At 46.9% G+C, this 60,948-nt stretch overlaps 4 protein-coding genes and 1 pseudogene across 4 annotated transcripts; 4 read left to right on the top strand and 1 right to left on the bottom strand.

Annotated features, from left to right (window-relative positions):
• Nucleotides 1–13,467: 13,467 nt before the first annotated feature.
• LOC127298708 (ethylene-responsive transcription factor CRF3-like) lies at nt 13,468–14,254 on the top strand (annotated as a pseudogene).
• Nucleotides 14,255–17,016: 2,762 nt separating this feature from the next.
• LOC139831436 (uncharacterized) lies at nt 17,017–17,349 on the bottom strand. The gene has a single exon (XM_071820715.1). It carries the CDS (start codon nt 17,347–17,349, stop codon nt 17,017–17,019), a length of 333 nt encoding a protein of 110 aa, XP_071676816.1.
• A 3,253-nt stretch (nt 17,350–20,602) lies between these two features.
• Nucleotides 20,603–23,023, top strand: LOC127298703 (cysteine-rich receptor-like protein kinase 24). Its single transcript, XM_051328543.1, has one exon. The coding sequence runs from the start codon at nt 20,651–20,653 to the stop codon at nt 22,778–22,780; it is 2,130 nt and encodes a 709-aa protein (XP_051184503.1). The 5' UTR covers nt 20,603–20,650; the 3' UTR covers nt 22,781–23,023.
• LOC139831435 (uncharacterized) lies at nt 23,013–23,555 on the top strand. Its single transcript, XM_071820714.1, has one exon. It carries the CDS (start codon nt 23,013–23,015, stop codon nt 23,553–23,555), a length of 543 nt encoding a protein of 180 aa, XP_071676815.1.
• A 1,762-nt stretch (nt 23,556–25,317) lies between these two features.
• On the top strand, nt 25,318–27,870 carry LOC127298705 (L-type lectin-domain containing receptor kinase IX.2-like). The gene is made up of 3 exons (XM_051328545.1): nt 25,318–26,296; nt 26,429–26,984; nt 27,096–27,870. Exons 1-3 carry the CDS (start codon nt 25,516–25,518, stop codon nt 27,724–27,726), a joined length of 1,968 nt encoding a protein of 655 aa, XP_051184505.1. The 5' UTR covers nt 25,318–25,515; the 3' UTR covers nt 27,727–27,870.
• Nucleotides 27,871–60,948: the final 33,078 nt, after the last annotated feature.

Raw genomic sequence — 60,948 nt, 5'->3', positions numbered from 1 at the left:
GTTGGAATCTGGGCTCATCATCGCTTCTTCATATGTCGCAGGGTCCTCATCATTGTTGTCCACAATCATGACATTTAGACAAGGATCATACCAATCAGGAGTGGCACGTTCCCTTGTCGATCTGCGAGGTTCAGTAGTTTCCTCGTTCGAAGTTTCATGATCATTATCATTAGCTTCCTCTGTTGCCAGTGTAGGCGGCACAGGAACAGTTTCCGGTACTGCGCTACTCTAATCAACGAGTATAGATTCATTAATCTCATCGAGTTCTACTTTTCTTCTAGTCACTTCTTTAGTGAGAAATTCTTTCTCAAGAAAGGTTCCGTTCTTAGCAACAAAGATTTTGCCTTCGGATCTGTGATAGAAAGTGTACCCTATAGTTTCCTTAGGGTATCCTATGAAGATGCATTTCTCCGCTTTGGGTTCTAGCTTGTCCGGTTGTAACTTCTTTACATAGGCTTCGCAACCCAAAACTTTAAGGAACGACAGCTTAGGTTTCTTATTAAACCATAATTCATACGGTGTCGTTTCTACGGATTTTGATGGTGCTCTATTTAAAGTGAATGCGGCTGTCTCTAATGCATAACTCCAAAATGATAACGGCAAATCAGTAAGAGACATCATAGAACGAACCATATCTAAGAGAGTTCGATTACGATGTTCGGACACACCGTTACGTTGTGGTGTTCCTGGCGGAGTCAATTGTGAAAGTATTCCACATTTCTTTAAATGCATGCCAAACTCATAACTCAGATATTCACCTCCGCGATCAGATCGTAGAAATTTGATCTTCTTGTTACGTTGATTTTCTACTTCACTTTGGAATTCCTTAAACTTCTCGAAAGTTTTGGATTTATGTTTCATGAAATAGATATACCCATATCTACTCAGATCATCTGTGAAGGTTAGAACATAACGATAACCACCGCGTGATGCTACGCTCATTGGTCCGCACACATCGGTATGTATGATTTCCAATAAGTCAGTAGCTCGCTCCATCATCCCAGAAAATGGAGTCTTAGTCATTTTTCCCATTAGACATGCTTCGCATCTATCAAGTGACTCAAAGTCAAGTGATTCAAGTAATCCATCAGTATGGACTTTCTTCATGCGTTTCACTCCAATATGACCAAGACGACAGTGCCACATATAAGTAGAATTATCATTCAATTTAATTCGCTTAGCATCAATGTTATGTATATGTGTATCACTACTATCGAGATCTAACAGAAATAAGCCATTCTTTTCAGGTGCTCGACCATAAAAGATATTATTCATAAAAATAGAACAACCATTATTCTCAGACTTGAATGAATAACCGTCTTGCATTAAACAAGATCCAGATATAATGTTCATGCTCAACGCGGGTACAAAATAACAATTATTTAGGCTTAAAACTAATCCCGAAGGTAGATGTAGAGGAAGTGTGCCGACAGCGATCACATCGACTTTGGATCCATTTCCAACGCGCATCGTCACTTCATCTTTCAGTAGTCTTCGTTTATTCTTTAGTTCCTGTTTCGAGTTACAAATATGAGCAACCGAACCAGTATCAAATACCCAGGTACTAGTACGAGAACCAGTGAGATAAACATCTATAACATTTATATCAGATATACCTTCTTTCTTCTTCTTGACAAGGCCGCTCTTCAGATCCGCCAAATACTTGGAGCAATTACGCTTCCAGTGTCCCTTCTCCTTGCAGTAATATCACTCAGCATCGGGCTTAGGGCCGTTCTTCGGTTTCATAGGAGGTGTGGCAGCTTTCTTGCCACCCTTCTTGAATTTTCCCTTAGACTTGCCATGTTTCTTGAAACTGGTGGTCTTGTTGACCATCAACACTTGGTGCTCTTTCTTGATCTCAATCTCAGCAGCTTTAAGCATGGCGAAGAGTTTAGGTAACTCTTTGTTCATGTTCTGCATATTGTAGTTCATCACAAAGGTCTTGTAACTAGGTGGCAGTGATTGAAGGATCCGATTAATCCCCAGTCTGTTAGGAATAACTATTTCCAAGTCACTGAGTTTCTTCGCATGCCCGGTCATAACGAGCATGTGCTCACTAACGGAGCTACCCTCTTCCATCATGCAACTGAAGAAGTGTTTCGATGCTTCATAGCATTCCACGGCCGCATGAGTTTCAAAAATAGTCTTCAACTCTTTGATCAACTCATGTGGATCGTGGTGCTCAAAACATTTTTGAAGATCGGCTTCCAGACTGCATAGGATGGCACACTGTACTTGAGAGTACCGAGTTTTCCGAGTTGCGTAAACATTCTTTACTTCATCGGTTCCTGTTTCTGCAGGAGGGTCACCTAGCGGTGCATCAAGCACATATTGCAGATTTCCGCCAGTGAGGAAAATCCTCACATGACGGAACCAGTCGGTGAAGTTGCTACCGTTGCTCTTAAGCTTTTCTTTCTCTAGGAACTGGTTAAAATTGATTGGGGACGCCATATCTACAACATATATTTGCAATAGTTTAGACTAATGTTTATGACAAATTGAGTTCAAATTTTAATTCAACAAAATTAAAAATCTATGTGAACTCCCACTCAAAAACAATATCCCTCGCATTGTCTTAGTGATCACACGAACCAAATCCACCGCACCTAAGTCCGATCATCACGAGATAAGGTGTGATTTCAATGGCGAACACTCAAAGTGTTCATCATATCAACCATATGATTCATGCTCTACCTTTCGGTATCACGTGTTCCGAGACCATGTCTGTACATGCTAGGCTCGTCAAGGCCACCTTAGTATCCGCATGTGCTAAACTGTCTTGCACCCGTTGTATGCACTTGTTGATTCTATTACACCCGATCATCACGAGATGCTTCGAAACAACAAGTCTTGGCAACGGTGCTACTAAGGATGAACACTTTATTATCTTGAGATTTTAGTGAGGGGTCATCTTATAATGCTACCGTCGCGATCTAAGCAAAATAAGATGCATAAAAGGATTAACATCACATGCAGTTCATATGTGATATGATATGGCCCTTTTGTCTTTGCGCCTTTGATCTTCATCTCCAAAGCACAGATATGATCTCCATCATCTTCGGGCATGATCTCCATCATCGTCGGCGTAGCGTCAAGGTCAATGGCGCCGTCTTCATGGTTGTTCACCTCATGTAGCAACTATTACAACTACTTTGAAATACTACTCAACATGAATTTTAAAGACAACCATAAGGCTCCTGCCGGTTGCCACAATACAATAATGATCATCTCATACATATTCATCATCACATTATGGCCATATCACATCACCAAACCCTGCAAAAACAAGTTAGACGTCTCTAATTTGGTTTGCATATTTTACGTGGTTTAGGGTTTTCGAGAGAGATCTAATCTACCTACGAACATGAACCACAACGTTGATACTAATGTTTTCAATAGAAGAGTAAATTGAATCTTCACTATAGTAGGAGAGACAGACACCCGCAAAGCCTCTTATGCAATACAAGTTGCATGTCGAACGAGGAACAAGTCTCATGAACGCGGTCATGTAAAGTTAGTCTGAGCCGCTTCATCCCACTATGCCATAAAGATGCAAAGTACTCAAACTAAAGATAACAAGAGCATCAACGCCCACAAAACCATTGTGTTCTACTCGTGCAACCATCTATGCATAGACACGGCTCTGATACCACTGTAGGATAACGTTGCATAGAAAACAAAAATTTTCCTACCGCGAACACGAAATCCAAGCCAAGATGCAATCTAGAAGACGGTAGCAACGAGGGGATTATCGAGTCTCACCCTTGAAGAGATTCCAAAGCCTACAAGATGAGGCTCTTGTTGCTGCGGTAGACATTCACTTGCCGCTTGCAAAAGCGCGTAGAAGATCTTGATCACGGCGCCACGAACGGGCAGCACCTCCGTACTCGGTCACACGTTCTGTTGTTGATGAAGACGACGTCCACCTCCCGTTCCAGCGGGCAGCGGAAGTAGTAGCTCCTCTTGAATCCGGCAGCACGACGGCGTGGTGTCGGTGGTGGTGGAGAAATCCGGCGGAGCTTCGCTAAAGCTACGCGGAATATATGGAGGAGAAGGGGGCGGCTAGGGTTTGGGAGGGGGTGGCCGGCCACTTCAATGGGGCGGCCAGCTTGTGGTCTTGGGGTGGCCGGCCCCCTCCCCTTGGCCCCTCATTATATAGGTGGAAGCCCCAAGTGTTGGTCTCCAAGTCTTCGAATAAGACCCGAACCAAAAACCTTCCATATGGTGGGGAAACCTAGCCAAGCTAGGACTCCCACTAGAGGTGGGAGTTCCATCTCCCATATGGGGGGTGGCCGGCCCCCTAAGGGGGAGTCCACTTGGGACTCCTCCCCCACTAGGGTTGGCCGGCCATGGAGGTGGAGTCCCATGTGAACTCCACCTTCCTTGGTGGTTTCTTCCGGACTTTTCTAGAACCTTCTAGAACCTTCCATAGAACCTTCCGCATCATTTTAATTCACATAAAATGACATCCTATATATGAATCTTATTCTCCGGACCATTCCGGAACTCCTCGTGATGTCCGGGATCTCATCCGGGACTCCGAACAAATATTCGAACTCCATTCCATATTCAAGTTCTACCATTTCAACATCCAACTTTAAGTGTGTCACCCTACGGTTCGCGAACTATGCGGACATGGTTGAGTACTTACTCCGACCAATAACCAATAGCGGGATCTGGAGATCCATAATGGCTCCCACATATTCAACGATGACTTTAGTGATCGAATGAACCATTCACATACGATACCAATTCCCTTTGTCACGCGATATTTTACTTGTCCGAGGTTTGATCATTGGTATCACCCTATACCTTGTTCAACCTCGTCTCCTGACAAGTACTCTTTACTCGTACCGTGGTATGTGGTCTCTTATGAACTTATTCATATGCTTGCAAGACATTAGACGACATTCCACCGAGAGGGCCCAGAGTATATCTATCCGTCATCGGGATGGACAAATCCCACTGTTGATCCATATGCCTCAACTCATACTTTCCGGATACTTAATCCCACCTTTATAACCACCCATTTACGCAGTGGCGTTTGATGTAATCAAAGTACCTTTCCGGTATAAGTGATTTACATGATCTCATGGTCATAAGGACTAGGTAACTATGTATCGAAAGCTTATAGCAAATAACTTAATGACGTGATCTTATGCTACGCTTAATTGGGTGTGTCCATTACATCATTCATATAATGATATAACCTTGTTATTAATAACATCCAATGTTCATGATTATGAAACTAATCATCCATTAATCAACAAGCTAGTTAAGAGGCATACTAGGGACTCTTAGTTGTTTACATATCACACATGTATCAATGTTTCAGTTAATACAATTATAGCATGGTATATAAACATTTATCATAAACATAAAGATATATAATAACCACTTTTATTATTGCCTCTTGGGCATATCTCCAACAGTATGTTGTGGTTGTGCCCTCAGATCACGCATCCGAGTTTGGACTTTATCAGGGTCCGTGAACTCAGCTAGCATGTGGTCAATCTCACCCCTCATCTTCATGTGTAAAAGGTACATCGTGGTCAATAAAGACTTACAGCTATCCATGTCTTTGTCCGCAGCCTTCCGGACTTACGTGTGCTAACACTGTGTGATTCAGAGTGGGATCCTCATCTTCCTCGGCATGAGGTATATGAGAAAACTCTGAACATAGCAGTTCTACTGACTTGTGCTGCCTTATCTCAAGGATTGCCTTGAATAGGCCCATATGGTAGGCTGTGGTGATGGTTTTGGCTTCTCCGTATGGCATTATACGACTCATCAGCAGTTTTGTCGGTAGTTGGACCGATACTCTGCACATGGCTAGGATTTCCCCATCATAGTAGGTATACTTGATAACAGGTATCCATGGGTCACAATGAAGTTCCTTCAGCATCCCACACAGGAGAGCTGTGATTGGTCCATCATAATCACCGAGCCATCCCTCAACTTTCCTCAAAGTCCTCTTAGGAAAAGTGTTCGCCATTATGGCTGTATACAAAAGCAGAATATTAGTAGTGATAATGCATCATAATAGCTATAATAAAGAATTATCACACTAAAATATATGGTTTTGCTATTCTCATGTGAATAATCACCATATTTCTAGAGAATCCTTTACTATTTCTACTAGACTCCTACAGGTTTCTTCCCTATACTAGGTTTTTCCAACCTAAGGTCGCAACATTTGCTCTGATACCAGCTGCGGTGACCCAGCATACCACTGCATGTTGTAGTATACAAGTCGTTGATATGATCTTTGTGAATGGACTTCCTCACAAATTGCCATATCCCTCAGAGTGATACAACAGAAACATTGCAGGTCATAACACTCCATACATTATTACAAACATTGTCTTAACAAGTTGGTATTCTCACAGGTCCTATGAGAACACCCTAAGATACTACTTAAGTACGATTACAACTTATAACCATATATGAAAGAGAGCTCAACAACTTATTTAGGTAAGTTCTACGTTGCTCGGCTCTATAATACTAGAGTTTATCACTACTCCTCCACCTCCGTGACATCTGGTCCGTAGACTATCCCATAGTCTACTCCTTCCACTCCGCCGGTAAGATCAGGTTCCTCGTAGACCAGCTCGTAACCTCCTTCCGGTGCTCCATCATTGATGGCCTCCACTTCAGGATCACAGTCTAGCAAGGGTGTCGAAAGAAAGTGAGTACAGAGGTACTCAGCAAGTTCTAAAAGAGTAAAAAGGTGTTTGATGCACTAGCTACGACCATTGATCAGGAAATCGCAGGTCAATGCATGTTTCGAAATCATTTCTTCAAAAGGTTGCTTTTATTATGAAAACTATGCCCGTCAGTCTTCACAGGTTGACCAGAACTTCATGGAGTTCCTTTCCTGCCGCGTTCGCAGTTACCTTCCCGGAACAAGGAGTGACAGCCACAATTTGATACACTCTGCAGAGGTGCGTTACTTTTCCCATAAGAGATTCCACCCTTTTTGCCATCCGCAGGGACTTGCCCCCGTTCACACTTCCTTTGGTGTGAGGCCAGGTATGAAAATCCAAGCCCACACCGCCTTCTCCGCGACTGCAAACCCACCCTTTTGTCCAACCGTACACCCCCAATAGACTTCTCCCAATAATACGGCTTTACTCACGGTGTACTCCGGACAATCCATCATAGATCGTAGAGCTTATCATCACTAATGGATGGGGATTTAAAAGGATTTCCCAACCTATTGCGGTAGTGCCTCCAGCACCCCACCGGCTCTACCAATCCGTTGGCATGCAGAAGGGAAAAGATACGGCTGGCTTCCCCAGAGCCATTATAGATCTCATGGTCAACGCGGTTTGTACGGCGCTAGAATCACTGGGCGGCATTGGTAATTAATCCTAGGGTGATATAACCCATGCAATGGAACCTCCACCATATCAACACATACCATGGTTCCATCGCCAGCCACATAGTCATATTCATAATTGGAAAAGTAACATTTCATTTGCAATGCAGGAATGATAAGTATTTAGCTTTGCAGTAAAATGATAGAAAATACTCAAGTTGATATGAGCAAGGGTGAACTTGCCTGTGGACTGCGAGATAGTGCAGTTCAATGCAGTTGATGGAACTTGGACCTCAGGTTCTGTAAGAAGCATCATTGTCCGGTAAGGACAATGTTATAAAATCCAAATAATGCAATCATGGATGTATTATTTTATGTTGAATCCCTTTACCCCGCTGAGTTATATCAATTTAGGGTTGAGTTTAAGATTTAGGTCTTTGACGGTAACTTGCAATTGATTTAAAAGTATAAACCATTTTAATTCACACAAAGTACAACAATTCAAAGTAAAACTATTTTACTTGGTGATTCCCTTAATCATTCCAAAAATAATTTGAAATTATAGAGTTATCTCTATAGTTTTTGGAATAAAAAGGAATATAGTATTTTCTTGGAAAAATACCCTTTTCCAATAGAAATGACTTGGAATAATAGAATTTCATTTTGAATTGTTTGAAAATAAGTATTTGAACTTATTTGAGATTTTTCCTTGAATTTTAAATACAAGGAAATAATAGTTTAAAATTCCAAGTTATTATTTAAATTCTTAAAATTCATAATTTTGAATTTGTTTCATAAATTCCATTTCATATTTTATTCTTGTTAAGATTTATTTTTCATTCATTAATCCAATTTTTAATGGATTTTTTAGAGTTCTATTTTATTTACTAAAAATTGGTAAAGTTCTGGCCTTTTATTAATTGTTAAAAGACCAAAATACCCCTGGCCCCTATTGGGCCCAGCCCATTTACCTAAAGCCCAGGGACAGCCCAATAAGGCTTGTCCCTTATGGGTCGGTGGCGCCGAACGGCCCACCTCTCTCACTCACTCGGCCCTCTCTCTCTCGTTCACCTCTAACCCTAACCTCCTGCGACGCCCGTGGCGATGGCGTCGCCGCCATGGCCGCCGCCTCGCTCCGGCCAGTTTCGAGCTCCCCCGCCGTAGCCACCTATCAAACCAGAACCGCCGCGCGTAGATCTATCGATCTGTCCACGTGGTTTTCCCCTTCTCTTCCTCTCCTGGCGAATCGCCTCCGTTCTGGATCTCGTGGAGAATCGCCTCGACGAACTCCGGCGAGATCTCGTCCTCGCCGACGATGGTGCGCTCCTGGGGTTGACTTGGCGCAGGTGCTGCTCGCAGTACTCGTGCCGTGCCTCAGGTGCTCGCTACGGTGGTGTTGGGTTCGTGTTCGTGTTCGTGTTTGCCGGCGTAACGTCGGCGCCTACCCTGGATTTGCAGCTGTTAGGGCCGCGCGAGCACTGCCTCGCCATGCCCTAGCTTCGCCTGTGCGCAAGTAAGTACTTCATCTCCTCCTTCTCTTCTGTGCGCCTCCCTTGCTACTGTTCTTCTTCCTCCTCATGCTCTGTTGCTCTCTGGTGATCCTGTGATCACACAGAGCTATGCCATAGTTGCTTAACCTTCCAGTGTTGTTACCTACTGCAAGCTCATGGCCAACTTACCAAGCCATCGGTACGCGCTGTTGCTTTCCTTGCGATTCATGCTTTACTTGCTTCCCTGCTGCTCCTAGCATGCCCTGTACTTGCCATGCTCTGATGTGCTTGCTTAAGAGCTTGCTATACCATGCTATACTTGATTATGGCTTGCTTGTGCTTACTGCCATGTCATATTTCCCTGTCTAGGTGTACTGTGATGTATCAGTGACACTTGTGTGTGCCAGTGGTGCCTGTGATATGCTTCTGTGCTTCCTATGCAAGCTAATGATCCATTGGATCATCCTTTGCTTGTTGGCTAGCTTAACTGGATAGCTTGACTTGGTTTAATTGATCCATTTGATCAATTAACTGTCAGTGATAGCTTACTGATTAATCCTGTGGCTAAGTGATTCACTTTCCTTGTTGATGCTGATGCTCAAGCATCCTTATGCTGTTGCTTACTTGTGCTATTGCTTATTTAAGCTACCTGGACTTGCTCCAGTGGCTATGATGCAGTGATTAAGCTGTGTTGCCTTGTGTTATGCTGCTGTCAGTACTAAGCATGGATCTGTGATAAATTCATGCTTGTATTATTTAAGTGATGATGAACTGCTTATGCAGTAATGACTTAAATGATTTGCTTGTATATGACTTTGCTATTCATGATTATTTAGCAAGCAAATGAATCTGAATCCATTCCTGGATAATGATGTGCTATGGTTGGCTTTCTTTTAAATGGTGCTTAAGTGTGATGTGATCTCAGTAGCATTGCTACTGATTGGTTGCTCACCAATTTAATTGGATCTTGTGGCTACTCAACCTTTGCTTGCATATTTGGGAATCATACTTGATATGAATGCCAATATGCTTGCCTGATGAAAATCTAGGGTTTACTGATGGTTCATAGCTTAGGATTTACTGTGTAGTCTTATTAGCTGCTAATCCTTGCAATTCATCTACTGGTGCTATCTGTGCATCTGATCTGGCTAGTGTATGCATCTGTGCATGTGTGCTAGTTTCTGTGTACAAGATCTGTATCTAGATGCTTTCTATTTTTAGTGGCTTTAGATCGGCAAAGTAATCCTTGGTGAAAACCAAGTGATGATCTACCCCTTGAGCATCTCGCTCAATCCCATGCTTATGTTATGCATATTGTATGGATCAAATCCATTGGATCTGTCCAGAACTTGGTATACCTTGTTCCAGCCTCCTAGATTGAAATATTTGGTTGTTGCAGACTTGGGGTTCTTGTGCACAGCCCCTTCACCTCCGTGTTCGTTGAGCTTCTCGTGTCACCATGATTCCTGGGGATGAGTGGTTGTGTGTGTTGGGTTGTTCTTGAGTATGAACTGGATGAACTGGTGCTTGTTCTTACTTCACCCTTACATGGTGATTTGCATATGTGGTCGACTGTCATGGTTCTAGGGTTTGTGTGCTATTTATATGGTCTCTACTTCTTCCCTGGCCATGACACACAAGCCTAGTTACTTTATGACTCACCCCTTGCATTGCCTTGCTGTTGCTTGGCTAGCAACATCCTTCATATGGTGAAACTTGAGCCCCTGTGGCTTGCTCAGTGTTGGTCTGCCTATGCCTATCTTGTGCTGTCCAGAAATTTGGACAAGTACAAGTGTGCTGTGACAGTTTCACTGTCCAAACTGAATTTGGTGTTATTTCTGCTAACTGTCTAAACTGAACTTCAGTTTAACACTAACATTATGGCTAGTACTTGCTATTTGTTTTGCAGGTTTTGAAAGTGAATATGACCAGAAGATCATTCCTCAAGTCACTTAGTTTAGGTTTAGTTTAGAATAACTTGTAATTTTCCTTTTCTTTTAATTCTGATCATTATGTTTCAATTCTTGTATCAAGAATATTGTAAAGACTTTGTAATTGTGTTGTATATCAATAAAGCTCAAGTTTTTGGTTTATGAGCTTTTGTATTATGTAAGGTGTATATTCTTGATTAAATATTGTATTTGATATTCACTTTGAAATTCAAAATGATTTGAATTTATATCTTGTGTTTGAATTTTAAATTCATTGTTTATATTGTGTGATGTTTATAGTTAAATGTTTAACACTTATCAAATGCAATCATTCCCCAAAGTAACAAGATACAAAAGAGATCATGTCGAAATTTCCCTAACTCACATTGCCTAACCCTAATTGCAAAATGAGAGAGAACCTCCATCCCTCTTAGGTTTAGTTGCAATAAGGCGCGAAAATTTCCCCCGTTTTGCGATGAAATGCACAATCCTTTTCTAAATATACCCTTCGTTGTTCCTATGTTCTGGGTTATTACAGCGCTGGCCCCGAAGAAGAAGCCGGAAGGATGGACCGATGATCAGTGGCATCAAGACTGTTTGCGCCGGAAGATGTCGACGGCGGAGCGGAAAGGACGCAGGGCGGCGGAGCAGGAGAAGAAGGCTCTGGCGGCGCGCCAGCACCAGCACTTAATGGCCGGGTGTCTCTCCGCCACCAACGGGAGCCCATATAGTACGAACGTGCCGGTGTACGTTCCGGGAGTCTTCTCTCCGTCGTCATCCGCCTTCTACAACGACGGCCCCTCCGGCACTCCCGAGTGCGTGACGCCTAACTTGTCGCCGCCCTACCAGGATGCGCTGCCGCATGGCGGCTTCAACCCCAACAACCTCTACTCCCCGGCGTACGAGCAGCGCGAGCCAGTACCCGGTGTGGACGGCGACCCTTTCACTGGCCGCAGTGGGCCGCTCGAATTCGATGGCGCCGGTGCTGAGGGTGCTGAGGAAGAGGGCGGGGGTGAGGACGAGGAGGACGATGAAGAGGAGGGGGTGGAGGACGAGGACGACGACGAGGACGAAGAGGGCGGCGAGGAAGAAGACGAGGAGGGTGCCGGTGACGATGATCTCGTGGAGGTCGACGCGGACGGCGTGAAGAAGAAAAACAAGAAGAAGGCGTCGGGCACACGAGGCCCCAAGTGGACGGTTTTGGAGGATCTTTGTCTGTGCGAGTCGTGGGCGACGGTGAGCCATGACTCCATCATCGGCGCCAACCAAAAATACGGGAAGTATTGGGCGAGAATCAAGGCCGAGTTCGATGAGCACAAGCTCATCAAAAGCGACTACAACAAAGTGACAATGAAGAGGAGCCAAAAGGCAATGTCGACGCGATGGGCCATCATCCAGGCGTCGGTGAACTCCTTCCATGGATACCATCAGGACTTACTGAACAGAGTCGAGAGCGGCGCCGACCTCTCCCAAATGGTATGACTCTTTCTTCCATAATCTGTAGCGCGTACATTGTGTTCAATGAAATGATTCCGCTTCACGTGGCTAGTTTGATAGGGCCATGGATGTTTACACGAGGAACTCAGATGGGCATAAGTCGTTCGCGCTGATGCATTGCTATACCAAGCTCAAAGGAAACGAGAAATGGCGGTTGACGCGCCTGTCGCTGGCTAAGGGGAAGGACGGTATTGACCTGGACGCGCCGCTGGCAACGTCGGCAGGGCGTCCTACTGGCAACAAGGATGCCAAGGCCGCCTTGGCCGATGCCGCGTCATGTGAGAAGATGCAGGCGTCGATCATGAAATGCCTCACGGACGTCTCCTCGACCTTTCTCTCCCGCGACAAAAAGACCGACGAAAGGTGGGCGGAGCTGCTCAAGAGGCAAGAGGAGAAGTTGGAGCTCAAGAAACGCAGGGACGACATGTCCCTGCTGAGAACGTCGACAGAGGGAATGTCTCCCCGGACGCTGGCGGCGCACAACTTCTTCAAAGGCCAGATCCTCGACGACATCGAAGCCAAAATGGCAGCGGCGGCCCAGGAAGCGGAAGTGGCAGCAACCGCGGCGCAAGAGCCGGCTGACGCGTTTTCGACTGCTACACCATCGTCGGCCTAAGCGACGGCAGCGGCGGAGGAGACGGAGCATGCACAGCACCAGGCAGATCGCGACGAGGTCATCGTGATCGACGGGCCTGCGTCGACTCAGGATACGTCGCCGTCGACCAACCCCTTCTTCTAATTTAGCATGCACTATATGGTATGTAATATGATCGCGCGCCTAGTACTTTGATCGCCGCTACTCTGATCGCGACGATTCGGCGGGAACGATCTCTTTTGAATCCAACAATTTGAATTCCTGTTTGGGGGGGGGGGGGGGGGGGCGTTTGGGGGACGCGACTGGGGAGCGACGTCCCCCAAAGGCGGCACGAACAAAACACGTCCCCCAAACACTCAATCCGGCGCGGTTTGGGGACGCTTTGGGGGACGCGGCTGGAGATGCTCTGACCTCCTCTTGTGAGTAAATTACATATAGATACCATTTTTGGGCAACCGTTTTAATTTGATACCATCTTTGATAATTTTAACAAGTAAGTGCAACTTCTACAACAGCAAGTAACTAATAGAGCAACTCTGATATTAATAGTGAATTAACCGCGTGGGCCCAGTTGTCATAGCCAACGTCCATCTGCCAGCCGTTAGGGCACGAGTGGATAAGCCGCATCTCTGGTTCTTGAGGTCTTGGGTTTGGGGAATTTCCTGGTGCGGTGCCTTTGCTTGTTTGACCCGTCTCTTGGAGTGTGAGCTAGCTTCACTCCCGGCGCTACTCCAGATCTGTGGTGCTCAACCCCAGCAAAACTCTCCACCAAATCTTTCCCTTGTTATTCCTTGCTGATTTGGGGATTTTTTTGGGGGCTTGTGTGTTTTCCCCCAAATTCTTGGATGCGATTTCTGCTCAAGTCTCATTAGTAGTACTGGTGGGGATGGCGACGTCTCCTGCCGACTCCATTGCCACCGGCCGGAGCCGCGGCTTTGAGGTTCCTAGTCCTAGTCCCTTTCCGAAGCGCGTCCACGTCTTCTTCGTCGACGCTGAGGAGGCCGAGCCGCGTGGCCGGCAGCGCCTGCTGGAAGTCATCAACATCGACGTGAAGGCCGTCTCGACCTCGCCGCTGTCGACTTGGACCGTGCCACCGAACCCGAAGCGGATAGTTCTGGCCCGGCGCCTGGTGGCCAAGGACAGCGTTCGGCGGCGCTTCCGCGGCGTGCGACGGCGGTCGTGGGGCAAGTACGTGGCGTAGATCCGCGACCCGAGCCTGCGGAAGCGGCTATGGCTCGGCACCTTCGACACCGCTGAGGAGGCCGCCGCGCTCTACGACGCCGCCGCCGTGCGCCTCAAGGGCTCCCTCGTCGTCACCAACTTCTCGTGCCCTAACGGCTGGCAGACGGACTTTAGCTATGACAAGTAGACCCACGCGGTTATTTCACTGTTAATAAAACCAGAGTTGCTCTTTTTGTTACTTGCTGCCCCGAAAGTTACACTTACCTGTTAAAATTGCCAAAGATGGTGCCAACTTGAAATCGTTGCCCCAAAAGTGGTACCTATATGTAATTTACTCTCTTCTTATCCTCCCTCACCCCCTAGTTTTCTTACTTCTCCATGATGCACAGTTGGACGGCAAGTTCGATGGGCAGGAGATGGAGCGTGTCACGGTGGTCGGACTCTGGTGCGGGCAACCTGACCCTGCGCGTCGTTTCTTCAGTGTGTTGCGGTTGCTTTCGCCGCTGATGATTATTTTGGTTCTTCGGTAAGAGCATCTCCAGCCGTTGGAGTCCCCCGGTGCAAAATTGAGATGGAAATTGGTCCGGATTGGATCTATTTTTGGCATAGGGAGCAACAATTTTCTAGCCGTTCCGGGGAATTTGCGCGGGCCAGAGCGCGAAATTTGCTTCATCCGACGGATTTATGCCTAAATCCGGACGGAAACGAGAAGCTGGGGCATGACTGGGCCATTTTCGTTCATCCAAATGACGGAAACGGGGCTCGAGGATGTGGGCATAGCCCAGTGGTTGAGGCCGCAGTGGCGCATTCCAACGATCAGAGTTCGAACCCTGTCAGGAGCGAATTTCTGGAATTCTCACGCCGAGGTCCCGCTTCTACTATATCATTTAGTGTCTAGTTCCTTCTAGCACTAATTCATATTTTTTTGTAATTAACGGGGCTCTGGTGGGGCACCCTGAGTCGGGCCTAAGGGCATCTCCAATGCGGCGACCCATCTCGCGTCCGCGCGTTTGGATGGGTTCAGCCGGACATATACGCGGCCCAACGCGGTGACACACCGCAAATGCGGATGGCCGTGGCGTCCGGAACGCAAACCCGACCCAAATCTGGGCCCGATTTGCGTGGCCGCGGATGGCACGAGGCGTCCGGTCGCGTCCGGCTGCTGGCATGCTCATCTCCCTTGGGCCCACCTATCGGTGACCGGGGAGGCTTATTAAATGTGGATTGGAGGTATCTGTCCCTCCAGTCCACTCCCCACTCCACTGCCCACTCCCCGAGCGCAACCGCCGCCATGGCCCCGAAGCGACGGTTCGCTCCCGGAGCCAACGACGCGGAGGCCAGCAGCAGCCGCCGTCCTCCGTCGGTGCTGCGGGCCATCGGAGGAAACCGCGGCGGCCTCCACATCGGAGAGGCCGCCCGCGGCGGCGCAGCATTGGTGCAACTAGCGCTGCTGCTGCTGCAGCCCAAGCCGGAGACCTCGGAAGAGGACCCCGACCTCCGCGCCGCCCACATCATCTCGGCGGCGGAGGAGGAAGCGAAGTGGCCGCAACTCCAAGCGGCCATTCGGACCTCCGCGATGGAGGAGGAGGCCCGGCAGGCGGTCGAGGACGCCGAGGCCTGGGCCTTGTACGACCAGGCCCGCGCGGCGCGGCGGCAGGAGGAGGCCAGGCTCCGCCGCGAGGAGCAGCAGCGCCAGGAGGCTAGGCACCGCGCGGATGAGGGGAGGCGCCAGTAGGCCAGGCGCCTCGCCTGGCAGGAAAGGGAGGCGCAGGTCCGTGCTACCGCGGCGGAGCAGCGGTCGGCTCCGGACCCCCATTCCGCCTGGGAGGAGGCCCTGTGGTCTCCGTGGCCGGAGTCCCCGGCGCGGTCGAGCCACAACAGTGCCTCGCCGCCCGGGGATGTCGTCGACGCCGACAGCGACGACGGCCACAGGGACTAGGCGGCGCACCGGCGGCCACCGCGTCCTCGACCAAACCCTAGATTAGGGTTATATATATATTTTTTAAATTTAAAGCCCATATAGAGGGTTTTCTTTTGTTAGTTATTTGCCAAAGTAGGGCTATGTACAAATTTAACCAAAATAGAGCATATGCTTAATGAAATTTAGTTTAAATTTATATTTTTTTTTGTTTTTTTTCAAATATGTGATGGATCCGCATATTAGGCGCAGCGTACGACCCAAACGGACACGCGAACGCGGAGCGCTATCCATGTGTCCGTGCGACCATCCAAACTGCCTAAAATGGACGCTCAGCGGGTCGGGCTGGCTGTCCGTTACCGAGCCTGCTGGCGAAGATTCTTTTGGTTCTTTGGGGACCACCGGCGGCGATGGCAGCAGGGATGTTAGCACGACTCATTTGGCAAGTGCATCATCGATCTGTGCCCTTTAGGATTGTTTCAGAAAATTTTAGGGTACTACTTGTAACTAACAGAATCACTTTATATGTGTATTTGAGCTCAAATAGTTACGAGTTACTCAAAATTTAGAAAAACAATGCAGAATTTTAATCACTACATCGTGTATGAGTGTATCACAGGTCTGGAGAGGATATACAAATGGTTGAGTATAATTAGCAAGTTAACTGGAAACCATTCAATACGTTGGGTTCGGTTATCTGTCTCTTTCCATGACTGCTCAAGCAGAAGAAATTCCAGGTAACTGGAGACCGGATTTGGCCCCGTAGCTGAGGTTAGAATTATTGACGATGACTACCAGGTGAGTAGCCAGCGATAGGGACGTCAGGACGGTCTCACACTTTCTTTTTGAAACAAGGTGTATCTCGCACTTGTGCAGGCATAAATCAGCGTGGTTTTTTCTTTTCTTTCATCAACATGTATTAAACCAGAATCAATTGATCATGTGGATCTTTATGTTTCTTTTTTTTTCGCGAAAACGCAAAAGACTTGCGTTTCGATGCATTGATAGATAGAAAAGGTTATATGTACATGTCCGCAAAGGGACCAACACCCCGCACTACAACTCGACCCAAGAAAGGAGACCTAGTCTAGGGGAGGATCTGGCGGACACCCCGGGCTCCCGGCGCTCGCCCACTGTTGCGCCTCGGTCTTGATGTCGTTGAGCAGGGAAGGCACCAAAGGTTGCGTGTTCTCAAAGATCGCAGCATTCCGGTGCTTCCAGATCCACCACGCCGTGAGCATGATTATCGATGAAGTACCTTTACGCAACTGGTGGGGAGCGGTCCGCACCGCCTGTGAACACCACTCCATGAAGTCCCCCTCCGAAGCCGGAGGCCCTGAGGTGGATCGAATCCACGAGAGGACCTCGAACCAGATCGTCCTGGAGAATGAGCATCCAGTGAGTAGATGCGTCATAGTCTCCTCAGATTGGTCACACAAAGGGCATCTGGGCGCATGTGGTAGACCACGACGCGTCAGCCTCTCACCCGTCCAACACTTGTCCAGACAGGCCAGCCATATAAAGAATTTCACCCTAGGAGGCGCTCAGGACCTCCAGTTCAACTCCCATGATGCTGAGGTGATGCCCCCCCTGGAAGAGGGCCTCATAGCAAGAATGGGAGGTATACTGGCCATCCGTCGTCCACAACCAGGTCAACGTGTCCTGCTCCACCGAAAGCTGGACTTCCCGCAGTCTGACCCAAAGTTGCACATATTGCCATAGTGCAAGGGGACTCGGTGCTCCAGCTATGTCGGGAATCCAAGTGCGGTCAACCAGTGCCTGACGCACCGTACGCACCCTCCTGCGCCGTTTAGGAACCAACGCGAACACCTCTGGCGCCATCTCCTTGATGGACCTGCCGTCCAGCCAACGGTCCTCCCAGAAGAGGGCGGACTCTCCGTTACCCACTATCATCAAGGTGGAGGCCGCAAAGATGTCCAGCTCCGCCTTGGAGAACTGCATGTCTAGCCCGCGCCATGGTCGCCAGGGGTCCGTGTGCATCCTCCACAACCAACGTACCCTAAGGCTTATGGCCATCCGTGCAAGGTTGGGGATCCCCAACCCCCCTAGGTTAAGCGGCCGGCACACCCTTGCCCAGTTCACGTGGCAGTGACCTCCATTAGCCTCTGCCCGGCCCACCCAGAGGAATCCTCGCAGGATCTTGTTGATCTGTTTGAGGGTGTTTTTGTTCAGGGCCAGTACCATGAGTTGGTGCAGCGGGATTGCCGCGAGCACAGCTCGGATCAGCGCCAAACGTCCAGCTTGCGGCATCATGGATGTCCGCCATGTCGGCAATTTGTCAGCTAGCCTGTCCAAAAGCGGCTGGAAGGTCTCGGCCGACAGACGCCTAACCGACAGGGGAATACCCATGTACTTCACCGGAAAAGGCGCTAGCTGGCACTCCATGTGCTCCGCAGCAGCCACACCTTCCTCATCCGAACAGGCAATAGGGGACACCGAGCACTTAGCGAAGTTGGTGCGTAGGCCAGAAGCCTGTCCAAAAAGCTCCAGGATGCCGCGGAGCGCACTGAGCTCTGCCTCATCCGGGTGACAGAAGATCACCACATATCCGCGTATAGTGACACAGAGGTCACCAGATCTCGCCGTGCCAACTGTCGCAGCATACCCAGCTCGGCTGCCTTGGCGAACACCTTGTTGAGCGAGTTCATCACTAGGACAAACAACGATGGCGAAAGGGGGTCCCTCTATCTCAGTTCCCTCCGATGCCAGATGGGGGGGCCTGGCTCGCCATTGAGCATCACCCGAGTACTGGCCGTGGCCAGTAGCAAAGAGGCAATCTCTCGGAACCTCGGCTCGAACCCTATCTTCTAGAGAACCTCCATGAGGAAACCCCACGATACCGAGTCGAAAGCCCGAGCAATGTCCAGCTTCAGCATCACCCTCGGCTCTTTCCCTCTATGCAGGAAACGAGCTTTCTGTTGTACCAACATGAAATTGTCGTGGATGCACCTTTTGCGAATGAAGGCGCATTGGTTGCTATCCACCAACGACTCCATCCGAGGTGCCAGCCTAGTAGCCAAAATTTCCGCCACCAGCTTGGCAAAGATATGAATTAGACTTATCGGCCTATAATCACCTAATGGCATCCGGGCCCTTGGCAGCAGGACCAGCAGGGCCTTGTTAAGGCCTTGGAGTCCGCGCCCACACATCGTGTAAAGCTTGTCAAAGGCCGCCATAAAGTCAGCCCTGACCACCCCCAACATTTCTGAAGGACCTCAGTCGTGAACCCGTCGGGGCCGGGAGCCTTGCCTGGCGGCAAGTGTCTGATCACTTCCCAAACCTCCTCCTCAGTGAACGGTATCTCGAGCTCGGAGAGGTCCTCTAGTGTGGTGCCCAGGAAGTCCAAATCCAGCGAGTGCGCCCTTGCCACCGAAGTGCCCAGCATGCCCTCGAAGTGCGCGAAGGTAGCTTCAGCCATGGCCGCGTGGTCGGAGACAACAACGGTATCCACCCTTAAGCTATGAATCACATTCTTCTGGCGCCTGTAGGTCGCATGCTGGTGGAAGAAGGCCGTGTTGGCGTCCCCCTCCCCGAGCCATGCCGCTGGCGAGCCATCGTCCGCTCGAGTGAGGCCAGCCCTAAGTAGGCTTGCTTGAGGTGCGCCCGGAGTCGACGCTCATCGGGGCTGAGCAGTCGGGATTCCAGGTGCGCCCGGACCTTTATGTTTCTGACATAGCGCATCAGTTCTGTTTCTTTATCGAAGAGTCGAGTAGTATTATATACTCCTTCCGTTCCCTTTTACTATGAAACATTTTTTGCATTCCAATTAAGCCTGACAAAACGTCTTATAGAAGGGAACAGAGGAAGTAGTTTGTTGTGTGAATGCTATCCGTATGGAGATATTATTTTTACAGTATCCATACCGAGGCATGAATGATGAACCCCATGACTAATACTTAGTAGTGCCATACTCTACCGGTCCACTTCCTGCAATAATAACTATATAGCAGAAGTCAGGCTCTCTGTTAAAAAAATATAGTCAGGCTCTCAACGAAAAGTGCTTTTGTCTCATGAGCTTCAGTGCTCTTGCCATTTTAAAAAAAATATATTTATATGTTACTAAAAATCTGAAAATAATTCTGGAGATTTTCAGTGATACATCTCACAATCATGAAAAATCTCAACTTAAAATTCTTTTTTATTTTGTGCTAGAAAAAATAACAAAATCTGATATGTTTTTTGAGATTTTAAAAATGACTACTCAGATCTGCACTTTTGTCATTTTTGTGTAGCTGAAAATATAAAGTATTTGAAATTGATATTTTACAAGTTTGTGAGATACATTATTGGCTATATGCAGATTTTTTTGAGAATTTTTTAAAACTTAAAATATAATTTTTAATTTATTCGAAAAACGAGATCACCGGTGCTCATGTGCACTAAATCTCTATCCGGCTCTCAACCACTATACGCGTAAGTAGATGAGCTGTAGTGTATTTGTGCCCAAAATAACCAAAACAACGTGCCCACCAAAGTTGACTGATCTTATGGTCAACCTAGAAAACGCAAAATAACGAGGAGCTGGTGGAATAGTGAAAGCGATGCACACGGAGGACTCATTCTGGGTGGCATAGCTAGCTGTTCTCTGCATATGAGTACAATACTGATGTACCTATATGAAGGGGTGTCTCGTGTGTGATTGTTGTCGCTCACAAGTCCTAACTCAGCCAAGGTCGTCACCACCACTGGCCGCCCATGGCTGCACCTCCATGGGTTCACCTTCTGCTAGTCCTGGTCGTCTTTGCTGCGTGCGGCGCCAACCCACTTGTTGAAGGCGGCCTGCGTCCATCTGTAATCTCTTGCTCAACAGCCGGCAACTATAGCGATGGAAGCGAGTACCACAAGAATCTCTACAACCTCCTGTTGGCGATCCCCATGGGCGCCGCCAATAACGGTGGCTTCTTCAATGGCACGGTCGGCGCAGAGGTTGATGAGGTCTTTGGCCTCTTCATGTGCTACGCCAGCACCGCAGACTCTGCGTGCCTGGACTGCCTTATCCATGCGCCCGAGGGAATCAGGAAGTTGTGCCCGCACAGCCGAACGGTTCGTGCTGTCTATGGTGCCTGCACCCTCCGGTACTCCAATGAGTCGTTCTTCTCCGTCGCCGACCTTGCCATCGTGAACCATGTGCAACAAATCCCTGATGATGAAGACACTCTTGCAGCATATGTCGTCGATACTGCTGGCATGAGTCGCACAAGGCTCGAGCTTCTTCGTCGGCTCACGGAGAGGGCCGGGCTAGCGGCTGGGCGGGTTGCTGAGGACAATCAACGGTTCAACGATGCACAATGGATGTACGGGGTGGCGCAGTGCACAAGGGACCTGCCGGCAAGCGAGTGCACGCGATGCCTCTCCAACTTCACGGATCAGCTGCCGCGACTGTTTCCGAACAACAGCAGAGGTGAAATCAAGGGATACAGTTGCTACCTGTCTTACTACATCATCACCCAAGAGCCTAAGGCTTGGCAGCTAAAGAGGGAGCGGTACAGCGAGATTTATGAGAGGAGGATGGCGGCCGAGGAGTCAGACCGCAGTAAGGAGCGCCAAAAACGACGACGGCGACTGCGACGCAAAGTGGCTATCATCGTGGGCCTTGTCCTTGGCGCAGTAGCGCTCGTGCTCTGCTTGATCGGCTTATCTGTACGGTACATGTTGAGCTGGTGGCAAAGGCGCATGGCTGAGGCCAGAGTCTTCACAAGATCAGCGGCCAAGGTCTTCACGAGATCAGCGCTGTTGAGAGAGGTCGCCTACTTCTGCGGCAAAAGAGTATATCGAGACGACCTGGAGAAAGGGACTGGGCCCAGGCGATTCACATACCATGAGCTCGCAGCTGCCACCGACTGCTTCTCCAGCGGGAACAAGCTAGGTGAAGGAGGCTTCGGGTCTGTCTTCCGGGGGTTCATCACCGATGCAAACCTCCATATCGCCGTAAAGAAAGTGTCCAAGAGCTCCCGCCAGGGCTGGAAGGAGTTTGTTTCTGAGGTGAAGATAATCAGCCAGCTCCGACATAGAAATCTTGTGCAGCTCCTTGGATGGTTCAACGGTGGCAATGACGATGATCTCCTGCTCGTCTATGAGCTGATGCCCAATGGCAGCCTAGACGCTCACTTGTACAAGCCAGACTACCTGCTGCCATGGACAGTTAGGTATGAGGTCGCCCTTGGCCTTGGTTCCGCGCTGATGTATCTGCACCAGGAGATGGAGCAGTGTGTCGTCCACAGGGACATCAAGCCGAGCAATATCATGCTGGACGCGTCCTTCAAAGCCAAGCTCGGTGACTTTGGGCTAGCAAGGTTTGTGTGCGATGGCCGGGGCTCGCTCACGACGGGCGCAGCTGGGACGCTCGGGTACATGGACCCAAGGTGCGTTCTCTCAGGCATGGCCAGCATGGAGTCCGACGTTTACAGCTTTGGGGTCGTACTGTTAGAAATCGCGTGCTGCCGAAGGCCTGCTGTGGTCCGAGGCGACGAGGGAGATGTCATCCACCTTGTGCACTGGGTTTGGGAGGCATACGGCGAAGGGGCCATCCTCGAGGCAGCGGATGTGCGGCTCGACGGTAACTTCGTCGAGCAGGAGATGGAGCGTGTCATGATGGTCGGGCTCTGGTGCGGGCACCCTGACCCCAGCCTGAGGCCGTCCATCAGGCAGGCCGTCAGCGTTCTGCGATTGGAGACGCCACTACCGAGCCTCCCGGCGAAAATGCCGGTCCCAGCCTACATCAGGCCCCCACTGGCAGATGACTCTTTTGGTTCTCTGGAGAATACTGGCGGCATCAGCAACGGGGATGCCAGCATGACCCATTCATCTCGAAACAAAGTTGAATAGATGATCGCCAATCTTGGCATTTAGGTTCGTTACAGAAAATTTGAAGTACTACTTGTAACTAATGGAGCTACTTTATATATACATGTTTGAAGTGAACCACGCTATTACGAAATCTGAGGTACTTGAAAATAATGTATGCAACTTGATCATGTAGGAATTTTTTCCAGCAATCGACCATGATGACATGGTTGTATTCATTTTTGTTGGATTCAGATGAAATTCGATCCGTTATATGTGCAGCAACTCTTGTATTTTGTTGGATTCAGACGATTTAAGCTTATTTTCTTGCTATTGGTCGAACTTCGCGCCGCTCAAGGTCAAAGTTTTCTTCTGGATCGCCCGCCACGGGAACACTAGGACCCGCGCGCTACTCCACCGGCATGGGATCCTGTCCACCGCCCGTTGCCCATTCTGCGATGACGATGAGGACTTGGTGCACCTCTTCTTCAGGTGCCCCCGGTTGGCACCCTGGTTTGCTGGCCTTGGGGCACACGCGGCCGCCTTGGCAGCTGACCTTGATGAGGGTTGCGAGTTGCTTACCGCCGCCCACCATGGCCTCATCCCGATGGTGCGCAACACTATGGTGCTGCTAACCCTTTGGATCGTCTGGAAAAGCCGAAACCGCATGGTCTTCGACGCTCAGCTCCTGCGGCCCAGGCAGATGTTCTCCCTCCTCGCGACGCACTGTGAGCTCTGGCTCCACCGGCTGCCCCATCGCCACAGCCGCCAGCCTGTGGATGCGTGGCTTGCTGCTATTAGAGCTCAGTTTACTTGATCCTTTGTCGGCTTTTGGGTTGATGTTTGTGAACCCATTGCTGTGTAAAAAACCCGTGTGACCCCCGTTTGTGATTCAATAAATTCACTTCAGGTGGAGGAGGTCCCCTCCACCGTTGAGCTTTCAAAAAAAATTGTTCATATCGGAGCTAGTGTTCATATATCTGGCGTGCCCTGAATTTCCGGATGCAGCAACTCTTGTTGATCGAGTGGCTCTGCTGCTGCAGTGACAGGCCATCAGGCATGGTGCCGGCGATGTGCTGCTCGCGCGTTAGCGGGTCCGCTGCCTGAGTAGATGCCCGCCGGGTCAGCTCTTCCGGTCTCATCTTTTATTGAGCTATCGTGTCGTTATCTTGGACTCTAGGTAGTATGAACTACTATTATATCGTTGTTTGGTAGAATGCTTGGAAACAACTGACATCAATCCAGAATAAATACATCCCTTTGGCAATTTATATTCTCGTTCTTATATATCGATCCTTGTGATTTCGTAGCAACAGATGGTATAGTTTCCAAGGAAAATTTATGTGTGGTGTATGGTTGTTTCTTAGATTTATGAACTTATTTCCGAGGCATCGATTAATTGTTTTTTCCGTGTCACAGGGAAATGCTTCCATGGACCTTGATGTGGATGTGACTCCGACGTCTCCGAACAATATCGATGCCGGTCGAATAAACTTGCCGACCGAGTCTTCGTCAACCGAGCCTGGCCCAGGGAACGTTACCGTGCTTCGGACGGCCGGGCAGTATGCGACTATATATGTGTGGCTTGAGCGCGTCTGGGTGTGCTGGAACGGGTGTGGACGAGCCGGCGGACAGTCCCGTCGATGGCCATGTTCCAGTTGATCGACCGAACAGGGCCCCCAAATTCTAGGGGCCCCCAGATTTCTGCTCGCTAGCACTAGTTAGCGTTAATTAATTTGCTTGTTGTAAAGCTGCAGCGGCCCATTTATTTTGCTCCTGCAGCCCAGCACCAACAAACAAACGCTCTAGCAGGCCACGATGGAATACCCCACGATCACACTCGGCTAGGTGTAGATGCGATCAATTTTAGTTCTCAAAGAAATAAAAAGATGCGATCATTCTTCGGCTCGAGGTTTGCATTCCCCAGTCAAGAGCGAGCGGCGACATTTCGATGAAAAAAATACAATTCATCTCTTCAGATGTTCGCTCGCCGATCGTTGTTCCTGGACACTGGTGCTTGCCGGCTGCCGATTGTTGTTCCTCAACCCTTGTGCTTGCCGGCGTGGCCACCCCTACGCCGCTGCCAGCAAACCGTTGATCGGCGATCAGACGATCACGCGTGTATGACCGCTGCAACTCGTCTAGTCATGTTAAATTTTTTAAGATTATTTATTTAATTTATTAAATTGTGAAACGTGACAACTCATGAGAAAACGAAGTGTCAATAAGTGTTAGAAAAAAATACTCTAAGAAAAAAGAGACATAAGAAGCAGCAGCTCAGTCTCAAAAGTGTGCTACTTTATTAGAAAGGTACCGATTGAGGATTTTATTTCAAAAGATACCACACCAATAATGCTTTTCGGTAGAACATGAGGTTTGTTTATTACTCTAGTACTATATTTACTCTTTTAGCATGAATACTCAATATATTTGTGAACATTGTACAAAATAGCACATTCTGAAACTATATAATTAAGTATAGTTCTAATTTACTAGCATTTTGAGGTTAAAAATCTTTAGGCCACATTACTGCAAGTCGCACCGGGGCCCCCAATTTCTGGAGACGGGCCTGCCGGCGGACGACGGCTCTGCGTTCCAGCACCAAGCAAGTTACAAGGGAAAACAACCACAGGGGCTGCGTGAGCCCAATGGGTAAGTGGACACCACCACCCGTCCCGGCCAACTGCAGCCGCGCCTTCACTTCCTGCGCAGAAAGGCAGCCGCAGCCTGCTCGCTTGACTTGCTTGCCATGACTCATAAGCTAGTCTCCGTGTGATATGCGGGGCACGACAGTGCTGCCCCTGGCGGCAATGGTGGTGGTCCTGCTGCACGCGGCAAGCCGAGCAGCTGGAGCCGGCGGCGGCGGCGACGGTAGCTGCGAGCGTAGCTGCGGGAGCATGAAACTCCCCTACCCGTTCGGCTTCTCCAGCGGCTGCACGATACGTCTCGGCTGTGACGACGACGTCGCGTGGCTCGGGGACGCGCGCGAGCTGGGACTGCACGTGCGTAATGTCACGGCGCGGGGGATCCTCCTCGAGCTGATCCCCGACTGCTCCCGCGCGTTCAACGCGTCCGTCGAGGCGCTCTTCTCGGACAACTACGCGCCCAGCTCCAGGAACAACCTCGTCGTTAGCTCATGCAGCCCAGTAGCTCAGGGTGCCCGCATCATCAGCGACTGCAGCAGCAACCCACCTGGCAGCTACATGGACAGGAGCTCGTCCCACTGCTCCGCCAACGAGTCCATCGGCTGCATCGTGCCTCTTCCGCCCAGCGACTCCAGGGGCCGCCATTTTCATTTTCTGGGAAAGCATGAGGTGCTCAGCTCGGAGTGCGTCGGGCTGGTCTCGTCGGTGAGCTACCAGGATGAACCGATGCCCGGGTTAATGCTGGGCATGCTGAGGCTGGACTGGTGGGTGCAGGGTCGGTGCCGCTGTTCTCCCAGCGCCAACTGCGCCCAGTTCACTGCGCCGACCACGGGGCAGGAGGTGTTCCAGTGCGGATGCATGGAGGGGTTCGAGGGTGACGGCTTCATCGACGGCGCCGGTTGCCGGCCACCAGGTCAGTACTCAGTGCTCACCAGTTCAAGGCGTTTTTATTTTAGAAAACAGGGGAGTATTTGGTTTTCTCGGCCGTTAAAAATGCGTCAATGTTCCTCATTATCTGTTTCATATTTTCCATAACATGAAAAAGGTGCCTCGAGCTGGGAAGGCCGCAAACTACAAGTGTTCACTGGTGTGACTGCCGCATGCGGAACCTTCCTACTTTCCGCCAGCATCGCGGTTTGCTTCTTCCTCCACCGCCGGGGGAGAAGCAACGCCATGAAAACAGCCAAAAAAATACCTAAACATGCGAGACTCTTCCGTGGAGAACTCGTGGAGGACGAGCTTGACCAAGGAGCCGGTGCTCCCCGACGATTTTACTACGACGAACTCACTGTCGCCACTGATAACTACTCCGACGACAGGGCGCTCGGAAAAGGAGGCTTTGGATCAGTGTATCGAGGATTCCTGAGCGACATGAACCGTGAAGTGGCCATCAAGAGGGTGTCTGAGACCTCTCGACAGGGCTGGAAGGAGTTCGTCTCTGAGGTGAGCATCATTAGTCGGCTCAGGCATCGGAACCTCGTGCAGCTCATTGGATGGTGCCATGGCGGCGACGAGCTGCTCTTGGTCTACGAGTTGATGCATAATGGCAGCCTTGACACTCATTTGCACAAACCAGACTGCGTGCTGGCATGGCCAGTTAGGTATGTATTTCGTAAGCTAGTTCCACTCCACATAATCATGCATGAATTTAGCGTTTCTTGTGAGACTCTTGCATTTCCTCACTCTATTGTGATACTTTTGACATTTTTCAGGTATGAGATCGTGCTCGGCGTAGCTTCAGCACTTCTATATTTACACCAGGACACGGAGCAAAGCGTGGTTCACAGAGACATCAAGCCAAGCAACATCATGCTAGACTCCTCGTTCACCGCCAAGCTTGGCGACTTTGGTCTCGCGAGGCTTATCAATGACGGCAGAAGATCTTACACGACTGGCTTGGCCGGTACATTGGGGTACTTCGATCCAGAGAGCATGCTGTCCGGCAGAGCGAGCGTGGAGTCAGACATCTACAGCTTCGGGGTCCTCCTCCTCGAGGTTGCCTGCGGGCGGCACCCTGCGGTGGTCCACAAAAATGGTGATGTCGTCCACCTGGTTCAATGGGTGTGGGACTTATATGGCGGTGGGGGGATCGTTGGTGCCGCCGACGAGCGGCTTAGGGGCGAGTTGGATGATCGGGAAATGGAGTATGTTCTGGTCGTCGGACTCTGGTGCGCGCATCCCGATCGCGGCATGAGGCCGTCGATCAGGCAAGCCTTGAATGTTCTGCGATTCGAAGCGCCATTGCCGAGCCTGCCGGCGAGGATGCCTGTGGCAACCTATGGGCCGCCGACAAATCCTTTGAGTTTTGGAACGCTGGTCTTAAGCAGTACCAACGGCCGATGACGATGATCTCATTAGAACACACGGACCACTTTTGTAACCATTGTACACACCCTATTATATAGCTCAATGCCGGTGCGTTGCAGCTAAATAGGAGTATGAGATATTTAGACGCACTACTGAAATGGTTGCTGTGATTTTTGCAAATCCTTGGGTCAGGATTTATGATCGAAGTGGCATGAATGGAGCTTAATTCTGGGCCATATCAAGGTCTGACAAAATTCCTGAGGTCCAGGTCACTCCGTCCCTCTATGCATTGGTCTGAAAATTCTGTGTCTGACAATGACACACATGGTTACTCTGAAGTCCGAGCTGAAGAATACTCTGTTGACGTAGAGTATTGTTGGGTGGAACGGTGTAGCCCCTTAGGGTCACCGGTTGCATGTTAATATAGGTGAGGAAAAGCCCCTCACGTGGCTTGTACAGAGAGAGTCCGTATACAATTGGTGTACTACACCATATTGTATACGGATACATATTACACCTCTAATACCCCCCCCCCCCCCCTAATCGAAACCTGGGAGAGGTTGAGATTACGCTTAAACTCATCTAGTTTCTTAGAGCATAAAGTCTTCGTAAAACCATCTGCTATCTGATCTTTACTGGAGATACACCTGATGTCAAGCAAGTATTTAGCAACACGCTCTCGAACAAAGAAGAAATCAATCTCAATGTGCTTAGTACGAGCATGAAACACAAGATTAGCAGACAGATAGGTGGCACCAAGATTATCACACCATAAGCATGGTTGTTCCCTGAGTGTTACGCCAAGTTCACGAACAAGAGCTTCAACCCAAATCAGCTCAGCAGTGGCATTTGCAAGTGCCTTGTACTCAGCCTCTGTACTAGAGAGAGATACAGTAGGTTGTTTTCGAGCACTCCAAGAGATCAGATTTGGACCAAGGAATATAGCAAAACCTCGAGTGGAGCGCCTGTCATCCAGATCACCTGCCCAATCTGCGTCTGAAAAAGCACTAAGAAGAGTAGAAGGGGACCGCTGAAAAGTAAGTCCAATAGTGCGTGTACCATGAATATATCGAAGTATCCTCTTAACTGCAGACCAGTGAGCTGTGGTAGGAGCATGAAGGTACTGACACACCTTATTAACAGAAAAAGCAATATCAGGTCTAGTCATAGTCAGATACTGGAGACCTCCAACAATGCTTCTGTAATGAGTAATGTCATCAGGGCCAAGAGGAGAGCCATCTGTTAATGTCAGAGAATCTGTAGTAGACAATGGCGTTGGATAGGAGGTGCAAGAGCTCATACCAACTCGGCTTAACAAGTCTGAAGCATACTTTTCCTGAGTCAATAACAATCCATGTGACTGTTTATGAACCTCAATGCCTAGAAAATAGTGGAGATCACCAGGATCTTTGAGAGCAAATTCAGAGTTGAGAGTCCTAAGAAAAGCTATAATAGCCTGATCCGAAGAGCTAGTGGCAATTATATCATCAACATAAATAAGCATGTAGACAATAACACCTGACTTGTTGAACAAAAATAGGGATGTATCAGCTTTGGAAGTAGTGAAACCAAGTTGTTGAAGCTTGTTGCTAAGACGAGAGTACCATGCACGAGGAGCCCGTTTCAAACCATAAAGCGCTTTATCAAGCTTACAAACATAAGTTGGATTAGCGAAAGACTCAAAACCTGGAGGTTGTTTCATATAAACTTCCTCTTCCAGAACACCATGAAGGAACGCGTTCTTCACATCTAGCTGCCTTAAACTCCAGCCTCGAGAGACAGATATAGATAGAACAATCCTGACTGTAGCAATTTTAACAACAGGACTAAAAGTATCCTCATAGTCAATGCGGTACCTCTGTTTAAAACCTTTTGCAACAAGCCTGGCTTTATACCTGTCTATAGTACCATCAGAATTTTTCTTGATACGATAGACCCATTTGCAACCAATGACATTGCGTTTGGAACTAGGCGGAACAAGATGCCATGCGTTGTTTGCAAGCAAAGCATTATATTCTTCTTGCATAGCATTTTTCCAGTTTGTATCTGTAAGAGCCTCAGAAATATTCTTTGGTTCTCCTGTAGATGTTAGCAAAGCATAGCGGACAGTTCCGTCGGTGTATTTTTTCGGGTTGCGAATACCTTTCTCTAGACGCGTTTGCACGCCAGTTGTAAGTGCAGGTGCAGCAGACAGCGGCACAGATGATCCTGGCGCAGGCAAATCAGCAGCAGGACCGGCTCCGGGATCGGTGCTGTCAGCCGACAGCTCATGGCTGTCCGCCACTGGCGCAGAATCCTGCGTGGAGGAAGCAGCAGAGAGAGGCGACGTGGCGAGGTCCGGTTGGTGAGAACCGGCGACAGCGACCGGCGGGTCCGCTCGGCGGGACCAGGCGATGATGGCGTTGCCAGGGAGCCCGTGGAGCACGCATCAGCAGGCGACGTGTCGGCCGTTGACAGGCGCGGACGGGAAGGACCGGGTGTGGCAGGGTCAGGGGTATGATCCGAGGGAGATTTTGGCGGGGAATCAGCCTCGGGATCGGCGCCGGCTAACGCTGTTTCTTCGTCATGTTCGGCATTGTTATTGCTTGTACTGTTTGGATTGCTGTTTTCACCATTTTCTCCAGAATTTGATGCAGTATGCAAGAGTGGCTCAGCAGCAATAACCTAGGGAGATTGAACAGCAGGTACAACTTGCAAATAATGGTCATTAGTATGCACACTCCTAGTATGTGATGATGAGGGAGGATCATCGGAGGGAAGAAGACGAATTTCTTCACGAAGGCGACGACCAGTTATGACCCACAAGTATAGGGGATCGCAACAGTCTTCGCGGGAAGTAAAACCCAATTTATTGATTCGACATAAGGGGAGACAAAAAATACTTGAAAGCCTTAACATCGGAGTTGTCAATTCAGCTGCACCTGGAAACAGACTTGCTCGCAATAGTTTATCAGTAGTAACAGTTTATAGCAGTAGCAGTAGTGAAATAACAGCAGCAGTGTAACAAAGACAGCAGTAGTGATTATAGTAAACAACAGGATTAAAATACTATTGGCCTTCCCCTCCGGTTGTCCCAATTTGTGTCACTTTGGGGCCTCGGGTTCCGGACAGCGACATGTGTATACAACTTGCAGGTAAGATCATAAAACAATGCATATCATCATGAAACAATAACATGTTCAGATCTGAGATCATGGCACTCGGGCCCTAGTGACAAGCATTAAGCATAACAAGTTGCAACAATATCATCAAAGTACCAATTACGGACACTAGGCACTATGCCCTAACAATCTTATGCTATTACATGACCAATCTCATCCAATCCCTACCATCCCCTTCAGCCTACAGCGGGGGAATTACTCACACATGGATGGGGAAACATTGCTGGTCGATGGAGAGGCGTCGGTGGTGATGATGGCGATGATCTCCTCCAATTCCCCGTCCCGGCGGAGTGCCAGAACGGAGTTTCTGGTCCCGAGACGGAGTTTCGCGATGGTGGCGGCGTACTGGATGGTTTCTGGCGACTTCGACTTCCCCCCTCGCGTTTTTAGATCGAAACCCTTAAATAGTCCAGAGGGGGGCGTCAGAAGCTGGCCGAGGCGGCCACACGCTAGGGCGGCGCGCCCCCCTACAGGCCGCGCCGGCCTGGTGTGTGGGGGCCCTGGGCCTCCCCCAGGCCTGCCCTTCTGGCTCCGTGAATCCTCTGGAAAAATAAGCCCTTCGACATAAATTCCGGGGATTTTCCTGAAAGTTGAATTTCTGCACAAAAACGAGACACCAGGGCAATTCTGCTGAAAACAGCGTTAGTCCGTGCTAGTTGCATCCAAAATACACAAATTAGAGGCAAAACAATAGCAAAAGTGTTTGGGAAAGTAGATACGTTATGGACGTATCAACTCCCCCCAAGCTTAGCTTATTGCTTGTCCTCAAGCAATTCAGTTAACAACTGAGTGCGATAAAAGAACTTTCACGAACACATTTGTTCATATGATGTAAATATTCTCATGATATGGACAAGTACTTAGGCAATTCATAATAAGATACATGCAAATAAAATCATCTAATAGCTATGTCAATCATGGAAAGGCACCAACAAATTAATAATAAGCATCATGAATCATGTCTATCAGCAGGATTGCAATGTTCATAAAAGGATATGATAAAGTGGTATCTAGCTTGCCCGTATTTGTACAGCAAAACATAAATGCTCGGGCACCTCTGAAGTTCATGGAAAGACTAGAAATAGAGATTGTCAAAGATAAAAGTATCAAAGTTATACCATAGTCAATCATATTTTGGGACAAGCATATTATACTAAGAATGACAGTTGTGCTCTCGAGAAAGTGCTCAAGGAAAGGATGGCGACTCAACATAAAAGTAAAAGATTGACCCTTCGCAGAGGGAAGCAGGGATTAACATGCGCTAGAGCTTTTCATTTTTAAAACAGGAGTAAAATTATTTTGAGAGGTGTTTGTTGTTGTCAACGAATGGTAATGGGTACACCAACTACCTCGCCAACCAGACTTTCAAGAGCGGCTCCCATGAAGGACGTTATTTCTATCAGCAAGGTAGATCATCCCTCTTCTCTTTTGTTTACACACGTACTTTAGTTTTATTATGAGTGACACTCCCCCCAACCTTTGCTTACACAAGTCATGGCTAATCGAATCCTCGGGTGCCTTCCATCAATCCCATACCATGGAGGAGTGTCTATTTGCAAAATTAAGTTGCTTACTGACGAATCAGGGCAAAACATGTGAAGAAAATTATTAATGAAGTTATTAATTGGGGCTGGGCACCCCGTTGCCAGCTCTTATTACGAAAGTCTGTCAAAAGTAAATGACAAGGTTGAAAGATAAACACCACATACTTACTCATGAGCTATAAAACATTAACACAAATTGAGGAGCATTTTGAAGGTTTAAAGGTAGCGCATGAGAATTTACTTGGAATGGTTTGAAATGCCATGCATAGGTATTTATGGTGGACACTTTGGAATAACTTGGTTTTCAGGGGTTTGGAAGCACGAGCAGCGTTCCCGCTCAGTACAAGTGAAGGCTAGCAATAGACTGAAGAGCGACAATCAAGAGAGCAGTCACTGTCATAATCATGCTTGCGGCAAAATAAATTAACGGAGGCATAAAAGTGATACAAGAACTCTGAGGCAAAGTAAATCATCGAGGCTTAATTGACTTTTGCTCAGTCATATGCATGCGTGGGCATGTGCCAAGTCGATTCAAATGAATTATTCAGAGGAGGATACCACAATGTCATACCTATTTATGAATAAAACAATGCAAGCAAACATCCATGACATGCTACTCATATTAATAAACTGGAGCTAAACATGAGAGATCATGAACTACTAGACTTTCCTAAATGACATATACCTCACATGAACCAACCAAGCATGCTCACATGGATGAGTATATGTACAAAAATGAAAACAAAAAGAGTTCATACCAGCCTCTCACCACAGTCGAATTGTAGTAGATCGTCATTATTGCCTTTCACTTGTGTAGCTTGAATAATATGAAATGAAAACCACGCTCCAGCCACCGAAGATCATTGAACTCCAAAATGAACTTTACAAAACCAAAGAACAACAGCAAATATTTTTGGTGTTTTCGAATTGGAAACAAGAACAAAAGGAAACAAGCAAACAAAGCAAAATCTTTTTGGATTTTTTTATAGCAGACCAACGATAGCAAATAAAGCAAAATAAAAGAAAGAAACCAAAATAAGCAATGGTGAAGAGAAACAACAGAAATATTTTTGGTCTTTTTGTGTTTTAGGAAAGAAACAAAGCAAAAACAAGAAAATGAAAACTAGAAGAGTCACATAAACACAAAGCAGCAGGAATTCGTCAAACTTGACAGCAGTACAGTAATCGATTTTTAATAAATTCTTCCGCTGCTCAGCTCGAAAAGTGTTCAACTAATGAAAGTTAGATAACAACATGGGGAATATTCACAAAAATTGGCTTCGAAAAATAACGTTCTGGCTGTTTTTGAGAATTTTTTTGGTATCAGTCCAGAATCTGTTTTCAGGCAGCACTTCCCCAAATATCATCTCCCTCTTATTAGAAAATCACTTAAAGAAACTAAACAAGTACACTACAAGGAAAAAGGCTATAGTTGGAGGCAGTAGGTACCGGCGCACCACCAAGGACGTGCGCCGGTGACAAGTGTTGCCGGCGCACCTCTTTTCAGCCGCGCCGGGGATGCAGGCCTTCTGCCGGCGCACCAGAGGAGCAGACGCGCCGGCGCTTTTTCCTGGCATGGCCGCGGCCGATTCGGGCCAGGCCCAAGCATCATTGCCGGCGCACCAGCCCAGGTGTGCGCCGGCAGAAAATGCACTATTGCCGGCGCACACCTGGGCTGGTGCGCCGGCAATGATGCTTGGGCCTGGCCCGGGGGTGATATAGCCGAAAGGGCTATGTGCTGCCGGCGCACCCATGCCCTGGTGCGCCGGCAGTAACCTGGGCAGTTATTTCTGCTCAACAACCCCACTCCCCCCACTACTACCACTCCACTCCTCCACACAAACCCGAGCCTTCTCCCAACCCAGCTCATTTTTGCCCATTTCTATCCCCAATTTCACCAATTTGACCAAACAAAATCATATTTTTTGAGCAAATCTTCCCTTCCTACATGCATCTCCCACATCCCCCTATGTAGATCTAGATCTAGTATTCCGCATTGACCGCTCAATCTAGATCTAGATCTAGAAAGTCGGCTTCCATACGCCGTGGTAGCGGCGCGACGTCTCGATCTTGTTAACGAGTATATCAAACCAATAGGTGATTAATGAACAAATTGAGGAATGAAATCAACGTATATTGGACATTAATTTGAAGCAAAGCTCGTGTGTGGCATATATATATATGTTGTGTTTGTGCTTGTGCTTGTGTGTGTTGGCGTTGAAAATGAGTTGCCAACGTTGCGCCGAAATGTTGATTCTTTAAGTTTCCGTTTCGGCACATTTCTGGCGCTCCTATGTCCTACCGTGTAGGAAGGTCATGCCGAAATTTTCCGTGAAAACTACCGACGGATGCATGGTTCTAATCAATTATGTAATCTTACCATGCAGGCGATAATGGTTATCGAGATGAGTGAAAGCATCGTGATGAGATATCTGAAACACGCGATCATCGACATGTATGAAAATAACCGCACAGAGGTATTGTGTCCGTGCCGGAGATGCAAACGAGGGAAATGGTTTGACCCGTATTCAGGCAAATTGCAGGGGCACCTGCTCACTAATGGTTTCATGCATGGACACACTCAATGGATGAGTGATGATGGCGCGGAGGTCAATGGGGCGACGGCAGCAGGTGGTAATAATGGCCGGCAAGAAGGAGGGCATCATGATATTGATGACGATGAAGAGCTTGTCGCACAGGACGATAACCTTGACGACGACAATAACCTTGACGACGACGAAGAGGTGCCGCTAGCTTCAGTCGTGCGGGACCCTCATCTTCAAGATCTGCTTCTCGAAAAGACGAAAGGCGCCAAGCGGAAATCAAAGCTTGAGCAACTCGAGATAGACTCGAATACTCCGTTGTACGACTCAGGTCGCGGGTTGGGGGAGTCTCGCTTGAGAGTAGCTCTCGATGTGCTGCAGATGAAGGCGAAACACGGATGGACGGACACAAGCGTCGACGACATCCTGGAATACGTGAAAGATCTCCTTCCTGCCGGGAACACGTGTCCTGGTAGTCTAGCCGAGGCCAAGAGAATCACGTGCCCTCTCGACTTACCCCACGAAAAGTATCACGCCTGCATCAACGACTGTATCATGTATCGCAAGGAGCACATGGACAAGACCAAATGTCCTGTGTGTGAAGCTGAACGGTACAAGAAAGGGAAGAAGAAAGCTCCTCGGAAAGTTGTGTGGTACTTCCCGCTCGCCCCCCGGCTTCAACGGTTCTACGCGGACCGCAAGGAAGCAAAGCTCATGCGCCGGCACGCGAAAGAAAGGAGTCGTGTTGAATGATAAAGAGCGGATTGAGCACCCAAGGCCGACGCACCCTTCGGATGCAAGCCAGTGGAAAGCATTAGACAATGAATTCGGAAGTTTTGGGACAGATCCCAGAAACATCAGGTTGGGTGCGAGCACGGACGGATTCAATCCGTTCGGAAACCAGAGCAGCACACATAGCACATGGCCCGTGTTTGTATGGATCTACAACCTCCCGCACTGGCTGTGCATGAAGAGGAAGTACATACATATGAGTATGCTAATTCAAGGGCCGACACAGCCAGGAAACGATATCAACATGTATCTTGAACTATTAAAGGAGGAGCTTGAAACGTTGTGGGCGGAGGAAGGGGTAGATACATGGGACGCCGTCGCAGAAGAATATTTCCCTTTGAGAGCCGCGTTGATCACGACGGTGCAGGACTACCTCGGATACGGTTACATTTCGTGCCAGGTGTGCCATGGACACAAGGCATGTGTCAGGTGCATGGAAGAGACGATGTTTTTGCAGCTTGGTAAGGATCCCGGCTCTTCGAAAACAGTTTACATGGGGCATCGAAGGTGGCTACAGAAGACTGACCCATGGAGAAAGCGTGGAGATCTGTTCGATGGTACAAATGAACCCCGAGGACCTCCACGTAAGAAGAGCGGCGAAGAGATCGATACATTACTGAAAGGTTGGAAGGAGTGCCCTGCGCCGGGAAAGATTCGTCAAAAGCCTGGAGAGAAGAAGAAGAAAAAGGAAACGACGCCGCTCATTGGTGTATGGAAAAGGAGGTCCGTGTTTTGGGACTTGCCGTACTGGAAAATTCTCGATACACCTCACTGCCTTGATGTCATGCATATTACAAAGAACGTGTGCGAGAGCTTGCTTGGCACTCTTCTCAACATGCCGGACCGGACCAAAGATGGGCCGAAAGCAAGACACGACCTGAAAGTTTTGGGCATCAGGGAAGAGCTTCAGATCCCGCCGGCCCAAGAGGGACAGTCGGAGGAGGAGGCGGACGGCGGTCAGAAGCGCAAAAGGATTAAGCAGCCAGACTATTACTGTCCCCCTCCTGCTTCACTTTTAGTCCGGCCGAGGTCGATCAATTTTTCAATTGCCTTCTAGGAGTCAGAGTGCCCTTCGGTTACTCCGGGCTAATAAGCAGATACATGGACCCCAAGAAACGAAACTTCAGCGGCATGAAGTCTCATGACTGTCACGTGATGATGACGCAGATTCTTCCGGTTGCAATCCGAGGTATAATGGATGACCATGTCCGTGCAACGCTGACTGGGCTCTGTAACTTCTTCGACGTCATAACTCGGAAGTCGATAAGCGTGAAGAAACTCGCAAGGCTCCAGGAAGAGATCGTGGTGATCCTATGTGAGATGGAGATGTACTTCCCGCCTGCATTCTTTGACGTGATGGTCCATCTGTTGATCCATATCATGGATGATATCGTCAGTTTAGGGCCGGCATTCTTACACAACATGATGCCGTTTGAAAGAATGAATGGGGTCATTAAAGGATACGTTCGTAACAGGTCACATCCGGATGGAAGCATCGTCCAGGGCTGGCTCACCGAAGAGTGCATCTCTTTCTGCACGAATTATCTAGACATCGAGGACCCTGTTGGTTTGCCTCAAAACAAGCACGTCCGCAGGTTCGAGGGAGTAGGCCACAAAAATGGAAGGAAGGAACTGCACGTGCACATGTCTGGTCGGGCTTCCGACTTTGACAGGGCCAACTTAGTAGCGCTACAACACATTGACTTGATCGATCCTTGGTTGAAAGAGCACAAAACCATGATAGAGAACAGTGGCAAGCCGATGATGACGGAAGCAGAAATATACAGAGAGCACAACTCCTCTTTCGCGCGCTGGTTCAAAGACCACATTGATGCTAATCCCCCACCAATGGATTCTGACAAGGATAAACTAGTATTGGCCTTGTCACATGGCCCCGCGCCCAACATCATGACTTACCAAGCGTACGATATCAACGGGTACACATTCTACACGGAAGAAAAAGACAAGAACAGTGTTTACCAGAACTCAGGGGTAACGATGGATTCCTGGACGGGTGACGGAAAGACTAGATACTACGGAAGAATCGAGGAAATCTAGGAGCTTAACTACGCTGGGGAGAAAGTGCCGATGTTCCGTATCAGATGGGCTAAGAGCGTCAGAAAAGAAGACCGGTATTTCACCACCATGTTTCTACCCGAAGCCAACAAATCAAAGTCCACGAACGCCACCGCGCAGAATGAGCCATGGGTACTGGCAGAACACGTGCACCAATACTTCTTCATAACCGACCCATCCAGGCCTAGCCGTGTTATCGTGAGGAGAGGCAAGAGGACCATCGTCGGAATGGATGGAGTCGCCAACGAGGAAGACTTCGAAGGACAAGTCGGAGACCCAATGATGGAAGAATCCGAGGACGAAGACACAACATACACCACAAGAAGAAGCAGGACCACGCTACCGAGGTCAGGTCGACCCTTCAAAAGAAGAAGTCACGACACGGGGCTAAATTATTCAACGACGAGCAAGAAAAGCAAGAAGAAAGTGAAACACTCTTCTCAATCGATGATGTAAAACTTTATTTGCAATCTATAACTCATATTTTGTGTAATTCATAACTACTCATATGGTCATGGCCAATATTTTATGTATGACTAATTAATATTGTGTTGGTCAATATTTTATGCATGCATGTATATATAACTCATATCTTCATGTTTTTACATAACTCATGCATATTGCTTTGTTATTATCTTAAAAATATAAGAACATAAATATAATAGAAAAAGCCAGAAAATAATAGAAACATAAAAGAAATAGAAAAGAAATAAAGAAAAACAAAAGAGAGTGGGAATTGCATGATTTGGCCAAGTCCCAGGTATACCCGCAGTAGTCTTACTGCCGGCACACCAGGCCTTTGGTTCGCCGGGGGAAAACTTGTCCCCGGCGAACCAAAGGCCTGGTGCGCCGGCAGTAAGACTACTGCGGGTATACCTGGGACTTAACCGCACGATCCTCTTCCTCATCCCTTCTTCCCAAATCGAGCCGAGACGACGACGTCGAACCCTAACCCGCCGTTCTGCACCGCCACATCCACTGTTCTGCACCGCCACCATCCACCTCCACCAGCCCCCACCACCTGCCCCGTACGTCGCCGCGTGGAAGGCCCGGATCCACCGCTCGCCCGCCGCTACAGAGAGGAGGAGCAGGAGCAGGGGAGCCCCAGACCTACCGCTACCCCGCCGCTACAGAGAGGAGGAGCAGGAGCAGGGGAGCCCCGGACCTGCCGCTGTCGACCCCCTACTGCTAGTCAGGTAATTTCTCCTTCTCCTCCTCCGCCCCCAATCCCACTAGGAGCATCTTATTTTTGTTCTTGCAGTAGTTGAATTCTTGCGCCGATTCTTGTATTACTCATAGCAAATTGAATTTGATGCCCTGGTTCATAGCAAATTTGATGCCCTGGTTGGCCACTAGTTCATAGAAAATGCTTGCAGTATGAATTAGTTCACCATGGTTCATAGCAAATTTGATGCACTGGTTCATAGCAAATGCTTGCAATATGAATTAGTTCACCATGGTTGAATGCTCATGTAGATGCTCACTGGTTGCAAATAAAGATGTTGAATTACACACTAGGCAGTATGTTGGTTCTTCATTAAATGAAAATGAAAATGAAAATGAAAATGGTTTTGCTAGATAAATTGGTTTAGTTAAATCTTAAACATGTTCTCAAGAATTTGGTTTATGATGAAAATAGAAACTAGACACTTAGGCAGTATGTTGGTTCTTCATTTAAATCCCTACTGCCAAGAATTGGTTGATATATAAAATTCATTTAGTGATATGCAAAAATTCATAGGTTAATTTGTTCTCTGGTTTGAAAAAGGAAAATGAATGCTAGCAGTATGTTAGTTCTTGATTAAATGCATTCTCTGGTTTGCTAGGTAAAGAAGCAGCAGGTTTAGCTCACCAAACCATTTATAAAATGCCCAGAAAATGCTAGCATCTTGACTGGTGTTCTCTGGTTTAAAAATGCTAGCATTTTGGTTATGGTACTGCCAATTCATATAAAGTTCATAGGAGAAAAGAATGCTACTGCATTTATTCTCTGGTTTAATAATGGTTCATGCTATATATATGAAATGCTCTCTGTAATTTTTCAACTAGAAATAAAATGATGCAGTAGCTTTAAATGATATAGCAATAAAGTTGAAAATGAACTTTATATATGTTGGTTTAGTTGGTTTAGATGAAATGCAAATGAAGTAGCTAGCTACTTTATGCTACTTTATGCTACTGTAAGTGCTATCAAATGCTAAGTGCTACTGTAAGTGCTATCAAATGAATTTTGATGTTCACTAGCAGTAGGTTTACTTAATTTAAAAAGAACAAGTGCTAGCAGTAGGTTTAGTTCATAAAAAGAACAAGTGCTGTTGAAAAAAGAAAATAAAATGCATGCTACTGAATTTATGAATTAAGTAGAACCAGATGCTACTGAAATGCATGCTACTGGCAATGAAACTTATCATAGCTATGACATTATGAATTAAGTAGAACCAGATGCAGTAAATTGCATTTAGTTGATTTATGTTGGTTTACACATTCTTGATTCTTGCCATAAATTGCTACTGCTTCAAAATGCTGGATCAAAATGTCTATAAGACAGGTTCATTTAGTTGATTTATAATTGGAGCTTTCTGATAATCCACAAATGAAAACTGGTGCTATGTTCCTTATCTGTTTGGCAATCGTTTTAATTATGTAGCCAGAGAGTAGCATGGTGTTGATGTAAAATGGTTATGGTGTAAAATGCAGGGCTAGCATGATAAAATTATAAGTGGGTACAAGCTCTGTTTGTAAAATGTAAAATGTAAAATTATAAGTGGGTACAAGCTCTGTTTGTAAAATGCAGGGCTAGCATGGTGTTGATGTAAAATGGTTATGGTGATAAAATGCAGGGCACTGTTTTAATTATGTAGCCAGAGAGTAGCATGATGAAATTCTGTTGTTGTCTGAGTGTGAGAATTTGATTTACATTCATGTACTGTAATGCTAAGTGCTACTGTAATGCTACTGTAGTGCTATTACTGATGGTTATTGTGAAATAAAAATGAAAATGAAGCTGCTCCCCTACTGTAATGGTCAAGTTATATTGTCTCTCGTTTATGGTGATGGTTATGGTGTTCATGGCTATATATATGTGAATTGCATTTCTGTTACACAGGGATTGAGTTGCTATTGAGTGCCGGAATGTCGATTCATTTCCGTTCCGGCAATTCTAGCACTCGGCATGACCAATTTTTAGCAAAGGTCATGCCGAATTTTTCCGTGAATTCTAACTCTTTTTCATCTTCTATTAGTGCAAGCCACCATGTCGTCTCAAGAAGAGTTAGAGGAGCACTACAATAGGCACTTCTTTAGGACGGAGGAGGATGCCGAGGCCGCTGGTGTTGGCGGCGACGAGGACCATGAGATGGAGGATGCCGCTGGGGGTAGTGCCGACGAGCCGAGCGGCAACGAGGCAAGCGCCGCCGCCGGGGGTAGTACCTACGAGCCTAGCGGCGATGAGGCAACCGGCGCCGCCGGGGGTGGCGGCGAGACAAGCGGCGACGATCCTAGCGGTGCCACCGGGAGTAGTGGCACCGGGACAAGTGGAGCCAAGAGGCCGCGGAAGGCAAGGCGCCAAAACACGGTCGGCACCGGCAGAGACACAGTCAAAGAGGTGGACCACGCCAGTGGTTTGCCGGTGGAGCCTAAGGATATTGCCAAGGGGTACGGCAACCAACTGGCATGTATCCTCCGAGAGGTCGTCAATCTCAACGAGACGGACCTCCGAGCTGAGAGCAAAGCGCCTTTGCGAGCCCAGCTCATTGCGAGGTTGCACGCACGATACAAGTTCCTAGGCGACTACGCCTCCAGTCATCAAACCAACAACATTGTGAACTGATACGTCTCCGACGTATCGATAATTTCTTATGTTCCATGCCACATTATTGATGTTATCTACATGTTTTATGCACACTTTATGTCATATTCGTGCATTTTCTGGAACTAACCTATTAACAAGATGCCGAAGTGCCGATTCTGTTTTCTGCTGTGTTTGGTTTCTGACATCCTAGTGAGGCAATCTTCTCGGCGTTGGACGAAATCAAAGCCCAGGGGCCTATTTTCTCACGAAGCTTCCAGAAGTCCGAAGGAGAGACGAAGAGGGGCCACGGAGGGGCCACACCCTAGGGCGGCGCGGCCCCCCCTTGGCCGCGCGGCCCTGTGGTGTGGGGCCCCCGTGCCGCCTCTTGACCTGCCCTTCCGCCTATAAAAAGTCTCCGTGACGAAACCCCCAGTACCGAGAACCACTATACGGAAAACCTTCCAGAGACGCCGCCGCCGCCGATCCCATCTCGGGGGATCCAGGAGATCGCCTCCGGCACCCTGCCGGAGAGGGGAATCATCTCCCGGAGGACTCTATGCCGCCATGGTCGCCTCCGGTGTGATGTGTGAGTAGTCTACCCCTGGACTATGGGTCCATAGCAGTAGCTAGATGGTTGTCTTCTCCCCATTGTGCTATCATTGTCGGATCTTGTGAGCTGCCTAACATGATCAAGATCATCTATCTGTAATTCTATATGTTGCGTTTGTTGGGATCCGATGAATAGAGAATACTTGTTATGTTGATTATCAAAGTTATGCTATGTGTTGTTTATGATCTTGCATGCTCTCCGTTACTAGTAGATGCTCTGGCCAAGTAGATGCTTGTAACTCCAAGAGGGAGTACTTATGCTCGATAGTGGGTTCATGCCTGCATTGACACCGGGACAAAGGACAGAAAGTTCTAAGGTTGTGTTGTGCTGTTGCCACTAGGGATAAAACATTAGTGCTATGTTCAAGGATGTAGTCACTAGTTACATTACGCACCATACTTAATGCAATTGTCTGTTGTTTGCAACTTAATACTGGAGGGGGTTCGGATGATAACCTGAAGGTGGACTTTTTAGGCATAGATGCAGTTGGATGACGGTCTATGTACTTTGTCGTAATGCCCAATTAAATCTCACTATACTCATCATGATATGTATGTGCATGGTCATGCTCTCTTTATTTGTCAATTGCCCAACTGTAATTTGTTCACCCAACATGCTGTTTGTCTTATGGGAGAGACACCTCTAGTGAACTGTGGACCCCGGTCCAATTCTCTTTACTGAAATACAATCTACTGCAATACTTGTTCTACTGTTTTCTGCAAACAATCATCTTCCACACAATATGGTTAACTCTTTGTTACAGCAAGTCGGTGAGATTGACAACCTCACTGTTTCGTTGGGGCAAAGTACTTTGGTTGTGTTGTGCAGGTTCCACGTTGGCGCCGGAATCCCTGGTGTTGCGCCGCACTACATCCCGCCGCCATCAACCTTCAACGTGCTTCTTGGCTCCTCCTGGTTCGATAAACCTTGGTTTCTTTCTGAGGGAAAACTTGCTGCTGTGCGCATCATACCTTCCTCTTGGGGTTGCCCAACGAACGTGTGAAATACACGCCATCAAGCTCTTTTTCTGGCGCCGTTGCCGGGGAGATCAAGACACACTGCAAGGGGAGTCTCCACTTCTCAATCTCTTTACTTTGTTTTTGTCTTGCTTAGTTTTATTTACTACTTTGTTTGCTGCACTAAATCAAAATACAAAAAAATTAGTTGCTAGTTTTACTTTATTTGCTATCTTGCACTCTATATCAAAAACACAAAAAAAATTAGTTACTTGTTTACTTTACTTAATATCATGCATGTTTTTATTTCACTAGTTAAGCATAATGGAAAACAACAAAAATATGAGAGATCTTTATGAACTTTATCTTGAACTAGGACATGATGTGTTTGAAGAGAAAATTAAAAAACCTATGGAATCTTATTTGCATGCTGGTAGTAATATTAGTATGAACGCTTTGAACACCATTGTTGATAATAATATAGAAAGTTCTAAGCTTGGGGAAGCTGGTTTTCATGATCTTTTTAGTCCCCCAAGCATTGAGGAGAAAATTTTGTTTGATGATACTTTGCCTCCTATTTATGATAATGATATTAGTCTTTTAGTACCACCTGTTATGGAGGATAAATTTGATTATGATTACAATATGCCTCCTATATTTGATGATGAGAATAATAATGATAGCTACTTTGTTGAATTTGCTCCCACTACAACTAATAAAATTGATTATGCTTATGTGGAGAGTAATGATACTTTTATGCATGTGAATAAGAATGCTTTATGTGATACTTATATTGTTGAGTTTGTTCATGATGCCTCTGAAAATTATTATGAGAGAGGAAAATATGGTTGTAGAAATTTTCATGTTACTAAAATGCCTCTCTATGTGCTGAAATTTTTGAAGCTACACTTGTTTAATCTTCCTATGCTTGTCACTTTGCTCTTCATGAACTTGTTTATTTACAAGATTCCTTTGCATAGGAAGCATGTTAGACTTAAATGTGTTTTGAATTTGCCTCTTGATGCTCTCTTTTGCTTCAAATACTATTTCTTGCGAGTGCATCATTAAAACTGCTGAGCCCATCTTAATGGCTATAAAGAAAGAACTTCTTGGGAGATAACCCATGTTTTTACCTACAGTACTTTGTTTTTATTTTGTGTCTTGGAAGTTGTTTAATACTGTAGCAACCTCTCCTTATCTTAGTTTTGTGTTTTGTTGTGCCAAGTTAAGCCGGTGATAGAAAAGTAAGTACTAGATTTGGATTACTGCACAGTTCCAGATTTCTTTGCTGTCACGAATCTGGGTCCACCTCCCTGTAGGTAGCTCAGAAAATTAAGCCAATTTACGTGCATGATCCTCAGATATGTACGCAACTTTCATTCAATTTGAGCATTTTCATCTGAGCAAGTCTGTTGCCATTTTAAAATTCGTCAATACGAACTGTTCTGTTTTGACAGATTCTGCCTTTTATTTCGCATTGCCTCTTTCGCTATGTTGGATGAATTTCTTTGATCCACTAATGTCCAGTAGCATTATGCAATGTCCAGAAGTGTTAAGAATGATTGTGTCACCTCTGAATATGTCAATTTATATTGTGCACTAACCCTCTAATGAGTTGTTTCGAGTTTGGTGTGGAGGAAGTTTTCAAGGATCAAGAGAGGAGTATGATGCAACATGATCAAGGAGAGTGAAAGCTCTAAGCTTGGGGATGCACCCGGTGGTTCACCCCTGCATATATCAAGAAGACTCAAGCGTCTAAGCTTGGGGATGCCCAAGGCATCCCCTTCTTCATCGACAACATTATCAGGTTCCTCCCCTGAAACTATATTTTTATTCCATCACATCTTATTTGCTTTTTCTTGGAGCGTCGGTTTGTTTTTGTTTTTTGTTTTGTTTGAATAAAATGGATCCTAGCATTCACTTTATGGGAGAGAGACACGCTCCGCTGTAGCATATGGACAAGTATGTCCTTGGTTTCTACTCATAGTATTCATGACGAAGTTTCTCCTTCGTTAAATTGTTATATGGTTGGAATTGGAAAATGATACATGTAGTAATTGCTATAAATGTCTTGGGTAATGTGATACTTGGCAATTGTTGTGCTCATGATTAAGCTCTTGCATCATATGCTTTGCACCCATTAATGAAGAAATACATAGAGCATGCTAAAATTTGGTTTGCATATTTGGTTTCTCTAAGGTCTAGATAATTTCTAGTTTTGAGTTTGAACAACAAGGAAGACGGTGTAGAGTCTTATAATGTTTTCAATATGTCTTTTATGTGAGTTTTGCTGCACCGGTTCATCCTTGTGTTTGTTTCAAATAAGCCTTGCTAGCCTAAACCTTGTATCGAGAGGGAATACTTCTCATGCATCCAAAATACTTGAGCCAACCACTATGCCATTTGTGTCCACCATACCTACCTATACTACATGGTATTTTTCCGCCATTCCAAAGTAAATTGCTTGAGTGCTACCTTTAAAATTCCATCATTCACCTTTGCAATATATAGCTCATGGGACAAATAGCTTAAAAACTATTGTGGTATTGAATATGTAATTATGCACTTTATCTCTTATTAAGTTGCTTGTTGTGCGATAACCATGTTCACTGGGGACGCCATCAACTTTTCATTGTTGAATTTCATGTGAGTTGCTATGCATGTCCGTCTTGTCTGAAGTAAGAGAGATCTACCACCATATGGTTAAGCATGCATATGTTAGAGAAGAACATCGGGCCGCTAACTAAAGCCATGCTCCATGGTGGAAGTTTCAGTTTTGGACAACAATCCTCAAATCTCAAATGAGAAAATTATTAATTGTTGGTATATGCTTATGCATAAAAGAGGAGTCCATTATCTGTTGTCTATGTTGTCCCGGTATGGATGTCTAAGTTGAAGAATAATCAATAGCGAGAAATCCAATGCGAGCTTTCTCCTTAGACCTTTGTACAGGCGGCATAGAGGTACCCCTTTGTGACACTTGGTAAAAACAATGCATTGTGATGACCCGGTAGTCCAAGCTAATTAGGACAAGGTGCGGGCACTATTAGTACGCTATGCATGAGGCTTGCAACTTATAAGATATAATTTACATGATGCATATGCTTTATTACTACCGTTGACAAAATTGTTTCATGTTTTCAAAATCAAAGCTCTAGCACAAATATAGCAATCGATGCTTTTCCTCTATGGAGGACCATTCTTTTACTTTCAATGTTGAGTCAGTTCACCTATCTCTCTCCACCTCAAGAAGCAAACACTTGTGTGAACTGTGCATTGATTCCTACATATTTGCTTATTGCACTTATTATATTACTCTATGTTGACAATATCCATGAGATATATATGTTACAAGTTGAAAGCAACCACTGAAACTTAATCTTCTTTTGTGTTGTTTCAATATCTCTACTTTGAATTATTGCTTTATGAGTTAACTCTTATGCAAGACTTATTGATGCTTGTCTTGAAGTGCTATTCATGAAAAGTCTTTGCTATATGATTCACTTGTTTACTCATGTCATATACAATGTTTTGATCGCTGCATTCACTACATATGCTTTACAAATAGTATGATCAAGATTATGATGGCATGTCACTCCAGAAATTATCTGTGTTATCGTTTTACCTGCTCGGGACGAGCAGAACTAAGCTTGGGGATGCTGATACGTCTCCGATGTATCGATAATTTCTTATGTTCCATGCCACATTATTGATGTTATCTACATGTTTTATGCACACTTTATGTCATATTCGTGCATTTTCTGGAACTAACCTATTAACAAGATGCCGAAGTGCCAGTTGCTGTTTTCTGCTGTTTTTGGTTTCAGAAATCCTAGTAAGGAAATATTCTCGGAATTGGACGAAATCAAAGCCTGTGGGCCTATTTTCTCACGAAGCTTCCGTAAGTCCGAAGGAGAGACGAAGGGGGCCACGGAGGGCCACACCCTAGGCGGCGCGGCCCCCTTGGCCGCGCGGCCCTGTGGTGTGGGGCCCCGTGCCGCCTCTTGACCTGCCCTTCCGCCTATAAAAAGTCTCCGTGACGAAACCCCCGCACCGAGAACCACGATACGGAAAACCTTCCGAGACGCCGCCGCCGCCGATCCCATCTCGGGGATCCAGAGATCGCCTCCGGCACCCTGCCGGAGAGGGGAATCATCTCCCCGGAGGACTCTACGCCGCCATGGTCGCCTCCGGTGTGATGTGTGAGTAGTCTACCCCTGGACTATGGGTCCATAGCAGTAGCTAGATGGTTGTCTTCTCCCCATTGTGCTATCATTGTCGGATCTTGTGAGCTGCCTAACATGATCAAGATCATCTATCTGTAATTCTATATGTTGCGTTTGTTGGGATCCGATGAATAGAGAATACTTGTTATGTTGATTATCAAAGTTATGCTATGTGTTGTTTATGATCTTGCATGCTCTCCGTTACTAGTAGATGCTCTGGCCAAGTAGATGGTTGTAACTCCAAGAGGGAGTACTTATGCTCGATAGTGGGGTCATGCCTGCATTGACACCGGGACAAGGATGTAAAAGTTCTAAGGTTGTGTTGTGCTGTTGCCACTAGGGATAAAACATTAGTGCTATGTTCAAGGATGTAGTCACTAGTTACATTACGCACCATACTTAATGCAATTGTCTGTTGTTTGCAACTTAATACTGGAGGGGGTTCGGATGATAACCTGAAGGTGGACTTTTTAGGCATAGATGCAGTTGGATGACGGTCTATGTACTTTGTCGTAATGCCCAATTAAATCTCACTATACTCATCATGATATGTATGTGCATGGTCATGCTCTCTTTATTTGTCAATTGCCCAACTGTAATTTGTTCACCCAACATGCTGTTTGTCTTATGGGAGAGACACCTCTAGTGAACTGTGGACCCCGGTCCAATTCTCTTTACTGAAATACAATCTACTGCAATACTTGTTCTACTGTTTTCTGCAAACAATCATCTTCCACACAATACGGTTAACTCTTTGTTACAGCAAGCCGGTGAGATTGACAACCTCACTGTTTCGTTGGGGCAAAGTACTTTGGTTGTGTTGTGCAGGTTCCACGTTGGCACCGGAATCCCTGGTGTTGCGCCGCACTACATCCCGCCGCCATCAACCTTCAACGTGCTTCTTGGCTCCTCCTGGTTCGATAAACCTTGGTTTCTTTCTGAGGGAAAACTTGCTGCTGTGCGCATCATACCTTCCTCTTGGGGTTGCCCAACGAACGTGTGAAATACACGCCATCATGAACTCACAAGCCCTCCTGAAGTTCACCAAACACCTCAGCAGCTATAAGTACATGGTGCGGAAGCTGATTGCTGAGGGCAAAGGTTTCGAAGAGGTCCACTCCGCCTTTCCGCATGTCACCCAGGCGGACTTTGATGCTTTTGTGGCCAATGAAGAGCTACAAGCAACCAAGAATCGCAAGTTGTGGGGGAAGGAAATGCGGGAGCTTAACATCGGCAACCACAACCTTGGGAGCCGTGGGTACGAGGGAAAGGAGCCCTATTGGGCGAAGGAGGACGAGGCGTATGTAAATGCCGGCATTGAGAACCCCTGGCTCAAGTACAAGGACCCGCTTGAAAGAAGATTCATCAGGTCCCAGTACCATAAGAAGAAACTAACCGGGGAACTTGTCACGGACCCGAAGGTCGTAACCGACATAATTTGGTTCACGAACGACCAGAAGGTCCTGGCGTTGGAGAAAAAACTGGTAAGCAATTTACCGGTTTAATTAGATCAAGTATCGTTCATATAATAGTAGCAACATTTCTAAATGGTTCGCGTTTATTCCGCAGGAAGAAGAAAGACAAAGACTTTCTCAAGGTGACGAAGGCTCCTCGTCCCAGGCGTCGACGGGCAGGGTAGCCTGGGACAAGCCTCTCGTACGGGCGCTAAACATCGTTAATGAGCATTCACCGACGAGAAGGCCGCATAGAGGGCGTGTGGCTGGCGCCGGTACAGGCTACAAGCATGGTCACTATGGCTTGTCGTCTGCGGCCGATAAAAATGCGCGTAATGAGAGGAAGCAGCGGGAGGCGGAGGAAATGAGGGAGTCAATCCTAGCCCAAGTCCAAGCTGGTTTGGTACCGCAACTGGTACCGCAACTCAAAGCTACACTCGTACCTGAAGTCAAAGCTGAAGTCGCCGCTGGAGTCCAAGCAGATTTCAATGCTCTACAAGCGTGGTATGAGGGTGGCAAACAAGGCCCCCCCCCCCGAAAATGCAAGTGGTTAGCTTCAACGGTAGCAACTCGATGGTGCCGCCGTCCGCCGGCAATGACAATGTTATAATGGAGACTCCTCCGGCCGCCGGCAATGTCGCTGGTGCTAGGGATTCACCGTCCATGCCGGGTAGCAGCCCCTCCGTCACTTGCACGCCCGCCGCCGCATGTGCTGGCCCGTCGACATTAGCCGAGCTCAACGCCCTCACGGTAATTAACTAATGTGTACATCAAGTTAATATATTAGTTTCGTCATCCTTGCCCTCTCTCTAACGCCATACACATGTTCTCGCAGGCGCTCTCAACGCCATGCACCTTCCTGATGAGAGTAAACGACGAACTCAAAGACGTCGCGAGGGGGTCCATCCTTCGGCCCCTGGATAAGAAGTGGCACACACGAGATATGGCGGATGACGTTTACCGGGTTGAAGTGGATCGGGCGTTACCGGGCTATGAGGATTTGTTTCCTCCTAATCAACCGCATGGTGCCGATGACGATAGCCCGTTGAATCTGGCCTCACTGAAGGGTTGGGTACTGCTATGGCCGAAGACCCTAATTCGGATCAACACCTACTCGGGGTCGACGGCAAGCAAAGACAAGCACCTTGCGGCGCCACATGTCAGCGTCCCTCCACGATAGCCAGCGGAGCCCGTGGTCATCGCCCCACCAGAACGGCCAGCTGCGCCAGAGGTCAGCGCCCCACCACAACAGCCAGCTGCGCCAGAGGCCGAGGAATACGAACGTGACAACTTCCAATGGGATATTCCTACGTCTTCACAAGTTGTCCACGAGGATGCGCCGGGCTTGAAATATGTGTGCTCCAAGAAGCTGTTCGATTCTCAAGAAATGGCTGAGGAGGAAAATCCTGAGGAGGTCGCCACCGCTGCCGTCAAAAATATGTTGAGCCCAAACACACTCCGTGCTACGGCCACTACGGCGATGGAGGGTCCATCAGTACAACCCAAGAAGAGGAAGAGGCAAAATAAGAAGGACGCCCAAGACAAGGCGGCGGCGGCCAAATCCAAGGACAAGGTCCCACTCCTTGACAAGTTGCCAAACAATTGGCGACCTCTGCATCACTTGGGTCAACCGATGCTGCCGGAGCATGTCGTGAAGAAACTCACCCCGGATATGAGGAGCTTGCATGAGACTGTCTTGCATGTGGAGAACCTTCTTCTCAAATCAAAAGATCCTGGTTACCCTCTCTTCGTGGCGAAGGTGCCAACTGGCATGAACTTCATCGAGAAGTACCCCGCGGACTTGTGCTTCATCCAGTTCAACGACATCTTCAGCATCTATCGCATGCAAGCGCTCCACTTTAGTGTGGTTCGCCTAGTTGCTCTTAGCTTGTCTTCCCAGATTGTTAAGGAGGGGACGCCGACCATCGCGATAATGGACCCCTTCTATATGCGGGAGAGCATCATCTCGCAACGCCGGGGATCGCGCGATTGCCACCCAAAGAGTCGAGGATTTCATGCTGGCAAACATTAAGAAGGGCGCCATTCTCATCCCTTACTTCCCCGAGTAAGTAATCACTCGCTAGTCCCCCATCACCATTCTATCCTATATCTCCATTTGCATTTCCAAAGGTTAATCCGTGTGTTTTCCGCAGAGACAAGTTCTGCACCCTCATCGTCGTGCACCCGCAACACTCGCATGCAGTCTATCTCGACTCGGGTAGGGACCGCAAGAAAGACTACACCCACATCAGGGCCCTTCTCAATGATGCTCTCACCGGCTTCGCCAACAAGGCAGGCCCCCTCAAAGTAGAGAGGAAATCCCGAGGAGGCTTGGTCTTAACCCACACAACCAACTTCCCTGCCTCGTGCAGCCGACGCCCGACAATGGGATGGACGCGTGGTACGCCATCCTTCAGATGCAGGAGTACATAAAGTACGCAGATGACATGTTGCTGCCAGAGAATCTCAGAAACAGGTTTGCAAACATGGCGGATGTCCCTGATAGAGAGATTAGAAAGAACTGGGGTCGCATCCAGCAGTTCATTTGCACGATAATCCTGCAGGATGTCAACAATAGGTCTGGCGAGTTCTTCTACGGCTATGGTCTACCACCTAATGACGAGATAGAACTCCGCTTGGAGATGTCGCGTGATGAGAGGCCGTTCAACTCGCTTGAGGGCTGCCGTCCATTCCCCCCTAGGCGTACAACCTGATCCTACGACGGGAACACTTGCTAAAGCTTGAACGATATGTCCTTGAACTTCCGTACTGTAATAATTGCTATATATTCCCATAGAATCGACTAGTTGCTTTTATTTAGTTGTATGAATGTGCATGTGAACATGTGTCTGTAGCTTCATTTACTTTGCTATATATTTCAAGATTATGGCGTACATAGCTTAATAATTATTTGCATTTACTCGACCACTACTTGCTTCGTATTTGGAGTTCGCCGATGATTAGAATGTTCGGTCAATCGTACACTCGGGGGTGGAGCCAGTGAGCCTTGGTGCGACGGCCACAAGTATCAATCTATTGTGCATCCTACCTAGCCTCACTGACTCAATCCCTGGATGTTAATATTTGTTTCGACCGACAAAGTATGAGGCACGCTATTTAATTTGTACTACTTGTCTTCTATTTGAGTTCGCACTTCTTAATTGCATTGGCCGATGATTAAAATGTTCGGTCACTTGTACACTCCGGGGTGGGGCCAGTGAGGCTTGGTGTGATGGCCACAAATATCAATCTATTGTGCATCCTACCTAGCCTCACTGACCCCATCCCTGTATGTTATTATTTATTTCGACCAACAAAGTATGAGGCACATGCTATTTAGTTCATACTACTTGTCTCTTATTTGAGTTGGCACTTGTTCATTGCATTGGTACTAACATTTTACTTGTCTTGTGAATGGAGATGCCGACGACATATGTCGTGTACAAGGGGAGGGTTCCTGGAGTCTACGACGACTGGGAGGACTGTCGAAGACAGGTGCACCGTTTCAGCGGCAACAGCTACAAGGGATACCCCACTAGGGTGGAGGCGGAAGGAAGATACGCCCGTTATCTAGCGGGAGAGATGAGGGACATGAGGAGGAACCGGATGAAGACCATGGCCTTCGTGATGATGGTCATCATGACCATGTTGGTCATGTTCTATGTGATTGTAGTTTAGGTTAGGACCTACATTGTGAGGTGTATGACGATACTTGTGACGACTATGTACCAAGACTTCTAACTTTGTGAAACTTCGTCGTTCGGTGTTGCATATGCACATGTGTTGTATGAATCAACATTCCGAAACGAGACTTGCGTATTTGTGTACTGATACCGAAATGAAACTTGGCTCTCTATGTGCTTCTCATATTGCATGTAATACTGTATAAATATGAACTGCGTTGTAAATATATACTGCTGTCTGTCAAATATGTATTGTAATATGCTGGAAAAAAGCTGAAAAAAGAATTTTCGAATTTATTGCTGGCGCACCTAAATGACCTACTGCCGGCGCACGTGGAATGCGCCAGTGCTGGAAGCACTACTGCCGGCGCACCTGATGGTGCGCCGGTGAAAATGGTTCTTTGCCGGCAGTATCCATCTATCGCCGGCGCACTGCCTGGTGCGCCGGCAGTGACCATTTATCACCGGCGCGTTCGCACCGGCGGGCTCGTGGTGCGCCGGCAATGGGCATTTTTGGTTCGCCGGCGGTAGCCCTTTTCCTTGTAGTGGTATGTACAAGTATCCAGCAACTATAATATGCAAAGAATGAGTGATGCCGGTATACCTCCCCCAAGCTTAGGCTTTTGGCCTAAGTGGAGATCAATGATGACCCACAAGTATAGGGGGTGTATCGTAGTATCTTCGATAAGTAAGAATGTCGATCCCAACGAGGAGCAGAAGGTGTTGACAAGCAGTTTCGATGAAGGATTCACTGTAAATGCTCACAGACAAGTATTCAGGGGGTTTTGATGTAACAGATGAATAAAGTACGAGTAAGTAAAGTGCGAGAGTAACAATTGCAGCGAGTGGCCCAATCCTTTTTAGCACAAAGGACAAGCCGGGTTGTTTACTTATAATGACCAAACGTTCTCGAGGACACACGGGATTTTAGTCTAGTGCTTTCGCTACATACGGCTAATTAATCTTCATTGTTTTGATAAGTGTTGTGTGGGTGAACCTATGCTAATGTACCGCCCTTCCTAGGACTAATACATACTTGTGATTATACCCCTTGCAAGCATCCGCAACTACAAGAAAGTAATTAAGATAAATCTAACCACAGCCATAAACTCTGAGATCCTGCTATCCCTCCTGCATCGATATACCAACGGGGGTTTAGGTTTCTGTCACTCCGGCAACCCCGCAATTGGCAAACGAGTACAAGATGCATTCCCCTAGGCCCATAAAGGTGAAGTGTCATGTAGTCGACGTTCACATGACACCACTAGAAGAATAACACCACAACTTAAATATCATAACACTGAATATTACTCAACCATAATTCACTACTAACATTTAGACTTCACCCATGTCCTCAAGAACTAAACGAACTACTCACGAGACATCATATGGAACATGATCAGAGGTGATATGATGATGAATAACAATCTGAACATAAACCTTGGTTCAATGGTTTCACTCAATAGCATCAATAACAAGTAGAAATCAATACCGGGAGAGTTTCCCCTATCAAACAATCAAGATCAAACCCAAATTGCTACGGCGGTGACGATGTGCAGCGGTGGAGACGGCGGTGATGATGGTGGAGATGATGATGATGGCGATGGAGATGATGTCCAGCTCGATGACGGTGACGATGGCGTCGATTTCCCCCTCCCGGAGGGAATTTCCCCGGCGGATCTCATCCCGCCGGAGAGCTCTTTTCTCTCTGGTGTTCTCCGCCCCGCAGAGGCGGCTGTAAGTCTTCGCGAGGTACCCTCTGTGGCTTAGGTCTTCGGGACGAAGGATTTCGCGAAGAAAAGGAGGCGAGAGGGGCTGTGGGGCCCTCTCCTCACCAGGTGGCGCGGCCAGGCCATGGGCCGCGCCGGCCTATGGTCTGGGCCCACCTTGGGTCCCCTCGGCTCCCCCTTCTGGCTTCCTTCGTCATCTGGAAAAATAGGATTTTTGGTATAATTTCCTTCCACAGTTGATCTTCCGAAATATTGCGTTCTGACGGTGCTTTTTCTAGCAGAATCCTGGCTCCGGTGCTCGATCCTCCAATAATGATGAAACATGCAAAATAGATGAAATAACATAAGTATTGTGTCCAAACATGAAATATATCAATGAATAACAGCAAATTATGATATTAAATAGTGATGCAAATTGGACGTATCAACTCCCCCCAAGCTTAGACTTCGCTTGTCCCCAAGCGAAACTGAACTCGGTAAACAGGACCACATGTTTATGGAGTGAAGAGTCGATCAATAAAATACGGACAAGAAGCATCATATTCATTCACACAAGACATTCTAGTAAACAACTTCCTCATATAACTCAACTTGAAGCAAGTATAAGGTAATCACAAATAAAGGTGCATAAGAAATCATAGTTGGTGATGGCAAACTTCGTTCTTGGTCAGAGAACAATTAACAGGTATACTTATCTTATTGAGCAGCGCTCTCATGTTAAAGTTCATATTGCACAACTTGCATACTCAATCATAATGGTCTCCTCATGATCATTGATAACTTGCAAAGCTATATTCATTCAGATAAAACTTGTACTGAACAAGGAAAAATAAAAGACATGATGAAGCAAATCACAATATAATGGTTTGATCACAACAACTCAAATGCTTTCTTCAGATGGAGGGAAATAGGTTTACTGACTCAACATAAAGTAAAAGACAGGCCCTTCGCAGAGGGAAGCAGGGATTAAATCATGTGCTAGAGCTTTTTCAGTTTTGAAATCATATAAAGAGAATAAAAGTAACATTTTGAGAGGTGTTTGTTGTTGTCAACGACTGGTAGCGGGTACTCTAACCCCCTTGCCAGACAACCTTCAAAGAGCGGCTCCCATTTTATTTTTATTTTGTGTGGAACTCCTTCCAACCTTTCTTTCACAAACCATGGCTAACCGAATCCTCGGGTGCCTGCCAACAATCTCATACCATGAAGGAGTGCCTTTTTATTTTAGTTTTATTATGATGACACTCCCCCCAACCTTTGCTTACACAAGCCATGGCTAACCGAATCCTTCGGGTGCCGTCCATCAATCACATACCATGGAGGAGTGTCTATTAAGTTTAATTAATTTGGGACTGGGAACCCCATTGCCAGCTCTTTTTGCAAAATTATTGGATAAGCGGACGAAGCCACTAGTCCATTGGTGAAAGTTGCCCAACAAGATTGAAAGATAAAACACCACATACTTCCTCATGAGCTATAAAACATTGACACAAATAAGAGATAATAAGTTTTGAATTGTTTAAAGGTAGCACACGAAGTATTTACTTGGAATGGCAGAAAATACCATGTAGTAGGTAGATATGGTGGACACAAATGGCATAGGTTTGGGTTAAGGTTTGGATGCACGAGAAGTATTCCCTCTCAGTACAGGTCTTTGGCTAGCAAGGTTAATTAGCAAGCATAAGAGTTGAAGGAAACAAACAAATATACATGTGATAGAAACAATCATGCATCTTCCTTGCAAGCACAAACAGTTTTAACTTCAGAATAATAAGCTATGAGCTAACAAGAAAGAAAGACAATGAAACAACTACATGTATTCTTTTTTCTACTTAAACCTCAAAGTGTTGTTGCTATTGACCAATGCTAAGTTTGCCAAAACCAAATAGATTTATTCAATGCTCCCAAAGTGATACCAATACTAAGATCAAGATCAATCATATAGTAGAGATTGCAAACTAAAATAAGATGTGCAACATGTAAATGATAAGACTTCTCATTAATATTCCATAACGATAACTCACACCAAGGGATACATAGACAACTAGCTAAAGGAGAGATACTTCCAAACTGCAACCCATCTTATATGATAACTTCCCTACTCATGATATGACACTACTTGACAATAAAAAGTAAAAGGTATTGATGATGTGATACCGCGGCACTCCCCCAAGCTTGGAACAAAACAAGGGGATGCCAATACCGATGATGAATTACTCCTTTGGCGATGGTGGTGATGAACTCCTCCCGCGCTTCTTACAGATCTCCCTCAGCTTCAGTTTCTCAGCTTGGCAATTCTGCACTAAGACTCGAAGATGTTCATTGTTATCTGAAGTTCTCGATAGTGACCTTGTGATGGAAATCGGGTAGTATTCCAGCATCCTTCGGAGACGGTAATTTTCTTCCTGGAGTATCTCCACTTCTCTTCTTAGAGCCCGGTATCGATCACAAAACTCATCGGTAGTCCGCAGAGCTTCTTCCAACACGGGGAAAGAGTCGAGGCTAAGAGCAGGTGGTAAGGATCCCTGCAAGTTATGAGAGAAAGAACGTCGAGTGTCAACAGATCCCACCAAGATTTGCTTACTCCCAACGGCTTGCTGCTCTTGTTTTGATGACACCCTTCTCACTTCCTGTTCCGAAAGCCCCTTGCCCTTGTTGTTGGAGGCCATGGTGCTCCTAGATTGAAAACAAATCCTGGCAGAAACAGCTCGAAACAAAATACGTTGAGAAAAACGATATACGAACCTCCAGGGGTCCGGGGGATTATATAGCAAAAAATTTCATGACAAAAGGAAAATACCAGGTCGAACCAGAGTTGGAAAGGGGCGACGAGGCGGCCAGCTCACAGGGCGGCGCGGCCTGGCTGGGGCCCGCGCCGGCCTATGGCGGCACGCCCTCGTGCGTCTTCTCCACTCCGTTTCGATCTCGTAATTTTTCATATTTTCAAAAACAGCAAAAATATTGTTCGGAAAGTAAATTGCGAACTTTTCATTACCAGTACTATTACCTATTCAAAGTTGAGTTCTGGCGGACTGTCAATTTGTCCTTTGATGAAAGCCTCCGGTGTTTCCACTCGAATAATATCAACATCAACATTATAAGAATCACCTGAGATATAATGCTTGAGTCTTTGTCCATTCACCACTTGTGTGGCGTTGCCTTGGAGAGAGCTAATTTTAATTGCTCCTGAACGATACACCTCCTCAACAACATATGGTCCTTCCCATTTCGAGAGTAATTTCCCTGCAAAGAATCTGAGACGAGACCGATACAATAGGACTTTATCCCCAATATTAAATTCTCTTTTGATAATCCTTCTATCATGCCATTTCTTAACTTTCTCTTTAAAGAGTTTAGCATTTTCATAAGCTTCACTTCTCCATTCATCTAGAGAACTCAATTGCAACAACCTCTTATTACCGGCAAGTTTAGGATCTTTATTTAATTCTCTAACAGCCCAATAAGCTTTGTACTCTAGTTCTAAAGGTAAATGACAAGCTTTCCCATAAACCATTTTATAAGGTGACATTCCCATGGGATTTTTATAAGCAGTTCTATAAGCCCATAGTGCATCCTTCAATTTACTAGCCCAATTCTTTCTAGTTTTATTAACAGTCTTTTCCAAGATAGATTTAATCTCTCTATTTGATAATTCTACTTGCCCACTAGTTTGAGGATGATAAGCGGAAGCAATTCTATGATTAATACCATATTTAGCAAGAGTTTTTCTAAAACCACCATGAATAAAATGAGAACCTCCATCAGTCATAATATATCTAGGAACTCCAAATCTAGGAAAAATAATATCTAAAAGCATTCTTAAAGAGGTCTCACCATCAGCACTTTTTGTAGGTATTGCTTCCACCCATTTAGTAACATAATCAACAGCAACAAGTATATGAGTGTTACCTTCTGAAGAGGGAAAAGGTCCCATGAAGTCAAATTCCCAACAATCGAACAGTTCAATAACAAGAGTATAATTCATAGGCATTTCATTGCGTCTGGAGATATTACCAACTCTTTGACATTCATCACAAGATAAAATAAACTTCCTTGCATCTTTGAAGAGGATCGGCCAATAAAAACCTGATTGTAGAACCTTTTGCGCGGTTCTTTCTCCGGCGTGATGTCCTCCATAAGCACTACCATGACATTTACTCAATATCTCTTGTTGTTCATATTCGGGAACACATCTTCGCAGAATACCATCCACTCCTTCTTTATATAAGTGTGGGTCATCCCAGAAATAATGCCTCAAGTCATAAAAGAATTTCCTCCTTTGCTGAGCTGAAAAGGTTGGAGGCAAGTACTTGGAAACAATAAAGTTAGCATAATCAGCATACCGAGGACTGTCTCGCGAACTCACCTTTATTGCAGCCAATTGTTCATTTGGAAAACTATCATTAACAGGAACAGGATCATAAGCAATATTTTCCAATCTAGACAAATTATCAGCAACGGGATTATCAGCACCTTTCCTATCTACAATATGTAAATCAAATTCTTGCAAATGTCAGTACCCATCTAATAAGCCTTGGCTTAGCATCTTTCTTTTGCATAAGGTATCCGATTGCAAAGATGATCAGTATGTATAGTAACTTTTGAATCAACAATATAAGATCTAAACTTATCACAAGCAAAGACTACAGCTAACAATTCTTTTTCAGTAGTAGCATAATTTCTTTGAGCAGCATCAAGAGTTTTACTAGCATAATAAATAACATTCAATTTTTTAGCTACTCGCTGTCCAAGGACAGCGCCTACAGAAAAATCACTAGCATCACACATAATTTCAAATGGTAAGTTCCAATCAGGAGGTTCAACTATAGGAGCAGTTGTTAAGGCTTTCTTTAGAGTTTCAAAAGCTTCATATACAATCATCATCAAAAACAAATGGTACATCTTTTTGAAGAAGATTAGTAAGAGGCTTTGAAATCTTGGAGAAATCTTTAATAAACCTCCTATAAAACCCAGCATGACCAAGAACACTACGAATACCTTTAACATCCCTAGGATAGGGCATCTTCTCAATTGCTTCAACTTTAGCTCTTGTTATCACCAGAATTCGACCAAGTTGGAGGTGGGCCATGATCAAGATAAGCCTGAAGGATATATTTGGAGAGAACACGAAGATCGGCCTTATATGCGAAGTTGGGCTAGATTGCCCATTTATCTGTAATATTTTAGATCGTATGTTAAGTTAGGAGTTAGAGTTTTACCCGTGCACGGTAGGTGCACGCCTGAATTAGAAAGTCCGCTGGACTATAAATATGTATCTAGGGTTTATGGAATAAACAACAACTCACGTTCAACCCAAAACAAACCAATCTCGGCGCATCGCCAACTCCTTCATCTCGAGGGTTTCAATCAGGTAAGCGACATGCTGCCTAGATCGCATCTTGCGATCTAGGCAGCACAAGCTCCACGTTGTTCACGCGTTGCTCGTACTGAAGCGTCTTTGATGGCGAGCAACGTAGTTATCATAGATGTGTTAGGGTTAGCATAGTTCTTCGTATAACATGCTTACGTAGTGCAACCCTTGCATGTCTAGCCGCCCTCACGCCTATCTCAGGTGTGGGGGCGGCACCCTGCTTGTTCATCATCTAGTAGATCTGATCCGTTACGGTTGCTCCTTGCTCTGCAAGGATTAGTTTAATATCTGCAATAGTTAGGCCTTACAAAGGGGTGGAGGATCCAGCGGCACGTAGGGTGGCGTTCGCAAGTCCTAAACAGGATGTTCCGAGGATCAACGTCATGTTGGTTTTTAGGCCTTGTTTAGGATCGGCTTATGAGCACCGTGCGTGGCCGCGAGGCCCAACCTGGAGTAGGATGATCCGATTATGCGGTGAAAACCCTAAATCGTCGTAGATCTCATTAGCTATATCTTGATCAAGCAGGATCACCAAGTATTCGTGCACCCCGTACGAATCATGGGTGAATCGGCTCTTTGAGCCGATTCACAGATAACCCGAGAGCCGATCGAGGCTCGTATTTAATGTTTACGTGTATGCCATGCAGGAACTAAGCGAGGCATCCCCATCACCTTCCCGACCAGGTATAGGTCAGGTGGCACGCCTGCACTTCGCATCGCCGCGTGTGACCAGAAGAGCATTGCGGGCCGTCGCTCGAGGGGTCTCAGCCAGCCGCAGCTCTAGGCTCTTCCCGGCTCTCCACCGTGTTGACAGCCGCTGCCCGCCGGTGGGTTTTGGCGATCAACACATTCTGCACGCCGGTGGGACAATCGTCTACATCAACCACATCGCCATCTACATCCGAGATGGCGGCGGACGGCACGCCGCCACCTACGAGGAGCTGCTCGCCGAGCTCAAGAAGAAATATGACGAGATCAAGGTCACCCTCGAAGCCGACCTCATCGGCTCTTTTCGCAGAACCCGTTCCCATGGCATCGATGGAAGGGATTCTCACCGCAAGGTGCACTCGATGGGATAGATCTCTCGCCCGTCGGAGGAACGCACCATGGGCCTACGGCAGAGATCAACTACTTGGTGGCTCACTCACTACACCGCCACTCTGAAAACTTGGTCAACGTGTTGGAGCGTCTCGCTCTGCGCGTGATCCAGGAGATCATGAGCCACCAGTACTCGCCGTCAGGACCAGCTCTTGGGACGCATCAAGGAGAGTTGCCGCTCCAGTCCCGTCCACCGCTGCCATACGCGTTGGCAGCACCACCTG

This window comes from Lolium perenne, chromosome 5 (genome assembly GCF_019359855.2).
Source record: "Lolium perenne isolate Kyuss_39 chromosome 5, Kyuss_2.0, whole genome shotgun sequence".
NCBI lineage: Eukaryota > Viridiplantae > Streptophyta > Magnoliopsida > Poales > Poaceae > Lolium > Lolium perenne.
Note: the sequence above shows the minus strand (reverse complement) of the source record. Positions and strands in the feature narration are given on the sequence as shown.

Bases quoted from the DNA above. Each gene is read 5' to 3' on its own strand.
- LOC139831435 (XM_071820714.1), top strand. From the start codon at position 23,013: ATGTGCAGCAACTCTTGTATTTTGTTGGATTCAGACGATTTAAGCTTA.
- LOC139831436 (XM_071820715.1), bottom strand. From the start codon at position 17,349: ATGACGCATCTACTCACTGGATGCTCATTCTCCAGGACGATCTGGTTC.
- LOC127298705 (XM_051328545.1), top strand. From the start codon at position 25,516: ATGCGGGGCACGACAGTGCTGCCCCTGGCGGCAATGGTGGTGGTCCTG. The intron at 26,297-26,428 runs GTCAGTACTCAG...AACATGAAAAAG, and splicing joins CGCCGGTTGCCGGCCACCAG to GTGCCTCGAGCTGGGAAGGC. The intron at 26,985-27,095 runs GTATGTATTTCG...GACATTTTTCAG, and splicing joins GTGCTGGCATGGCCAGTTAG to GTATGAGATCGTGCTCGGCG.
- LOC127298703 (XM_051328543.1), top strand. From the start codon at position 20,651: ATGGCTGCACCTCCATGGGTTCACCTTCTGCTAGTCCTGGTCGTCTTT.